Source organism: Chiloscyllium punctatum, chromosome 35, assembly GCF_047496795.1.
Source record: "Chiloscyllium punctatum isolate Juve2018m chromosome 35, sChiPun1.3, whole genome shotgun sequence".
Taxonomy (NCBI): Eukaryota; Metazoa; Chordata; class Chondrichthyes; order Orectolobiformes; family Hemiscylliidae; genus Chiloscyllium; species Chiloscyllium punctatum.
Genome location: NC_092773.1, coordinates 66,634,150 through 66,706,238, shown reverse-complemented (window position 1 = coordinate 66,706,238; position 72,089 = coordinate 66,634,150).

The window sequence follows — 72,089 nt, the reverse complement described above, 5'->3', positions numbered from 1 at the left end:
CAAAGGCTAGAACAAACAGCCCTCCCAATCATCAAACCAAAAATCTGGGTTCGCTATGTAGATGTCACCTTTGTCATCATAAAACGAAACAAGATAGAAGAGACATTTAACATCATTAACAACACGCTGACAGGCATAAAATTCACCAAGGAGGAAGAAACTGACAACAAACTCGCATTTCTGGACGTCACAGTAGAAAGAAAGGACAAGGCAGTATTACAAACCTGCGTATGCAGAAAACCGACAAACACTGACCAAATACACCACTACACTAGCAACCATCCCAACACACACAATAGAAACTGTATCAGAACACTATTCCAACGAGCAAAAAATGTTATCTGATATACCTCATGTCGGTGTCCATGGATATAATTGGTTATTTTAAGATATTGCATTAATAGTTTTCAACAGATCAGCACAGCGGCTAGTCAGCTTGGTTTTATGCTGTAGAGGACATCAATATTTTGTGTTAACTGGCTGGGTCGCAGTTGTAAAAATTAGTAAACAGAATTTGCAGAATCATTTCAACTAATTTCATTATCATTGATGGACAAGACTGCGCGATTAGTGGACTCAGAACTTAGCTACGTCAAAAGACTAGCCATGCTGTAAATGCACATTTCCTTTGGAAAACTCAGTTTGTTTCTCTTGCAAATTGATATTCTTTTCCATTGAATAACTGTGGAGGTGCATTACGCTTCCAAAAATAAAAATCAAAGAACACAGATGCAGGTCATTTAGCACTTGAAGCATGCAGAGACTATATTAAAACCGGTCGCCCATTTTCGAGGCATAACACTCTGCTCACTTCCCATTCACATCTGTCCTGAAATATTTTAAATGACGCTATCGTGCCAGCCCCTACCACCTCCACTGTCACCGTATTCCAAGGAACCATCATCTACGTTAAGAACTTTTCAAAATTGTCTCCCCTGAACTTGTCCCTTCTCCTCTAGTAAGTATCTCCCCGTCTGGGAGAAAAGCTTCTTGCTATCCATCCTGGCTATAAATCTCATGACATATATCTCAAACAAAATCAGAACTTGGAAGATGCTCATCGTGTCTGGCAGCGTTTCTATTTAAAAATCAGAGTAACTGTTTCGGATCGAGCTTGCCCTGCTCAGATGAGCGTTACAGACTTGCGATATCACAACATTTTTTTCAGTCTTCTGAAAACTGACCCGTAATTACAAATGGCAAATAATCTATAAACCTGCAGCTTATTCATCAAAGAGAAATCGCAAAACACAAGATCTAATGGACAAAAAGGGTTGAAGTGTTAAAACCACACTGACAAATGTAGTGAAGCCTCATGTTGGAAGTACCTAGGCTACTCTAGAGTTTCTGCAACTCAAGCATAATAACATAAAAACTAAGACAATTCAGCTTCTCAATTTGTTCTTCCATTTCGTATGATCATGGTGAAACTGGTTTTATAGAAGTTACTCTAGCAGTTATGTAGTTAGCTTAATGTTGTGATGCAGATCTCGGATCATATTAAAAGGGCCCCAGTTGTCAATAATGGTAGTGCATTGTGATAGCTAGTTGCATCTCTGATAGACGAGCTAATGCTGAAGACGATAGTGCTGTAATGTGATGGGTTAAGTGTAATGGAGGGAGCCAGTGTCGTAGATGAACATTAGTTTTGAAAGCCAAAGCAAATCACCATGATTGGCCATGCTAATTTTATCCGAGAAGCGCAGGAACAACAACTGCACAAGCTGCAAAGGAACGAAGAGCATGTGTGCAGTCAGGGAAGAAAGCTTTCTGGCTGCCACAGCTTGGATCTTGCATGATTAAAATTTAGTTTGGTGATAGATCTCCAGCGTTTGCCGACAATTCTTTTACAGAACATGGAGCGATTCTTCCACAACAACGTTGGTACTCCTGATGGGACCAGGAAGAGACCTTTTCCTCCGAAAATAGGCCGCATCCGCAGGGCAATTCCCAGTTGAACCAAGGGCTCTCCGGAGACAGACACATTAAAGAGTTGCGAACCCAAAAAGGGATGGTTGAGTATTTTGCTTTGATTTGGAATATATTCTGTCAATGGAGTTTCTCAGGAACGCAGAAGTGCAAAAACGTTGCTGGCGTGTGTAAAGATCCAAAGAAACAAATGGTGAATGGTAAATTAAAATTTGATTCTTCAAGAAAATTGCACATGGGATTAATAGTTATAGAGTAATGAGATTGAGAAAAATATCCACGCGCTGTGTTTATGTTTCTGTGGATGTCGCTCTATTTTTAAGAAAATAAAGAAAAACAAGACAAGACAAAAAGACAAGGAAATATGGGGGTCTGCACGTCCAGAAACATATAGGTTTGTTTAATTTTTAGTATTAGTGATTTGGATGAAATGGAAAGCCAGAGTATTGGCAGTTGATGATTAAAATTAAAATAATCGGCAATATTCATAGAGTTACTGTGTTACTAGAACGCTGAATGTTTAAGACGAGGCCTGTATGATAAATAGACTGTGTTTTTATAAATGAACAAAAGATCTTACGGTGTTTTGAGAAGATTTGTCGCTCAGTTTGAGGGTTTGGATGCAGGTTTGCTCATGGAGCTGGAAGGTTCATTTCCAGACGTTTCATTACTGAAGGTCAATGGGACTCGGGCGTGGGACTCAGGTGAAACAATGTTAAAAATCCCTGCTTTCTATTTATATGTTGGTGATGCCATTTCGTAAGGTGATATAATTTCCTGCGGTGAAGTTAATTAGCAGCATTGGAAACAAGACTAAAAGACAACCAACTTAGAAAAAAAACCAGCAAAACAACAGACAGGTAGTCACACCAACATTAAGCAGAGAAAGGGAAGGATCACACTAAATACAAAAGAAAGGAAGGCATTAAAAGACTAAAAGATAAATACATTGTTGTCCAACCGACAGACAACGATCCTTGACAGTCATTCTAAATCGAAGACACGGCATTGAAAAAGCGAACACAACACTTACAGATGCCAACACCTACCAATAAATGGCGATATACCCGACCACACAACGAGAGAACAGAATGACGCCCGACTCAAAACATCGGAAATCTGGAGAAATAAATAAGATCGACTTCTAAAAAAATGAAACCAGACGGATCCAACAAACCACGCTTCTACAGAATACACAAAATTCAAAAACCAGGAGTCCCCCCTCAGTTCCATAGCATCACTACCTGCGACATCAACTTGCAGATTGGCCAAGGAGCTATGCTAAAGACTAAAACACTTAGTAGAAGACTCACACCACTCAAGACTTCCTGAAGAACATCAAAGACACAGAATGAAATAATGGTCTCCTTTGAATAACAGTCCTGTTTACTTCAATCAGCTTTAACCTGGTCAAGGAAACAGGGACTACACTATCAGAAAACCGAAAGACACATACACAAAACACCACTAACTTCATCAACAAGGCTTGGTTAATCAAGTTAGTGGACCTATGCCTTACCAGACACTTCACCTTCAACAACAAAACCAACATTACACCCATGGGATCTCCAATATCATGGTGCTTAACACACAGTAATGATTAGATTACTTACAGGGTGGAAAAAGGCACTTCAGCGCACCGACCCTCCGAAAAGCAACCCACCCAGAAACATTCCCCTACATTTACCACTATTGTCAATTCAGCATGGACAATTCACCTAACCTGCACATATTTGGACTGTGGGAGGAAACCAGAGCACCCAGAGGAAACCCAAGCAGACACAAGGAGAATGTGCAAACTCCACACGGACAGTTGTCTGAGGGGGGGATTAAACCCGGGCCTCTGGCGCTGTGAGGCAGCAGTGCTAAGCACTGTGCCACCATGCCACCTAATGCAGAGACTTGAACAATCAGCTCTGCCCACCATCCAACACAAACCTTGTGCCCGCTACTTGGATAACACCTTTATCATGAAATGAAACGTATCAGAGGAAACGTTCAACACCATCAATCATACCCTTACTGGCATAAAATTCACTCAGGAGAAGGAAAACAACAACAAGCTGCCATTGCTAGATTTCACAGTCGAGCGATCTGCCGATGGGGAACTTCAAACCAGTATCTTCAGCAAAACAACACATTCGGAGCAAATATTGAACTACAGAAGAAATCATCCCAACACCCACGAATGAAGCTGCAACAGAACATTATTTCAACGAGAAAACACATACTGCAGCACAGTGGAACTACACAGAGCAGAGGAAAATGAACTATACCATGTATTCAAAAAGAATAGGTGCTCAATGAACACAGTCCGTCGATATCTCAGCAACAACCCCAAATCAGCAGACAAAACACGTCCAGAAACTCTTGACACTCTCCCCTACATCAATGGCATCTCGGAAACGACTGCCAGACTACTCAGAACCCTTGGCATCGTGGTGGCACACAAAACCACCATCACACTAAAACCGCACCTAATGAATTTGAAAGACCCCATACAGGCAACAAGCAAAACTAATGTCATTTACAAAATACCGTGTAAGGACTGTAAAAACATTACATTGGACAAACGGATAGAAAACTAGCCACCACGACACATTAGCACCAAATAGCCACAAAAAGACATTATGCTGTCTCAGTAGTACCATCACATATGGATGAGGAAAGGCACCACTTCGATGAGGACAACACATCCATCCTCGGACAAGCCAAACAAAGACACGCACGAGAATTCCTAGAAGCATGGCATTCCAACTAGAACTCTACCAATAAACACATCGAGTGAGACCCCATCTACCACCCCCTGAGAAAAGTAACAGGAAGTGACATCGCCATTTGAATAATCATCACCACAAGTAGTGACATCATCAACCCGAAGAAATCCTATCATGTAAATAGAAAGCAGAAACTTTCACAGTTGCTTCGCCAGAGGTCGACTGAAGATGTTACCTAATAGGGTAGCGAAACTTCTGGAAACAAACCTTCATTTCAGTGGTCCCAGCTCTACCGAGAAATACTCACACTCCCTCCTTCCCATAAGGGAGCTGACTTTTATTCCAGCTCCACGAGCAAACCCATATCCAGAGCAGAAGGTCTGTTGAACCAAGGCTCTCTGTGTGAAATGGCATTAACGTTGGCGAGTCTACTACTGTTGCCAGAATTATGTTCCACACCGACTATGCTCAGAATAAAGAAGCTAACTGACATCTGTACTATATCACGCCTCAGTTTCAAGCTATGCGCAATGTCCCTTCATGCTAGCCATCATCATCCGAGGAAGGAGGGTCTCACTGTCCACCTTAACCAAACCTTTGATAATCTTATATGTCTCAGTTAAGTCACGTCTAAAACTTCTGCAATGAAAACAACCGTAAGTCCCTAAGCTTTTCCTCAGAAAACATTCCCTCCATACCAGACAATCCTAGTATATCTCCTCACAGCCCTTTCCAAAGCTTACACATTCTTCCGACAATGAGGTGATTACAGCTGTGGGCCACACTCCAAATGTGTCTGCAATTTCTGACTTTGTAACTGCTCTTTCCCATCCTAATTTCTCTCCCCCCACTAATATTCACCCCCCTCCCTACCCCATCTCTCAGTGGACCCTCGCAGGATCTTGCAGTGTTTCGATAAAATAAGCTCCTCTGCACCCCCACCAAGTTGTGTCCCCAACACACTTGTATCTCCAAAATATTCCACACGTTCGAACATTTTGTACATCCCAAAGATTTGAATTCCCCCAAAAGCTAACACCCCGTGACTCCCCACCAACTCAGATATTGCTCATGCAAAGCCTGAATGTGGCGTTAACAAATTCTGCCAACAGATATTTGATGCCCCTGTTTTGAACCCATTCTCAACTTTGTGCCATCGATCATGTACGTATCTAACCTGTTTTATAAACGATATTATTGTCTCTGACAGACCCACACGTTTGACCCTACAATTATGCACTCCCTCATTTTGTCTCCAATCATATCTTCACCCACTCCAATAAATTTTTGCATTCTCCCCCAAATTTTTAACACCTTCAAGATTTGTGCCTCTGCCAAGTTTTGTGTCCTAAATATTGACTGCTACAATAATGCATTCACGTATTTGCAGATCCAGCACACTATATAATGCAGCCTTCCCTAACTCTGCCATCTATTCAATGAGCCTATATTTGCCAACACACCACCATTCCTGCTTTTGCAGGCACTCCACAAAGTACGCTCATGCCAACGATGCACCTGCCAAAAATTTGCATCCACCCCTATTGTGCACGAGACCAACAGTTTTGAGTTACCCATAGTTTTCAGTTTCCCCAATAATTTTTCAAGCTTCAGTTTTTTTCACATCAAATTTTACATATTCTCAAAAGTGCTCCCATCAGACTTCGCACTCACCTTCCCCCCAGTTTTTTGACGTTCCATAAACAGTGTCGCTGCCCAAATTCCTGCCCATTCGTAATTTAAAACCACCCCACATTTTGTAATGGCAATCTTTCACATTTGTGACACTCCCAGTCACACTCTACAAATTAATAGCTCTAAACTGTGCTCCCGATTTTTAAAAGACCGAAACACTTTAACTATATTCCCTCTAACATAATCCAGGATATTTGCTTTTCTAAATTAGTAACCACATGGAGCATCTCAATTAGATTCCAAACGTTAACTCACTCCATGTGACTCTGTGCAGAAGCCATGCTTAACGTTTCAATTAGATTCCAAGGTATCTGCTTTTCCATTATATTTTTAAAAAAATTGTTATTTGCCCTTTGATTAGATTCACGTCTGCAACTCATTCACATAATTCTATTATTTATTTTGTCAACCACCCAGGTCATCATTATTAGATTCGAATATTCAAATCACATACATCTATGTGACCCTGTCGATAAACTATCTTGAGGCCCTCAGTTAGATTCAAGTCTGTACCTTTCTCCTGTGATGTGATATTCTGTGTGTAAATCGGTCCTAATTCCTGTATTCAGGTCGATCAGTCACTCTGGTATCAATTATTTTGTACAATACTATCCCTTATTCCCTCGATTACATACTCATCTCAGCTTATCCGCGGATATATGTGATTCTGGATACAATGCACCTCCAGCCTTGGTTAACGAGGGAGGTTGAATGTCCAGTAAAGAGGAAGAAGGAGGCTTACATAAGGTTGAGGAAACAAGGTTCAGACAGAGCAGTGGAGGGATACAGGATAGCCAGAAGGGACCTGAAGAAAGGGATTAGGAGAGCTAAGAGAGGGCATGAAAAATCCTTGGCGGATAGGATCAAGGATAACCCCAAGGCATTTTATGCGTATGTGAGAAACCTGAGAATGACGAGAACGAGGGTAGGTCCGATCAAGGACAGTGGTGGGAGACTGTGTATTGAGTCGGAAGAGATAGGAGAGGTCTTGAACAAGTACTTCTCTTCAGTATTTACGAACGAGAGGGACCGTATTGTTGAAGAGGAGAGTGCGAAACGGACTGATAAGCTAGAAGAGATACCTGTTAGGAAGGAAGATGTGTTGGACATTTTGAACAACTTGAGGATAGACAAGTCCCCCGGGCCTGACGGGATATATCCTAGGATTATGTGGGAAGCAAGAGATGAAATTGCAGTACCGTTGGCAATGATCTTCTCGTCTTCACCGGCAACTGGGGTGGTACCAGGGGACTGGAGAGTAGCGAATGTTGTGCCCCTGTTCAAAAAAGTGAATAGGGATAACCCCGGGAATTACAGGCCAGTTAGTCTTACTTCTGTGGTAGGCAAAGTAATGGAAAGGGTACTGAGGGATAGGATTTACGAGTATCTGGAAAGACACTGCTTGATTAGGGACAGCCAGCACGGATTTGTGAGGGGTAGGTCTTGCCTTACAAGTCTTATTGAATTCTTCGAGGAGGTGACCAAGCATGTGGATGAGGGGAGAGCAGTGAATGCAGTGTACATGGATTTTAGGAAGGCATTTGATAAGGTTCCCCATGGTAGGCTTATGCGGAAAGTCAGGAGGCATGGGATCGAGGGAAATTTGGCCAATTGGATAGAAAACTGGCTAACCGGTCGAAGTCAGAGAGTGGTGGTAGATGGTAAATATTCAGCATGGAGTCCAGTTACAAGTGGAGTTCCGTAGGGATCAGTTCTGGGTCCTCTGCTGTTTGTAATTTTTATTAATGACTTAGATGAGGGAGTCGAAGGGTGGGTCAGTAAATTTGCAGATGATACAAAGATAGGTGGAGTTGTGGACAGTGAGGAGGGCTGTTGTCGGCTGCAGAGGGACTTAGATATGATGCAGAGCTGGGCTGAGGAGTGGCAGATGGAGTTCAACCCTGCCAAGTGTGAGGTTGTCCATTTTGGAAGAACAAATAAGAATGCGGAATACAGGGTTAATGGTAGGGTTCTTGGTCAGGTGGAGGAACAGAGGGATCTTGGGGTCTATGTACATAGATCTTTGAAGGTTTCCACTCAGGTGGATAGAGTTTGTAAGAAGGCCTATGGAGTATTATCGTTCATTAGCAGAGGGATTGAATTCAAGAGTCGTGAAGTGATGTTGCAGCTGTACAGGACTTTGGTTAGGCCACATTTGGAGTACTGTGTGCAGTTCTGGTCGCCTCACTTTAGGAAAGATGTGGAAGCTTTGGAGAGGGTGCAGAGAAGATTTACCAGGATGTTGCCTGGAATGGAGATTAGTTCTAAAGAGGATAGGTTGAGAGTTCTCAGCCTTTTCTCGTTGGAACGGCGAAGGATGAGGGGTGACTTGATAGAGGTTTAAAAGATGATCAGAGGAATAGATAGAGTAGACAGTCAGAAACTTTTCCCCCGGGTACAACAGAGTGTTACAAGGGGACATAAATTTAAGGTGAAGGGTGGAAGGTATAGGGGAGATGTCAGGGGTGGGTTCTATACCCAGAGAGTGGTGGGGGCATGGAATGCGCTGCCCGTGGGAGTGGTAGAGTCAGATTCATTGGCGATCTTTAAGCGGCATTTGGATAGGTACGTGGATGGGTGCTTAATCTAGGATAGAAGTTCGGCACAACATCGTGGGCCGAAGGGCCTGTTCTGTGCTGTATTGTTCTATGTTCTATGTTCTATGTTCTAACTCCTTGAGCTCTTGAATGACCTCCCCACCCCTCTTCCTACCTATGTCGTTGGTGCCAATGTGTACCACGACTTCTGGCTGCACACCCTCCCCCTTAAGGATTCTGAAGACACGGTCCGAGACATCTCGGACCCTAGCATCCGGGAGGCAACAAACCATGCTAGAGTCTCGCCCATGTCCACAGAACCGCCTGTCCGTCCCTCTAACAAGAGAGTCCCCTATAACTAGCGCTCTCCTCCTCTCCCCCTTTCCCTTCTGAGTCTCAGAGCCACAGACCCCTTCACTGCAGCTTACACCTGCAAGGCTGTCCCCCCCAACAGTTTCCAAAGCGGTATACTTATTTTTTAGGGGAACGACCACAGGGGAGCCCTGCACTGCCTGCTTCTTCCCCTTCCCACCTCTAACTGTTACCCAGCTACCTCTGTTCTCCAGCGTAACTATGTCCCTGTAGCTTCTATCAATCACCCTCTCAGCCTCTCGAATAATCCTCAGTTCATCCAGCTCCAGTTCCAGTTCCCTAACTCGTTCGGTGAGGATCAGGATCTGACTGCATTTCCTGCAGACGAAGTCGGCAGGAGTATTGGTGGTCACCCCTACCTCAAACAGCCTGCAGGAGGAACATTCCACCGCCTGCGCTGCCATGACTGTACACTTTGTCTCCAAAAACAAGAACACTGAGTCAATAACACTGAGTCACTTACCTGTGGACTTTAAAGTTAGGTTAGAGGAGGAGGCCCTACGGAAGTAGGACCTGAGGTCTAGAACACACCCACTCAAATACTAATCACTTTCCTTCCCGCCCTGCTATGCGCTCCAAACTCACTTCCGCTGCCCGCTAAAGGTAAGTAATTTTGAAACAAACTGTCTTACCTTAGCTGTAGTCTCCCGGGTTCGCTTTTCCTCGGCCGCTGCTCCCACTCTACTCCCATTCTTGAGCAAGGAGATAACTTTTGCTATTCTCCAGTATTCCGACACTATTCCTGTCGAACATTACGACATAAATATCAAAGCCAAAGATTCTGTAAGATCCTCCCTGGCTTCCCAGAGAATTACAGTATAAACTCCATCCAGCCCATGGGACCTATCTATTTTCATCCTGATCAGAATTGCTACCATCAGTTCCTTGTGACATTCAGTCCTGTTTAGTCTGTTTGCAAATATATCTTTATTCTCCTCAACAGCCTTGTACTTTTCCAGTGTGAAAACTGCGGAAAAATATAACCGTTTAACGCTTCTAATTGTTCAGACTCCACGTGTAATTTTCCTCTGATGTCATTGATTGGCCCTATACTTACTCGAGAGTCTATTATTTTAGTCATGACATACCTGTAGATAAATTCATTTGAATAACTTATAAAGGGCAGAAGTCCGTGAATTGATCCCAGCGGGTCACCACTGCTCACCAACCTCCATGTGGAATCCCACTCGATGTATTCTATCAGCCAGACATTTCTGTATCCAGAGAGCTAAATTTCGCCATATCCCATACCTGCGAACTTTCTCAATGAGACGACCGTGGGAAAGCTTATCAAGCACCTTACTGAAATCCATATACTCCATATCCACTGCTTGATAATCTTCAAACAGTAACATCACGTCCACAAATAACTCAATACGACTTGTGTGGCATAAACTATCCTTCGCTAAACTACATTATCTTTAATAGAACGATATTTGTTTCCCAATTAGTCATAAATCCTATATCTTAGAAACATTTTAAGTACCTTGCTTACCACAGACGTAAGACTAACTGGTCTGTAATTCCCAGGGATTTCCCTATTCCCTTTCTTGAACAGAGGAACAGCATTCTCCCACGCTTCAATCATCCCGTTCTATTTACATGGAGATTCACTCCTCGTTTCCTGTAGTAAACTTGAACACATGTGTTTCGGCTCTGGGGACATATATGTATATATATTATATATATATATATATATATTATATATATATATATATATATATATATATATAGATGTTTCCCAGAATTTCCAGTGCATTCACTTTTGTAACATTAATCTGTTTCAGCTGAATAAACTGGTCCACAGTAGAACACCATTGTGTTTCTCTTATTCATCAACCTGCTGTAGACATAGAACATAGAACAGTACAGCACAGAACAGGCCCTTCAGCCCACGATGTTGTGCCGACCACTAATCCTCATGTATGCACTCTCAAATTTCTGTGACCATATGCATGTCCAATAGTCTCTTAAATGTCACCGATGACCTTGCTTCCACAACTGCTGCTGGCGACGCATTCTATGCTCTCACAACTCTGTGTAAACAACCCGCCACTGACATCCCCTCTATACTTTCCTCCAACCAGCTTTAAACTATGATCCCTCGTGTTAATCATTTCTGCCCTGGGAAATGGTCTCTGGCTATCTATGCCTCTCATTATATTGTATACCTCAATTAGGACCCCTCTCCACCTCCTTTTCTCCAATGAAAAAAGTCCGAGCTCAGTCAACCTCGCTTCATAAGATAAGCCCTCCAGTCCAGGCAGCATCCTGGGAAACCTCCTCTGAACCCTCTCCAAAGCATCCACATGTTTCGTATAATAGGGCGACCAGAACTGGATGCAGTATTCTAAGTGCGGTCTAACCAAAGTTTTATAGAGCTGCAACAAGGTCTCATGACTCTTAAACTCAATCCCTCTGTTAATGAAATCCAAAACACCATATGCTTTCTTAACAACCCTGTCCACTTGGGTGGCCATTTTAAGGGATCTATGTACCTGCACACCAAGATCCCTCTGTTCCTCCACACTGCCAAGAATCCTATCCTTAATCCTGTACTCAGCTTTCAAATTCGACCTTCCAAAATACATCACCTCGCATTTATCCAGGTTGAACTCCATCTGCCACCTCTCAGCCCAACTCTGCATCCTGTCAATGTCCCGCTGCAGGCTACAACAGCCCTCTAAACTGTCAATGACACCTCCAACTTTTGTGTCGTCTGCAAACTTGCTGACCCATCCTTCAAATCCCTCATCTAAATCATGATCAAAATTACAAACAGTAAGTGCCCAAGGACAGAGCCCTGTGGAACAGCACTTACCACAGACTTCCAGACAGAATATTTTCCTTCTACTACCACTCGCTGTCTTCTGTTGGCCAGCCAATTCTGTATCCAGGCAGCTAATTTCCCCTGTATCCCATTCCGCCTGACCTTTTGAATGAGCCTACCATGGGGAACCTTATCAAATGCCTTGCTGAAGTCCATGTACACCACATCCACAGCTCGACCCTCATCAACTTTTCTAGTCACATCCTCAAAGAACCGATAAGGTTTGTGAGGCATGAGCTGCCCCTCACAAAGCCGTGTTGAATGCATTTAATCAAGCCATGCTTTTCCAGATGGTCATAAATCCTATCCCTCAGAATTCTTTCGGACACATTGCAGACGACAGGCGTGAGACTTACTGCTCTATAATTGCCGGGGATTTCCCTATTTACTTTCTTGAAGAGAGTAATTACATTTGCCTCTCTCCAGTCCTCAGGTACGACTCCAGTGGAGAGCGAGGATGCAAAGATCTTCGCAAGTGGCGAATCAATTGCATTTCTCATTTCCCAATGCAGCCGAGGACAAATCTGGTCTGGGCCTGGCGACTTGTCAATCTTCATGTTTGACAAAATTTTCAGCACATCAGCTTCCTCTATATCTATCCATTCCAGCATGCACAACTGCTCTTCAAAGGTTTCATTCATTACAAAGTTCGTTTCTTTGGTAAAGACAGAAGCAAAAAACTCATTTAGGGCTTCCCCCTACCTCCTCAGACTCCAAACACAAATTCCCTATGCTATCCTTGATTGTCCCTACTCTTTCTTTGACCATTCTCTTATTCCTCACATAAGTGTAAAATGCCTTTGTGTTCATCCTAATCCATTCTGCCAAGCCTTTCTCGTGCCCCCTCCTGGCTCTCCTCAGACCATTTCTGAGCTCCTTCCTCGCCTGCCTGTAATCATCTAGAGCTGAGATTGAACCTAGCCTCCTCCACCTTATGTAAGCTACCTTTTTCCTTTTGACAAGAAGCTCCACCGCTCTCGTCATCCAAGGTTTCTTTATCTTACCACTTCTTTCCTGTCCCAGAGGGACAATTGCATCAATTGCAACAACTGTTCCTTAAACAGTCTCCACATTTCTATAGTGCCTTTAACATGGAACAAATGCTTCCAATCCATGCTTCCTAACTCACGTCTAATCGCATCGTACTTTCCTCTTCCCCAATTAAGTATCCTCCCATTTTGCCTAATCCTCTCCTTCTCCATAGCTATGTCGAATGTGCGGCAGTTGTGGTCACTATCACCAAAATGCTCTCCCATCACAAGATCTGATACCTGCCCCGGCTCGTTTCCGAGCATCAAGTCTAGAATGGCCTCTCCCTTCGTCGACCTGTCAACGTACTGAGTTAGGAAACCCTCCTGAACACACTTTACAAAAACAGCTACATTCAAATCTTCTACTCGAAGGAGGTTCCAATCAATATTGGGAAAGTTAAAGTCACCCATTACAACAACACTACTACGTCCACACTTTTCCAAAATCTGCCGGCCGATGCTTTCTTCCATCTGCCTGCTGCTATTGGGTGGGGGGGGGGGGTGGTGTTAGTAAACACTTAACGAGGTGTCTGCTCCCTTGCTGTTCCTAATTTCCACTCATACTGACTCGGTTGGCAGATCTTCCTCGACAATGGAAGCTTCTGTAGCTGTGATATCCTCTCTGATTAGTGGTGCTACACCCCCTCCTCTCCCACCTCCCCTCCATTCTTTTTAAATGCTCTAAACCCTGGAACATCCAGCAACCATTCCTGCCCCTGAGAAACCCATGTCTCTTTTGTGGCCACAACATCATAGCACCAGGTACTGATCCATGCTCGAACTTCATCACTTTTATTTCTGATACTCCTTGCGTTAAAGCAAACACACTTTAACTGATCCCTTGGTTCCTTCCCAGGAAAATCCTTCCCACGACCTGGTCTACCTCTTTCTGTTGCCTTATCTGCATCAACTCTCACCTCTGGTACACATCTCAGGTTCCCACCCCCCTGCCATACTAGTTTAAACCCACTCGAACTACTCGGGCAAACCTTCCACCCAGGACATTGGTCCCCTTCCAGTTCAGATGCAACCCGTCCTACTTGTACAGATGCCACCTTCCCCAGAAGACATCCCAATTATCGACATATCTGAAGCCCTCCCTCCTTCCAGCTGTGCAGCCACGTGTTAAGCTACGCACGCGCCCTGTTCCTCGCCTCACTATCTCGTGGCACCGGTGGTAAACTAGAGAACACTACTCTGTTCGTCCTGCTTTGCAGCCTCCATCCTAACTCCCTGAAATCACTTTTTATGTCCTCGATCGTGGCACCAGGGAGGCAACATACCTTCCGGGAATCCCGATCCTGACCACAAAATTCCCTGTCGATTCCCCTAACTATCGAGTCCCCTACCACGAGTAATTTTCTATTCTGCCCCCTTCCCTTCTTTGCTACAGTTTCAGGCTCAATGCCAGAGAACTGACTGCTATGGCTTTTCTCTGGTAGGTCATCCCCCACAGCATTATCCAAACTGGTGAATTTATTGCTGAGGGGAATGTCCACAGGGGATCTTAGTTCAAGTTGCTATAAAATTAATAACAAACTTATATTCAATAGAGGAAGTTTAGAATGAACTTTACCTTATTGACAAGGTTAGAGGAGAAGGGCGGGTGAGAGACACTACAGTTATGGAGTCTCGGGTTTAGCCACCTTGCTGATATATATGGACACTGTTTTCCTTCCCGGCTGCCCCTCTGGACCTTGTCACTTCCTCCACTGCTCCCGCTCCTTCTGTGAAAGGGAAAACATCGCTGTCTTCTACCGGGAAGTAATTTTAAAAAACTGCCTTACCTTAGCCCTCTTTCGGGTTCGTCTTACCTCCGCTGCTGCTCGCACTCAAAATAGTGTAGTACCTTGACAAAGGTCTTTTCGAAAACCAAGGAGAACATGTTCACTGGCTGTCCTTTGTCTAACTTGATAGTTATCACCTCAAATAATTCTATCAGATTTGTTAGGTATTATTTTCTTTTGCAAAAGCTGTGCTGACTCTGCGTTATTTTATCATACACTTTGAAGTAGTCTGCAGTCTTATTAGTAGGAATGGATCTAAAACGTTACGAAACACTGAGGTCCGGCTCCATGGCCTTTCCTTTCCTGCCTTTGCCTCACTCGTTTCTTGAACGGGGTGTTGCATTAGATATTTCTCAGTTATCTGGGACCATCTCTGATTCCACTAATTACTGGAAAATTAATCACAAAAATGAGAGATGCTTAAATTGCACTCCCTACGTGACCGTGTTCAGGCGATCATCTCAACATATTATATATCAGCAAATACACACTCAGGAGATGGTATTTAACGAATTGTACGTAGAATGGAATTCATATTGTCATCCCAACATGGTGAACAAGCAGTGATTACTTCAGTGAGGACATTGTTGAATTTTGATGTTAATCGCATTCACATTGAGGACTAAACAAAATATTGGTTATTTTGGCTTTCATGCTCTGTCATAGAAAATGCTCATTTTTAACTTTGCTGTAAAATAGCGTTTGGGAAAGCTTGACTTCAAACAAAATTGTAATCAGGTTAAATCTGATTGAAAAACAGAACATAAGCTCATTCTGGAAATCGGTTTTGAGTCGGAAGGAACACAATTATAAAGATTTCGAATGCAATTTGGTACTGTACATTGGGAAAGTGTAAAAATGTTTGAAGGTAGCCTTTTGTCCAAAGAAGCTCCACCTGGTCTGCAACAGATGTACAGAGTTAATGAAGAAGTGATTATTTTTAAGGGCACTGGAAATTGTTGTGACTCTAATGAGGGGGTGAATTTTAAAATTGGAAAGAAAATGTGAAGCAAAAGCGAAAGGAAATTGTAAAATAAAACTTGATTGGGTGCATGAAAGAAAAAAATGCCGCGCACACATTTGTGGTTTGTATTGACAGGAGAGTATATATTACAATACATGGAAATGTTACACAAAAAAAGACAGTTACTTTGGTCTAATTGATGTGAATTTCAATGTGTCAGAAACACAAGGAGATCAGGGGATTTCTGTGACAGAAACTTGTCACAGGAAAGTGGTAGCAGTTGAATAGTGAAATGGATGGGGGTTTGATACGGCACAAGGACCACATTGTCTTTTTTCCCAAAGCGTTGAAGAAGGACAGAGAGAGAGCGAGGATGCATTGGTTATTATCTTCCAAATTCTGTAGCCTGTGTAAATGTTAGTTTTATGTCAGCAGAAGGGAAAATATTGCAATCTATTTCTTCTAAATCACTGAATCTTTCAAAATTAGTAGTAAACTTTGGCAATATTCAGCATGAATTTATGAAAATGAAACCATGGCTCAAAAAATAAGATATTGAGGACATTATTTGTAGGGTAGATTAAGGAGAACTGATTTTGTTAAAAAATGCCAGACAACGTTAACAAATAAAATAAGATTGCAAGCGATTGGAGAAAATGTGCCAATATTGACAATGAATTTATTATCACTGAAAAGCAGATTTGGATTAAATGCACCACTCTTTGGATTCGGCTGTTACTGGTGGAGTGGCACAACGATTATTTGCTGCTGTAATCCGTATTTTCAGTATCTTCTCTCTTTGTTTCAGTTCTCCACCTTCCAGAAAATTTGTTTCTGCTCTGAGGGAAAATTACATGCCTGCCCTATGTGTGGTTGAGAAGCAGATTGGTCATCGAATGTGCAAAGAAATAAGGACCCCTTCAGAAGAGAGATACCGTGGAAAAGTGTGTGGACGGTGCGGATGCCCATTCCGGCTGGACAAAATCATTGATGCGGTAACACTGCTGAGAGGCCGTACAGTTTCTCTTTTTGGGAAGGAATTCAATTGCTCAGCCCACCTACCGACACACCAGCGACTTTACTGTGGGGGCAGTCCATTCATCTGCTCTGAATATGACAGGGGATTCTCCTTCTTCACCGAAGTGCTGACGTACCGGGTGTTCACTATGGGGACAGGCCGTTTCCTTTTCTGAATTTAGGAAGGCATTCTGTCAGTTATTCCACCTTAAGTCTCACCAAATGGCTAACACTGATGAGGGAACGTTCAAATGTTCGCGCTTAGAGAACAGCTTGAAAACCAGATGTGATTTGTTGAGTCACCAACACGTTGACACTGGGAATACGCCTTTCCCCTGCTACGTGAGTGGGAAATTATTTGTTCACTCAACAACTTTCTGAAACGCCAGCAAATACACACTGGTCAGAAGTTGTTAACTGCTCACTCAGTGGGATAGATTTGTCTCAGTCATCTCACCCGTTGAGACCCTAATGAGTTCTCTGTCGGGCGGGCAACTGTTGCTGTTATTGTTCTTCATACAATTCCAATAATGTTCGCTCGTGGGTGTCGGTTTGCTCGCTGAGCTGTAGGTTTGATATCCAGACGTTTCATTACCTTGCAAGGTAACATCATCAGTGGCAACCTCCAAGTGAAGCGAAGCTGTTGTCTCCTGCTTTCTATTTATATGTTTGTACTGGATGGGGTTCCTAGTCTTTGTGGTGATGTCATTTCCTGTTCGTTTTCTGAGGGGTTGATAGATGGTATCTAGATCTATGTGTTTGTTTATGGCGTTGTGGTTAGAGTGTCAGGCCTCTAGGAATTCTCTGGCATGTTTTTGCTTAGCCTGTCCCAGGATAGATGTGCTGTCCCAGTCGAATTGGTGGTTCTTTTCATCCATGTGTAGGGCTACTAGGGAGAGAGGGTCGTGTCTTTTTGTGGCTAGCTGGTGTTCGTGTATCCTGTTCGCTAACTTTCTTCCTGTTTGTCCGACGTAATGTTTGTGGTAGTCCTTACATGGAATTTTGTAGATGACTTGTTTTTGTCCATGGGTTGTACTAGATCTTTTAAGTTTGTTAGTTTTTGTTTTGAGAGTGTTGGTGGTTTTGTGTGCTACTAGGATTCCGAGGGGTCTTAGTAGTCTGGCTGTCATTTCTGAAACTTCTTTTATTTATGGTAAGTTGGTTAGGGTTTCTGGCTGTGTTTGGTTTGCTGTCGTGGTTTGTTCTTGAGGAATCTGCGGACTGTATTTTTTGAGTATATTTTCTTCTTGAATATATCGTATAAGTGGTTCTCCTCTGTTTTTTGAAGTTTGTCTGTGTTGCAGTGATTGATGGCTCGTTGGAATAGTGTTCTGATGCAGCTTAGTTTGTGTGTGTTGGGATGATTGCTGGTGTAGTTAAGTATTTGGTCAATGCTTGTCAGTGTTTTTCTGTTTTCGCAGGCTTGTAGTTCTCCCTTGCCCTTTCTTTCGACTAGGACGTCTGGGAATGCGAGTGTGTTGTTGGTTTCTTCCTCCTTGGTGAACATTATGCCTGTGAGGGTGTTGTTGATGATGTTTTCTGTCTCTTAAATCTTGTTTCGTTTTGCGATGACAAAGGTGTCATAGACATAGCGGACCCAGATTTTTGTTTTGATGGTTTGTAGGGCTTTGTGTTTGTCTTTGCATTACCACTTCTGCTGTGAATCCTGATAGCGGAGATCCCATGGGTGTGCCGTTGGTTTGGTTGTAGATTATGTTGTTGAAGGTGAAGTGGGTGGTGAGGCATAGGTCCACTAGGTTCGTGAGGTTTTCATTGGTAATGTGATTAATGGTGGTTCGGGTGTGTGTGTTGGTCTCTTCTAGAAGTGTGGTAAGTGTTTCCTTTGCCAGGTCAAAGTTGGTAGAGGTTAACAGTGCTGTTACGTCGAAGGAGATCATTGTTTCGTCTTCCTCTATTTTGAAAATTTTGATGATGTTTAGGAATTCCTGGGTGGAGTAGATGGAGTGCTGTGACTCTTCAACGAGAAGTTTCAGAAATTACAGCCAGACTACTAAGACGCCTCGGAATCCGAGTAGCACACAAAACCACCAACACTCTCAAAACAAAAACTAACAAACTTAAAAGATCTAGTACAACCCATGGACAAAAACAAGTCATCTACAAAATTCCATGTAAGGACTACCACAAACATTACGTTGGACAAACAGGAAGAAAGTTAGCGAACAGGATACACGAACACCAGCTAGCTACCAAAAGACACGACCCCCTCTCCCTCGTAGCCCTACACACGGATGAAAAAAACACCAATTCAACTGGGACAACACATCTATCCTGGGACAGGCTAAGCAAAGACATGCCAGAGAATTCCTAGAGGCCTGGTACTCCAACCACCCGCCATAAACAAACACATAGAGCTAGATACCATCTATTAACCCCTCAGAACGCGAACAGGGAATGACACCACCACAAACCCCAGGAACACAATCCAGGACAAACATATAAATAGAAAGCAGGAGACTACAGCTTCGCTTTACTTGGAGGTCGCCACTGATGATGTTACCTAGCCAGGTAACGAAATGTCTGGATATAACACCCACAGCTCAGCGAGCAAACCTACACCCTAAACCTTAATTTGAGCTACAAACCTTCACAAACCTTGCAAAATGTTAGCTCTTACTAATGCACTGCTCCTATTAGGAGAACTCGTGCAATCCTTTTGACGTCTACTTCAATGGCTTCCTTGCACTTTGCTTGTTCCTAAAACAGCAACTTTATCAACATTGTTACTTTTTTCAGAAGTCTTCTGGGCCTCTTTGAATTGAAACTAACCCTTTCCATCCTGGTGAGAGCCAGTTGGAATTTTCTTGCTGAGGGTTTATCTATTTCAATGAAATATCCTTTTGTTGAATGTTTTGCACGTTTCCTACAGGTGCTTTCTACTGTTCTCTTACAGAAGCATATTTCAGTCTGTTTTCCCTATTTAAGCTTGTTCAGTTCTCGTTTCAAACTCATGTAATCGGTTTTGTTTCTGTGATTAAAGGTAGATGGTTCTTATTGTCATCACTTTAAAACTTTATAATTCCTTTGAATTTCACCATGTCACAATTTCCTGCAGGATCTCAGTGTCACATCGCACATTGATCAGCTTCTTCCCTCAATGGTCGATCTGGAATAGTTATGTCCCTAACGTGATTTTCAAAGAAATACTGATAAAACAAATTCTCTGAACTTCTCTTCGAATGTCATTCTTTCCAGTGTAATGACTCAGATTATATGAAGATTGAAGTCTTCCAAAATTATCTCAATGCCTTTGTTGCAAATTTCAATGTGTTCCTGTTCAATACAGTGATGAACAATGAAACACTGTTAGTGTGATTAAAATTGTCTTACCGTGTTTTATTATATATATCCAAAATTTGTAATCAGACCGATTCAACTGCATAGTCTGAATCGAACTGCTTTCTCTTCAAATACTTGTTAGCCATTACTGTCAGGGTAAGCGATCATGATTTCCCATTCTGCACGAATCTCCACAATTTTTAAACATTGAATATTAACGTTCCACCTTTTATTCAACCTGTAACCAGGTATCTCCCGTCAATAAATCTCAATTAATTCTGTATCACATATTCAATTACGTTATTGCAGATTTTTTTTTCCATTTCAGAAAAACAAATCATCACTTACTGTCACGGCAATTTCTTGTTGCAGACTTAATCGCTGATGTGCAGTCTTAGATAAACTCTGTCTTTTCGAATGATAATACCACCACGACATCATTTCGCCTGCTCATTCCTGAGTATAGATACCACTGCATCATAAATCAACACCCCTTCGAAATATGAAATTTTATATCACAGGTAATCAGGAAGCACTCAACAATTGGATTCAAAACTGGGTTGGCGCCAGGAGACGGACTAGGCTCAAAGAGGATTGCTGCTGAAGCTACAGGCCTCTTCCTAACTGTGCTCGGTCCATTGAAGTGCATTACGTATATTCACGACTTGGATGTGAGAGACAATGAAATTCTTGATCAAGTGGACAGTGGAGAGTGTTATGTCAGGGTAAACTCTATCAACAGTACAGCTGGGCCAGTGCGCAGAGGAATAGCAGATGGAGAAAGCACGATCTTGCATTTTGCTGAGGCAAACCAGGGCGGGACGTTTACAGTTAATGTTAGTGTCCGAGGTAGTGTTGTCAAACAAAGAGACCTATGAATACAGGTACACAGTTGTTTGAAAGTTCCGTCACAGATAGACAGAGAGCTGAAGCAGGTGTTTGGAATACTTACCTGCATTGGTCCGAACGCTGGGAGTGTAGTTATTATTTCATGTTGTCGCAGACCAAGAGATTAGTGAGGCCAAGATAACAGCAATTATGTTCATCTGGGGTAAAACAAAAATTTAAAAGGTTCACACACATACTTTAGGGAAGGATTTATAATATTCTCAGCTGGTCTCGCCGACATGTGACTCGAGATAAACAGCAATATCGATGTAACTGAGACGCCTCTGGGAAATTAACAGTGGGAAATGCATAGTGGCTCAATCGGTGGCATTCTGAAAGCATGAATAAATAAAACTACATATACCCTTCCTATCCCTGCAAGTACGCTCAGCTGCAACACTTAGCGTAGGATTTGTAACACTGTTCAGGCCCTTGGAACTCTCTGTAATGCTCTCACCACCTCGAGGTATTTCATCTGTCCCTGTTCTTTTCATCTCAGTCAACGCTGAAAATATTTACTTTTCATGCAGTACCCCGCCTGCCTGGAGACTCCTTGCAATGCCTTAAACAAATATTACCATATTTCCAAAGCATTGGTTTCTTCTGAAGCATTAGTTCTTTTATCTTCTATGTATCTCTGAAATCAAATCTGATCCTTCACGCCATACTTTGAGCACAGCTGGGGATGTCTTGTTTAGTTTAGGTCAGTTTACAGAATATTTTAATAATTCCTTCAAGTGTTTTCCACTTCATTTGCAGCCATACATTTGAGTCCGATACCCTGTTGACTTTTTTCAGTTCTGCACTCAGACTCATATGATGGGCTTTGCTTCTGATTATTAGATATCCTTCATGGTTACTTTAAAACATCATAATCTCTTTGAATTCCACTGTGCACCTGCAATTAAAATTTCCCTGAGGATCCCTTGGTGTGACATCACTCATTCACTCATCTTCATCACCCAACGGTCGATCTGAGACAGTTACATCCCTGGACAGTTGCACAATTTCTGTCTGAAAGAAACACTGACAAAAAGCATTTTCCAGAATCCTACTCAAATCTCAATCTTGGCTACATGACTGGCCCAGATCATACAAAGATTGAAATCTGCCAACATTGTCACCATGCCTTTGTTGCTAATTCCAATGAATTTGCGTAGAACCGCAGAAAATGGGGCAGATACTAAATGAGAATTTTGCATCAGTATTTTCTGTGGAAAAGGATATGGAAGGTACAGATGGGGGCATCTTGCAAAATGTCCTTATTACAGAGGAGGAAGTGCTAGGTTTCTTGAAACGGGTAAAGGTGGATAAATCCCCAGGACCTGATCAGATGTACACTAGAATTCGATGGGAAGCGAGAGAAGTGATAGCTAGGCCTCTTGGTGAGATATTTGCACCATTGATAATCACAGGTGAGGTGCCGGAAGACTGGAGGATGGCTAACGTGGTGCCAATGTTTAAGAAGCGTGATAAGGACAAACCAGGGACCTATAGACCAGGGAGCATGACGTCGGTGGTGGGTAGGTTGGTGGAGGGAATCCTGAGGGACGGAATGTACATGTATTTGGAAACGGAAGGACTGATTAGGGACAATCAACATGGTTTTGTGCGTGGGAAATCATGTCTCACAAACTTGATTGTGTTTTTTGAAGAAGTAACAAAGAAGATTGATGAGGGCAGAGTGGTAGATGTGATCTAAATGAACTTCAGTAAGGCGTTCGACAAGGTTCCCCATGGGAGACAGATGAGCAAGGTTAGATCTCACGGAATACAGGGAGCACTAGCTATTTGGATACACAACTGGTTCAAAGGTATGGTCCTAGAGAGTGTTGCTGAGCAAAGAGACCTTGGATACAGGTTCATAGCTCTTTGAAAGTGGAGTTGCAGATAGATAGGATAGTGAGTACAGGGATTGGGAGATCATTTTGCGGCTGTACAGGACATTGTTTTGGCCGCTGTTGGAATATTGCATGTTATTTGGTGTCCTTCCTATCGGAAAGACGTTATCAAACTTGAGAGGGTTCAGAAAAGATTTACAAGGATGTTGCCAGGGTTGGAGCATTTGAGCTATAGGGAGAGGCTGAACAGGCTGGTGCTGCTTTTCCCGGAGCGTCTGTGGCTGAGGGTTGACCTCATAGAGGTTTTAAATTAAAAGGGGCATGGATAGGATAAATAGGCAAAATATTTTCCCTGGGGTCCAGGAGTTCAGAAATTGAGGGCAAGGGTTTAGGATGACAGGGGAAAGATATGAAAGAGACCTAAAGGGCAACTTTTTCACACAGGAATTGCACCTCTGCTTCTGTTTTGACACAGTAGTACCCATCATTTGAATTCAGGCGAATTCAACTGCATCATCCGAGGTCAAATGCATTCTCTGCAATGCCTTTGATCTCCATTACTGTCAGTGTCAGCCATTGTACTTTCCCAGTCTGTCTGACCTTCTGAAAGTTTGTACCCTGTTGAATAATGATGCTGTATTTATGTTCGCCCTATAACCACGTCTTTATTGTGTCTATGTCTCATTTGCGTCACATTTGCCTCTACATCTTTCCATAATCAGTTTACCTATTTGTTCTTCTACCGCACGCTACACTGTTGTGAGGCCTGTAATACAGCCCCAACAATGTAACTTCACCCTTGTTATTTCTCCACTCCACGCATAATGCCTCACTACCCAAGACCTCCATATGGTATTCCTATGGTATTTTGTCCATACCAAAGGAACATTATAATTTACGGTTTCAGACATTTCCTATCACAAATCTGTTCTTTGATCGACAGTTTTATTTACTCTCTGTCCCTTCCTGTTACCTTCTCCTTGTCTTCAGCCACATCACCATTCTATTCCGATTATTCACCTTTATGTGTGGAATGTGGTTGTCTCTGGATTCGCATAGATCCTTTCACCTGAAACATGTCTCTGCATCTCCCTCTCAGTTTCAAGCCATGACCATCAATATACCGACATGACTGGCCACGACACTGGTCCCAGCAGCGTTACTATCAATTTACTCGTGGAATGTGGTTGTCTCTGGTTGGCCAGCATTGATTGCCCACCCCTAGCTGCCCTTGAACTGAGTAACTTGCTATCCCACGTCAGAAGGCGATTGAGAGGTAACCACATTACTCTGAATCTGCAGTCTTGTGTCGGACTGACTGGCTGCCTGTAACAGATTTCATCGTCGTACAATTTCTCCTGTCATCCGTGGTTCACGAATCTTGCCTTTTCTAACCTTTGCTTTCAACGGGACATGCCTATCCTGCACTACCTTTAACCTATCTTTGAATGACTCGCACATATCAACTGTGGACTTCTCTTCAAATAGCTGTGTCCAACCCACATTTCCAAGCCCCTGCGTAATTTTGATATAATTGGCCTTTGCCCAGTTTAGTCCTCTTCCCTTATGACCACTCTCATCGTTGTCTATGAGCATAATAAAACTTGCAGAATTGAGGGCTCTGTTCCCAAGCAAATCCCTCAACGCAAATTCTACCACCTGTCCTGTCTCATTCACCGAGACCAGGTCCAATATGGCCCTTTCCCTAGTCGGACTAATGATGTACTGCTGTTGAAAACTCTTCTGGACGCTTCTTGCAAATTATACCCCATCCCGATCTCTGACGCTAAGTGCATCCCAGTCAATATTGGGAAAATTAAAATCTCCCATTACCACGTCCCAATTGCCTCTACATCTTTCCATAATCAGTTTACCTATTTGTTCTTCGACCGCACGCTACACTGTTGTGAGGCCTGTAATACAGCCCCAACAATGTAACTTCACCCTTGTTATTTCTCCACTCCACGCATAATGCCTCACTACCCAAGACCTCCATAGTGTCCTCCTTTACCACAGCCGTGATATCATCCCTGACAAGCAATGCAACTCCACCCCCCTTATTCTTCCCTCCCCTTCCTGTTGAAGCGTTTATAGCCTGGAAAATTTAGATTAGATTAGATTACTTACAATGTGGAAACAGGCCCTTTGGCCCAGTAAGTCCACACCAACCCGCCAAAGCGCAGCCCACACAGACCTATTCCCCTACATTTACCCCTTCACTTAACACTACTGGCAATTTAGCATGGCCAATTCACCTAACCTGCACATTTCTGGACTGTGGGAGGAAAACGGAGCACTCGGAGGAATCCCAAGCCGACACGGTGAGAATTTGCAAACTCCACAATGATAGTCGCCTGAGGCGGGAATTGGACCCGGTCTCTGGCACTTTGAGACAGCAATGCTAAACACTGAGCCACCGTGCCACCCATAAGTTACCAATTATACCCTCCCTTCAATCAAGTCGCTTTGATTGCAAGAACGCCATATTCCTAGTCACCAATCCAAGCCCTAAGTTTATCTGACTCGCTCTTGTGGACTTCTTGTGACAAATGGCCAGTTTCTACACTGTGGTGATTTTATGATTCCCTGCAAACTTTAACAGCCAATGCGACCTTTCTTATGTCTGTAAGTTATATGCCTTCTTTCCCTGAAATGTCCTCCAGCCCCAAAATTCCTCCTGCTTCATATAATATTTCTCAAGTCCTAACAGTTCTCCGTTTCTCTGTAACTACTCGATACATACAAGCTTCCCAATCTTTGCGATCACCTCCAGTCCTACACAATCACCAACATCGCTACCTCCCTGCGGCCCTTACAAATCGCATTATCTCCATCACCTCCTCAGGCCACTGCAGTGTTCATTATGTCTGCAGCTTTCTCTGCACTGACATCGTTCCCTTTTCTTTGTTTCAGCACCTGACATATTCCTTGTCGTATAACCTACTCCAATGTCTAAATAGTTGTGCAAAATGTTCCAGTTACTACAGTGCTACCGATTCTGTATTCACCTACTGCCATTACATAGCTCACAATGTCTGCAGATTGAAATCCATCTTACTTTCTCTGTAATTTCCACCAGATGTTAAAACTGAAATAATACCTCAGTGGTCTGTATGCCGTCACAAAATCGTCATTTATTTCTCAATGCATGATACATGGCACTGACCCACGCGAGCTCAGAAAGAGCTTGTATCTTGAACACAGCTGCTAACTTCTATCAGCCAGTATTTCTTGATTTGGCCAGTTTAACCGTCCCAATCAAGGAACACATATGACTGACTCTTATCTGGCTGATCTCGTTCCACTCACGACAAAAAACGCCACATTCCTTCACGTTCATTAACATCGACAAATCTTCGCGCACCCCCCCCCCCCCCCCACACCGAAACCATCTGTTAAAACCCTCTCTCTGCAAAATACCGCAAGGGAAGTCCAATACTTTTCAGTACAGTCTGATCAGTCTTCTGCAGGATCAATACGAGCATTTTTCTGTTTTCTTGTAACTCTCGATTTCAATTTCCTCCACACAGAACGTCTTTTAGTAATCTCTAACCGTAATAAAAAGGAATCGACCCGCAATATGTGTGCAACCTTCTCCTTCGGGAGAAAGGAGTTTGCAAAGCAGCGAGTGACATAGGGCATGGAGAACTGTACATAAGTAAGAATGTTTGTCGTACCTACAGGGTTACCTGAAGAGGGAATCATTATTGAACATGAAGAACTTTACAGAAACTGGGAAGTCTGTAGCCACAGAGGAAATAGCTGGGAAGACGTTCTGCAGACTTTTGTCCCAAGTCTTGTGACATCTTCAGTGTTTTGGAGCCTCCTGTGAAGTACTGCTGTATGGTGTCTTCTGGGACTTATTTAGCTCTGGTTTCCAGTTCTGTTTGTTCATTTTCATTGCCTGTATATTAGATCTTGGTCTATGCGTTTGTTGATGGAGTCCGTGTAAGACTGCCATGCATCTAGGAATTCTCTGGTTGTCCTCTGTTGAGCACGTCCTATGATTGTTGTGTTGTCCCAGCTGAATTTCTGGTCCCTGACATCTGTGTGTTTGGTTTTAGGAAGAACTGCTAGTGGCGTTTAATGGTGAGTTGGTGATCGTGGCTGTGGATTCCCAGTTGTCTGCGTGTTTTGCACTCTACTTGACAGAAAAAAAGAGAACGCATCTTGGAACGAACAGCCAGACTTCTCCGACCACTGGGATTCATGCCAGCCATTGTCAGAGAACAGCCCACCAGGACAAAAGACCCTATATCAATCATGTGTAATGCAATCGTAATTTATAAGATTCCATTCTAAAACTGCAAGAACTAACATGCAGGACAACCAGGCAGACAATGAACAATCTGCATTCAGGAACACCAACTAGCTACTTCACGTCACGAGGAGCTGTCCCTAGTAGCCATATATACAAATAACAAGGACGACAAATTCGACTGGGACAACAGAACGACTATAGGACAAGCGAAAGAGGGCGCAACCAGAGAATTCCTTGAAAAATGCCCCTCAGCCACAAATCCTTCAACAAACGCACAGACCTAAACCTAATATGCCGGCCACTTTATGAACAACCAAACCCTGCAACTGTAAGCAATGGCCGAGTTATATTACCTTTGGACTTTTAATCCAGAGACACAGGTGGTATTCTGGGGAGCTGTGTTTGAATTCCTCCATGACAGTTGGTGGAATTTGCTCTCAGTAGAAATCTGGAATGAATAATATAATGATTACTATAAATCCATTCCGAATGGTTGGAAACATCCGTAGTTAAGTGACTGACTTTTTGTATCAAGCTGCTGTCCTTACTTGGTCTGACCGGCATGTGACTCTCAGACATTAGCAATAGAGTTGACTCTCAGCAGCCCTCTGGGCAATTAGGGATAAACGATAGAGACACATTCATCCTGACAATACTTTTAATGAAGAAAACGCAACTGAAATTGAACCAAGTGAATTCTGGAAAACACAATACAACAGCGCTTCACAGGAGCATCCAAAGCACTGAAGTCGCCATATAGAAAGGAGATGAAATGTCAGCAAATCGAATTCCCAGCTCGGTGAACACACCCGTAACCAGGGCAATCGGCACCTGAGCTATAAATCTTAATGCAAGTCTTAAATCGAGGAAAAATCTGAGGTTTGCCTGATTGGATTTGCATTTCAAGGGAAAATAGGTAAGTTGTTGTTGAGGTGCAAATGCATAGGCACATTACCGAACCTGGGATCTGCCTGTTCTGACTATGGGACTCTGTACACTGCAGACTGGCGAGATAGTCTATGATCTCCTGATTGGATTTTGGTGCTCGATTCCCGGATAGGTGAGAGCAGCTGATCATGTTGAGGTGAAAGGGGGAACCTGGGATCTTCCTGAGCTCATTGTGCGACATTTTTCCAGAATGGATGTGAGTAGCTTTAAATGCGTTATGTGCTGAGCTTTTACAGTTATTAATGTATTTACCTATTCTGTGTCCATGTCTCGAATTGATTCTGAAATGACACAAGCACAAAAGAAATGAGACACCTCAATAACTCACACCTATTAATTCATTTTTGGTTGTCAGCTCAACAGTTACTGAGATCAGACTAAATTATCAATTTCTGAAGCGTTGCAATTGTAAAACAAATGCTTCACTTGATGTGGATTGAAACTGCATTATTGACCAGAATCTGTGGAGAGCAATAATTCACTTCCCCTGTCACACTGTGGGCTCAATCTACTGGCCTCACGTGCGCCAGATAGATGATTCCTGATGAAGGGCTTTTGCCTGTTCCGTCGAAGTTCCTGCTCCACGGATACTGCCTGACCTGCTCGCTTTTCCAGCAGCAGTCTAATCTGGACTCTGATCTCCAGCATCTGCAGTATTCACTTTCACCTGCCCTATCTCCTTCTCAAATTTTATGTCTGCTACAGATACACGCAGAGAGCTAAGCCATATGATATTTTTTCCAAGGTCTCATTTAGTCAGGATTCGTTCAGGGGATACCTTTAAAATGCTCTTGTTGCCACGATATTGATCTGACTTTTCTAACGCCATTTTCACCTCAACCAAAACCTAATACTATTCTTGTCTTTGTAATCTCTTTCAGCCCCTAGAACAATCCATATCACTGTAAAATCCCCCAACCTTCAGACACTTTCCTATCTCTGTAACCTCCTCCGGACCCGACAGCCATCCCTGTCTCTGTCATTTGCTGCCTCCCCTGAATTCAGACGTAGCTGGGATTATGTAAATATGGCTGCAGTGTGAACAGGGCTGTGAACTGTGTATTCAAGGGTTTTAAACACAAAAACAGGAAGAATGAATAGGCCATCACAGTGAGGTAGCATTATGTTTCTAAGATGGGATCACAGTTAGTATGATGCTAATCATTTGGCGCACTGCTCCTGCATGGCCTCTACCCTTGTCCCCGCTTATTTATCCTATCAGATATTGGTAACACCTGGAAACTTCATGAAATAGCACAACATAAATGGAACTCTCTGTAAATTCTCTACATTGGACAAAAATAATGTGTTTTTTTTTAATGCCCTTCGTCTGACGTTTGTGAGACTATAGGACGTCAGGTGCAGATTAAGGGAACTTTTTTTGAAAAGTTTGACTTTCTGCCTCTATCCCATCTGAAAACGCCCCATCTCATCTGATCTCGGAAACTATACAGTCTGAGGCCTGTTTAGTACTTGGATTAGAGACCACCTGGGAATACAATGTGCAGAGGCGATAAGGTGGCGCCGTCGTTAAGTTGGTTAAAACACTGCCTAATAAAGAATTGAGCCTAATTTCGAATCTCAGCTTTGTCTTCACGGATGGTGTATTTTAACGGGTTGCTCAGTGGTTACCACTGTTGCTTTACAGTGCTAGGAACCCGGGGTTGATGCCCAACATTCTGTATGGAGTTTGCATATTCTCCCTGAATCTTCGGGGGTTTCGTCCAGGGGCTGCAATTTCCTCTCATTGTCCTCACATGTGCAGCATCAGCGATTTGACCATGCTAATTTGTCCATACTGTTCGGTGCGTTGGTCATAGTTACATATTGGGTCGGGGAATGCGGCTGGGTGGGTTAGTCTTCGCCGGGGTGTTGTGGAACTCTTGGGCCAAATGCCCTGTTTTCAAACTGTAGGGAATCTTTTAAAAAATCCGCTTCAAGTCATGACTTCTCGATCTCGACCATACGCAAGGTGAAACAATAACTTTGTTCAACATCTATCAAATATTTCAACTTTTGTTATTCAATATTCGCTGCTGGTAACTGAGCTCCCCAACAGGAACAAGGTGTTCTCTCCATCTCTATCCAGGACCCTGACAACATTTGAACCCCAATAAAATCTTTTATCGGCATTCTCTGTTGCAAATTTTCCCTCATAATGGCACTTTCACATTCACACAGTAACGAATTCCCTCTGTACTCTCTCCAGTTCAATCGCATTCTCCATGCAATGGGGTCAACACAACTGCACACAGTACACAAGCTGTGACTGAACTAATTATTTATACAGTTCCAACGTAATATTCCTGCTTTTATATTGTACATTTTGGCAGAAAGAGGGAATGATGACATTTACTGACATACCAAGATTATTAATGCATCAAGCGTCCCTCAAGGATCTGTCCACGCTTACCATTCACTCATATATTATGTATTCCACTCTATTGTTGATATCCCGAAATGGCTTGTCTTGTACTTCTGTGGATTGTTTGCTCCATTTATCTCGGACACATAGTTTCTGTTTTAAAACAGTCTGTCATGTGATCGTTTATCAATTCCAAGCAAGTCACATCAACTTAAAAGTTACTGCCTCAAAACGACAGAGTCCTTTTAATTTAGCACAATGTTCCAAGTAAACGTCCAAGCCGACTGTATTTCAGTCTGTGGGACATCCTCAACAATCGTTTTTCCTGTGTTTCATAATTCCAGCTTCGACCTATTAGGTTAATCCCTTGCACTGTGTTGAACAAAGAAGCGGTGTTAAGAGTTCTCCAGTCCTTCGACACAATCCCTGAATAGATTGAGGATTGGATGATGATGGTCAGTTTCAGGCAGGGATTGTTTTATCCTTTTAACAGCCTGGAAAATTGTGTTATCCCCTTTTCAAGATGTGAATCTCTTTTATCATTCCCATTTCTATAAGTTTAAAACTCCCAGTATTTCACACTACAATTATTATGCTGCATGTTCCGAAATCTGTCCCCAAATTTTCCATAAGTCTTCTTGACTATCCTATCCACCCGTGCTGCCACTTTCAGGGAACTGTGGGGTTGTACGTTGAGATCCCTTCGGTTGTTACTGCGACGGATTTTTTTTTGTGCATTTCGTGGACATTTCACTCCTGTATCACATCTTCTAAATGCATCACCTCGTAGCTGTTCAGATTAAATTATATCTACCTTTCTTTATCTAAGGCACCAACCTATCCATATTATGCTGTATCCTCTGGCAAAACTACTCTCTGTCTGCAACGTCCTTCCACCCATCTATTCACTGATCTCCAGTCACAAAAATACGCTTCCAAATCTCCACTATCATCTATGGCCAAGCATTTATGGATCCATCTTACCGACTCACCGCTGATCCCATTTGACTTCACCTTCTGTATTAGCCTGCCATAAGGAGCCGTATCAAAAGCCATGCTAATTTCCACATGACTATGATCAAGCCTCATTTTCTCATCAATCACCTTTGTCACTTACTCAAAATATTCAATCAGGTTAAAGAGAGCTTATTTATACAGTGAGTCCAGGACAATTTCTGGTCGATAATAACACCCTAGCTGTGATTAAATACCATGCTGGGTACTCAGTTGTGGTAATGTTACTGAAAATTAAATAAGAACGGTTTGATACTTTATTCTCGTATTTATCTAGCATTTGAATGGCGTGAATATTATTTACCATTGACCTGTTGTATTCCAGGTCTTGTTTTATATGAACATAGACTGTTTTAGTGTTTGGGAATGGTACAATCAGTGAACTTTCCCACACCTGACAAGATATGGAGAGTGGTCATTGCAGACACTGCAAATCGTTGAGCCTCGGACATTCTCTTCCCTGAATAATGGCTGCAGAGTCGTCCTGGAGTTCGAATTGCTGACAGTTACAACAATCTTTCTTTTTTTTTCTGGTGATAATTCCAATTACGAGAATACCTTCCCCAGTTTCCGACGAACTATATTTTTACGTCGTCTCCTTTAGTTTTACGCCGGGAAATGTTGCCTCGATGGTCAGAGTAATTACTCTCTTTGCCCGTTTGCAATTCCATTCCATTGAACTGAGCTTGCAAGGGAGTCAGGAACTGACTGAGCCTGACGGGACACTAATTGAATGTCACTAAGCTGGTTATTGCTCATTCATCACGTTATTTATGACACCTTCTTTCACATTTACATGGTAGACCGTACACAGTTTGGTCAGTGACTGGCTGCAATGCATGTGTCCTGCTTTTTGTGTACAGGACATACTTGGGCCATTTATGATGTTGTTGGTGGGTGTCAGTATTCTTGCAGGAATGGAACAGCTTTACTAGAGATGTGGCAATGTCTCAAGTTATATCACAGTTTCCAGTGTCTCCAGCCGTTTCTTGAAATTCTGTGGAGTGAATCCACTTGTCTGAAGATTGGGGTCTGTGATGCTGAGGCAGACTGAAGGACACCGCAATTGAACATCTGCTCAGCCCTTCTGGCTGAAGATTGTTCCAAATGCATCAGCGTTATTGTTGCCCTGATGTGCTGCGTTCCCCTATCACTGGGGTTTTCCTTATTGTGGAGCATTCTCTTCCTCAATGGTCTCTTACATTGTGAACTATATTTTATGACTACATATGGAAACACCGCAGAGAGAGATCTGAACCATTGTTTGTGGGATCACTGAGCTCTGTCCATCACTTGCTATTTATGCTGCTTAACATACATTGCGTTCTGTTTTGAACGAAAGGTGATAAGAGCTTCTCCAGGTTGTTCCCTCATATCTAGATCCGGATGATGCTGCTCCCGTGATGTCCTTCTACACTCTTCATTGAACAAAGAATGGATTCCTGATTTATTGATTACTGTAGTGGGAGGCAAGCTGGGCCATGACGTTGCAGACTTTATGAATTGTACAGAGTATGTATCACCTGTTGCCGATGATCACTGCACATCATCGACGCCGGGTCATTAGTTATAGAATCATAGAGGCATAGAGACTGCGAGCACAGAAAAATACCCATTGGTCCAATGGCGACCAGCTATCCCAACCTAACCTAGTCCCACCTGCCAGCACCTGGCCCATATCCTTCCCAACCCTTCCTATTCACATGCTCATTCAAATGCCTTTTAAACATTGCAATTGTACTAGCCTCCACCACTTCCTCTAGCAGATCATTCCATGCTCATACCACCGTCTGTGTGAAAAAGTTGCACCTCAAGTCTCTTTTATGTCTTTCTGCACTCACCCTAAACCGATTACCTCTAGTTCTGGACTCCCTACCCTAGGGAAAAGACTTTGTCTACTTCTGCTATGCATGTCTCTCATGATTTTGTAAATCTCCATAGGGTCACCCGTCAGCCTCTGACTCTCCAGGGAAAACAACTCCAGCCTGTTTAACCTCTCCCTATAGCTCAAATCCTCCAACCCTGGCAACGTTCTTGTTCCTCTTTCCTGAACACTTTCAAGTTTAAGTACATCTTTCCGTTAGGAAGGAGACACACCAAACAATTACACAATTCATGACTGTCGTAAATTGCTGATTCATGCGCAGATCAGTGAATGCAGCATCTTGAAGTCTACAAATCAGTTGCAAATGACTTTTGAAAAGCTTGAATTTAGATAAAGTTGTACTGGGCCTCACCACTACCTCCAAAGCACTGACCATCTCCTATACCTGTACAGAAGGGCTTTCAAGCTGGAGCTGAACAGTAAATCACTAAATCCCTCACAACCAACTTATGAGAAACCACCCGATAAACAGGGAAATGCATGGGGCAGACTGAACAATGGACTAGAACGGTTCAAACCCCTGATCCAAACACAGGTCAACATTGTATAAATGAACTGCCAATAATCATGCCTCGTTAGTTTATCTCTACTGATGACTTCTGGTGTGCCACCTTAGCTTTGTAATTTTGCACCTTGGACATGATCCTTAATTATGGTGTCATGAAGCTGATGGTTGCCTACAGCACATGACGTCTTGCATTGAACATTTCATAAACAATATCCATTTTATGCCAACTGCAGAATGTCACTATCCAAAGAAAATTGTGCATCTACGTAAATGGGCGCCTGATACATGTCTGTGACTCGAGATGGAAATATGTCTGCAAAGGTTTTCAGCATTGTTCTCACCATCAACAGCAAAGTTCCATCACTGAACGTCCGACATCCTTTGATAATACCCTGTATTCAATTGCCCATTAAGTACAAGTCCGTCTACTTATTCAGTTCAATTTTATGACAATATTACGATGAATAAACTGCACAAATCATAATAAGGGACTTCGAAATGATGAATCTCGTTACCACACCCAAGTCCAAAATCTTAAGTGCAAGAACTTTAAAAGTATTGAATTATTTTTCCCTTGTAATACTATTGTCTGCTAAAATTAACACGTAATCATTTTCATGGCAACAAAATTACTTTTTGTCTAAACATTCTACTGTCAGAGACGAGCACACTTTAAATTGTTTCTGTCTCTTTCACAGGTCAGTAATGAGGTCGATGGATGTCAGTGCCTGTGTGATGCTCGTTTTGCAGGCCATACTCACGAAAGCGTGACAGATAGTTTCAAACATCATATCCCTTCAGGTGTTCAAGACAAACACGGTCCCAAACACCCTGTGCTCACAAAACCCAAACATCAGTGCCCAACATTGGGCATGTTTGGACAACATTTCTCATTCTAATTTATTTACTGATTGTTGTTGAGCCAGAATTTATGGTCCATCTCTTGACGCCATTGAGAAGCTGGAGCTGAACTGTCACATGGAATCGCAGCAGTCAGTGTTCTGTGGTAGACTTACAATACCATTAGGAGGACTCTTGAAACCTTGAAACTGAAGGAAGAGCAATATATTTTTTTATCAGAATGGCGGGTGGTGGCCCCAAACTCCCTGCTGTCTTGTCCTTCCTGATGGCCATTGATTCAGAGGTACTTTATGAAGCCCTGGTAAAGATCTGCAGAGCACCATGTAAATGGCAGACATTGCTACTATGACTGGTAGTGGATGAGGGATGAAGCTGCACTCAGGCAGGCAAATGGGTGTAAATTTCATCACATACACATTCAACATTTGCCTTATAGATGACGCGCAGGCTTCGGTAAATCATCATATGCATTATTGGCATAGGATTCCTCGCCCTTTGGAGGCAATAAATTTATTTGGAGAGTCCCGTTCAGTCTCTGGTTAATGATTATGCTGGGATATGTGTAACTCGGAGGAGGTTGTTGGGATGCAGCAAAGGAGAGTGTGCAGAGACGGTGGTGGTGATATGGAGAGAAAGAGAGGGGAGGCAAAGGTTTGGAGTTTGGAAGTGTTCATTCATGCTAATAATTTTGAATGTCAAAGGATGCTGGTTCAGTTCTCTCATGTCAGAGGTTATCATTGTCTGGCGTGAGTGTAATGCTGGGTGTCTGTGTGTGTGTGTGTGTGTGTGTGTGTGTGTGTGTGTGTGTGTGTGTGTGTGTGTGTGTGTGTGTATGTGTGTGTGTGTGTGTGTGTGTGTGTGTGTGTTTGTATGTATCTTTCTTGTCATTTTTCAGCCCAGGCCTGTATAATTTTGAGGTCTTTCTGCACCTGTGTGAAACCTGCTTCAGGTTCTTAGTCGTGACAAAACACGGTGTTGGATGTTGCGAAATCATTTGGGAAAACTCCCACTTATGACTTTACGGTGGTGAGAGGTCATTTATGAATCAGCTGATGGTGTGTGGCCGAGACAGCGAGTGCTATTGAGGCACACCGAGAGTGTCTTCCCTCTGAGCTAGGAAGCTTGTTTCCAGTTCGACCTGCTCGTGAGATGTATCATAACATCTCGGAATAGATGGCAAAATATCTACCCAAAGGATTTGATAGAAGGCTTGGTTAACGCAATCAGATGGATGCTAGTTTTTAATGCAAACTAATGCTAACAGCGGAGATTCAACTCCTCCACGGACTGAGATGAATGGAAAAGACTGTCCCTCTCAAAGTTTTCCTTTGCTTGAAGCAATATGACGGTCCATTTGAACTACCACCAGCCATCTCTGCCTAACCAGGGAACAAACCAATCATCCTCTCGCAATATAGTGCCTGAGCTTTTCATTTCTGACCTGCAGGTTTATTCAGAAACGCCTTCCCTGACGAACTGCTTCAGTGCTGGACTGGAGCTGAAATGGCTGCTGTCATGTTAGCGCAATCAACTTACTTCAAACAAGGTATGATTTCCACCAGGCCCGAGGTTTCCCTAATTCCCGTTTGCTTCGGTTTTGTTGTGGCTCTTTAATGCCAGACTTGGTCAAATGCATTAAAATGACAATTGCAATTGCATTCATTGCAGCTCAGGGATCGAGGTTTTTTTTTCGCTTTATTCTCCATCTTTCAATCAAGGCTTCAATGATGTCAGGGGCTGGGAGGCCCTGACAGAATCCAAACAGAGCTACAATGATCAGGTTGGAGCTGAGGAAGTGGTGTTTGATATTACTTCCATCACTTTCTTAATGAGATGGATTAGACTCACGGGGCAGTCATTGGCTGACTGGTTTTATATGCGTGTGTGTGCATGTATGGAGGCACAGGACACACGCGAATGTATTACATATTGTTCAAAGTTTGGTAGAAGATTTGTAGCTCGGGTGCTCGTTGTTGTGGTTCTGTTCGCCGAATTTGTCTTGCAAACGTTTCGTCCCCTGTATAGGTGACATCCTCAGTGCTTGGGAGTCTCCTGTGAAGCGCTTCTGTGCTGTTTCCTCCGGCATTTACAGTGGCCTGTCTCTGCCGCTTCCGGTTGTCAGTTCGAGCTGTCCACTGTAGTGGCCGGTATATTGGGTCCAGAAGTCTGTGGATGAGTGCCATGCCTCTCGGAATTCCCTGGTTGTTCTCTGTTTGGCTTGCCCGATAATGGTAGTGCTGTCCCAGTCGAATTCATGTTGCTTGTCGTCTGTGTGTGTGGCTACTAAGGATAGCTGGTCGTGTCGTTTCGTGGCTAGTTGGTGTTCACGTATACGGATCGTTAACTGTCTTCCTGCTTGTCCGATGTAGTGTTTTCTGCAGTCCTTGCATGGGATTTTGTACACTACATTAGTTTTGCTCATTACATATTGGCACAGAGATAACAGCGTTGTAGCCCAGCAGGAACAGCTTAAATGCAGCGCTGTCAGGGCCTCCAGCTTTTGTATTATCCAATCCCTCCAGCCTTTCTCGATATCACGCAAAATGAATCTAAATTGAAGAAAGCTGCCATCTGTGATGCTGGGGAATCTTTGGAGGGGACTGAACTAGATCATCCCTTTGACACATCTATTTGAACAATGCTGTGAATGTTTCAGGCAGGCAAAAGTGAGGACTGCAGATGCTGGAAATCAGATCTAGATTTGAGTGGTGCTGGAAAAGCACAGCAGGTCAGACAGCATCTGATGAGCAGGAAAAGCGACGTTTCGGGCAAAAGTCCGAATGTCCTGCTGATTATTTCTTTTTCCAGAGCACTCTAATCTAGACACTGCGAATATTTCAGCCTTATCCTTTCTATTGTTATTCTGGGCTTTGCCATCTTTGAGGAAAGTAATATTTGTGGATTTTTCTCCAGTGAGTTGATTGGTTGTTCACCACCATTCATGATTCAGTGTGATAAGATTGCATCGATTCGGCTGCATCTGTTTGTTTTGGTTCAGCTAATATCTAGGAGAAAGTGAGGACTGCAGATGCTAGGATCAGAGCTTAAAAAGGTGTTACTGGAAAAGCGCAGCAGGTCAGGCAGCATCAAAGGAGAAGGAGAATCGACGTTTCGGGTATAAGCCCTTCGTTGCTTCCTGACCTGCTGTGCTTCGCTACTACCTGTCTGTCACTTGCTCCTTCTGTTATTTGCGGTGTCAGAAATCCAAAGCGGTAACTTCCCCTCATTTTTAGGTCTACCAGGCGCGGGTATTGCTGCGTCGTCCTGCCCCTGACTCCACCAAATCCCACACCACAGACTTAGTTTAGTAGCTATGTCCTTCAGAACCCAAATAACTCAATCCATTGTGCCATTGCCAAGCCACACTTGGCAGACTGCATTGAAATGTCACACAATGGTCCATCAGTTGAAGGAGGAGAATACAGGACGGCAGTGGTTCAGACTAACTGCTATCTTCTCAAGGAAGCGAGTGGTAGGTAATAAATACTAGCAGACCACAGCAATATTCGACGAACGAATAAAAAAAAACTCCAGCACCTTCACACCTCCGGATCTCCATAAATGTGCCGAGGCCTCACACCCATTTGTATCACTCTAATATCCACAAACACTTAGCCCGCTCCCATCTCTGCCTTCATTTTCTCCGTCTGTAGTCTCTTTCAGCCACATCGTATTTCTTTATCATCCTTCAACATCCACATTCCTTAGTATTTCTTACATTGCCTTGAGTCCATGTCCCATTCCCATTTCAGCAAACTCTTCCAGGCTGTACACTAACTCGAACATTGTTCTGACTAATACATCCAATCTGCATAACCTCTCCGAGCTCTTGTCGCTTTCTATGATATTGGTACATCCTGCAGGCTGATGCACCTCCCTACCTACGTAAACTCCAGCATGTATTACAGTCCCCGGTGCCACTGCAACATCCACAAGCATATTTACCAATCCTTATCTTTGTAACTTCCTCCAGCAATTATGACAGTCCTCGGTACCTCCACAACGTCAACAAGCAGGTACACCATCCCTTATGTCTGTAACTTCCTGCAGCCCACGCAGTTCTCCATAACTTCATATCCTGTTGCAGCCTCAACACCACTCCCTCGCCCTAACATCTCTTCCAGGCCGTATCGTCTTCCAAAACTTTATAATGTTCTCCAGCCCAGGCATACCGACCTGTTCAGGGTGACACGTTGGTTCAGTGGTTAGCACTGCTGCCTCCCATTTCCAGGGTCCCAGGTTCGATTCCAGCCTCGGGTGACTGTCTGTGTGGAGTTTGCACATTCTCCCCGTAGGTATCCATCGGGTACTCTGGTTTCCTACCGCAGTCCAAACATGTGCATGTCAGGTAAATTGGCCATTATAAATTGCCCAGTGTGTTAGATGCATCAGTCAGAGGGAAATGGGTCTGGGTGGGTTAATATTCGGATGGTCGGTGTGGACTCGTTGGCTGGCAGGGCCTGTTTCCACACTGTAAGGAATCTAATCTAATCTATCTCTGTAATTGCTACACATTGCTTCTACCCAGGGAAAGACTATCACCGTACTGAACGCGACACATTTCGAATAGATCTGCGAAATCAGCACTGAGCTGTGTGAGGTGATTCGGGTAGTTAGCAACAGCAGCAGAATTGGTCTCCAGCATAATTTTCACTGTCACAGCCTGGCATATGCATCACTTTACCCTGACCATCAAGCCACAGGATAAATGCTTGTTTGATGAGGAATATCGGAGGGCCTACCAAGGGCAGCACCAGATACGCCTCAAAAAGAGGTCAAGTTACTAAAGTTACCAAGGAGCTTAAGCAGCAAGTGATAGAGAGATCGAGCCAACAATTAAGACCGAATCTCTGCAATCATGTCAAATCCAGTCAGGGTCAATGCTGGTGGGTCATGAGACATCGTACTGGAGGAGATGGCTCCACATGCATCACACTCCTTGATGATGGAAGTGCCCAGAACAACAATGGAAAAAATAAGGCTGGAACAATGTTCAGACAGAAGTGTCGGTGGGATGATCTATGGGTTGTCTTGTACAGATTGCAGTCTTTAGCTGGTTCGATTCATTTTGTGTGGTATCAGCAAACGGGTGGAGGGATTGAATAGTGCAAAGGCTGTGAGGCTTGATAATATTCCACTCAAGCTGTTCCTGCTGGGCTATTGGCATCAACCTGAAAATGAGGGAATCTACCCTGGTGTGACCTGTACAGGCACAGATAAAGCATCAGACAATCAATCATTACCACACCTGTCTAATCTCTAGCACTAATAAAGTGATGAAAGCTATTATCTACAGTGAAATAAGTCAGCTTTTCCTCAGCACCAACCTGCTCACAGAAGCTCAGTTTGGGATCTGCCAGGACCACTCATCCCGCGACCTCATTGAAGTTATGTGTTTAAATATGGAAAGCAAGACAGCACACAACTGAAATCTCGAACTGAGACAACATTGACTGCACTTAACATTATCATAACTGTACTTGACCAAGTTTGGCATCGAGGATTTAGCAAAACTGAGATCAAATGGGAATTGGTGAAATCTCTTCACTGGTTGAAGTTAAAGCTGGTATATGTAATTGATGGTTGCCGTTAGTTGAGAGAAACCCTCTTGGCTACAGGAAAGCTCTCCAGCAGTTCACTCGGGGAGGTTTTTCCGGATAAGCCTGCAGTCAGAATTGCAAAGGTAAGGTACCATGCTCCAATGGGATGATTGGGTTTCTCTCTGGTTAGAGAGAGACGACTGATTGGAGTTTAACTGAACAGTTATCATACCCCAGGTCAGGGGAGAGATTGAGTAGGGGAGTCCCTTATCGTCACTTCAGTCAGTACTGCAATTGCACCTATAATGATTGCAAGAATCTGCATTACAAAATGCCAGTCCAAATGATTGAGCTAACCGAGTCCACACTCAGTTCCTTAGAGTGGAAATTTTAATATTTATCTGTTATGATGTTATATTTTACACATTTGGAGTAGGTGGAACTTTAAATATGATTTCTCTCTCAGACAGAGGAACACTACCAGTGAGATGCAATAATATTCTCTGCCCTAAGCCCAACAATCTTCAACTGGGACATTAATGACCATCCTTCAGAAACTTTCCTCATTCCTGAAGAAGGGCTCATGCCCGAAACGTCGATTCTCCTGCTCCTTGGATGCTGCCTGACCTGCTGCGCTTTTCCAGCAACACATTTTCAGCTCTGAACTCCAGCATCTGCAGTCCTCACTTTCTACTCTATGAGTTGACAATATTGAACACGATTTGTGATGACAGAGATGTGTAAAATATGCAGGCGAGCTCTTAGAAGTGACAAGTAACAACACAAAATTAAACGCTAATCCTCTAACATTCAATGTCATCACTATCACTGAACTCCCAACTGGCAATGTCCTGGGGATTATCATTATCCAGAACTGGAGTGACCATATAAATTCATTACCCATTCCTGTGAAGGGTTTATGCTCAAACTTCGATTCTCCTGTGCCTCCGATGCTGCCTGACCTGTGGTTACAAGAACCACATTTTTAGACAAATATAAATTCATATGCTAAATGAATATGCTAGGGGAGAACATCCCTGCAGAAATAACTTGCCTCATGATTTCCAAATGTCTGCACATCATTTACAAGATACAAGCTGAATGTGTGTGTATGTGTGTGTGTGTGTGTGTGTGTGTGTGATGAAGTATCCCCATTTTTCTGGCTGAGTGCAGCTTCACTTCTCAATTACTGACACTCAGTAGTAGCAATATCTGCCACCTACGCGGTGCTCTGCAGAAATTTACCATGGATCCCCACAAAGTCCCTTTCAAACCACGACCATCAAGAAGGACAACGGCATCACATAATTGGGACATGCTCCATATTCACTTTCCTTCCCAAGCCACCCACCATCCTGATTTGGAAATATATTCCTGACCTTTCATTGTCACTGTTTAAGCTTCCTCCCTAATGGTATCGTAAGTCTACCAACAGCACATAAACCTAAGCGTTTCAATGTGGCAGCACAAGACCACCTTCTCAATGGCATCGCAGGATGGGCAATGAATACTGTCTTTACCACATTCCATTAATACATTAGAATGTAAAATATTATGTAAACATGATGGAAAATGAAGTTTGTGATTTGAGAGCACAGGATGGTTGGGTCGAGTTAGTACCTTGCTTGTTGTGAATAGCTGAAGGGATAAGCTGTTAAAAAAATCACAACTCTTTCAGAGGCATGGCCTACATACCAGGCATGACACAGACACTAACATTCACATGCCACATCACTGAACTGTGAGATAACAGAAGCAATTGAAAATGTACTCATATCTGACTACCGAATATTTAGACACACAGTGATATTGTTCCATTAAAATTGTTATGTGTGAATACTAGCACTCAATATCAGTACATGGGAAAATAACTGCATATTTTCGAAGTCCTTGCACTTCATATTAATAATTAGTTCTTGGGTGTGGTAACGAGACTCATCATTTAAAAACATCTTACGCTGATTTGTGCATTGTTTTCGTCATTTTGCGTCATAAAAGTGGACTGAATAAATCAATGAAGTTTGTGTTTTTAGATAATCGAAAAGTTATGATGTTACAAGGATGTCTGATCATCAGTAGAGACGTTGCTGTTAATGGTCAGAACAACCTTTAAATCATTCACATAGACATTTTCAGCTCAAGTAGTCGTACACGAGGATGCTGGCTTGGGATCATGCTGGCATTAATGGAGTACAGCAATTCTGATTGGAGCTGATATTCACTGGATATGGTTTATGAAGGGTTCAACATAAGGTACCTTATGCTGTAGATATCTGTCACATTCATAACACCTTCATTCAAAATTGAGTCGTGTATGCAGAATTACAGGCTTCAGGTGACACACCAGAAGACAAAAACTTGCAGGACATGCATATTGTCAGGTGATGTTTTTACATATGTTGAACTGCGTTTGCACTAACACCCAGTCCTGTGCTAGTCCATTGGCCAGTCTGCCCAAGACGTTTCCCTGTTTTTTCATGCATGTCTCTAACTGTTCTGTTGCAAAGCAATGTGCGAATAACTGTCTAGCTCCAGCATGGTAGCTCTCTGGGCAGATTTTGGAGATTGCCAGCGTGTTGTAGGTAGTGGTGATACCCAGAAGCACCGTGTCGGCATTCAAGTATTTTCCAAGTCATTTTCAACAGCTTTGCTGACCGCAAGGTGGTGTGTTCACTGACCTGTATATCCTGTTTACCACAGTCACTGAGTTGTGTAATAGTTCGCTTTGTACTCTGATAATTTAATTATTTTTTTTCAATTCAATAACTTTTAAGTGAAATATAATACTGTTTGCTTTTTGTTAAAATATGAGAGAAATTAAAGAATATTAACTCTTCATTGAATATATGTAAACGTGACCTGCTATTTGTCCCACAGACTAATCAAGCAACAGACAGACGTTGTCTGTAATGCAGGATTCTATGAACAGGACTGTGTCCCAGGCAGCATCCCAACACTCTCTGGTAGTTTCTGTCCCATCGAGGTGTCACACAGCCAGGCAGAACGGGGCAGATCCTTGGGTTAAAGTCAATATAGCACTCAGCATTGATGTTTCATCCTGTGGCACGTCTCCATGTAATACATTCTCAAGAGCAGCCACGCCACAGTCTTTGCGGGGTGGAAGGGCCATCTTCACATTTTGTCGACTCTCCCCACCATGTTACGTCGCAACCAGTGTGCTGAATGAGACAGACTGAAAACAGATCGAACAACGAACAATGAGGCGTCCATGAGGTGCAGTTCGCCATCGGGAGCAGCAGAATCGTATTCTATACAACTCATTCAGACTGCAACCTTATGGTCAAAGATGTGCAGATTAGGTGCCGTGCACTTGCAGTACGTCTGCATATTATCCAGGGGTGTGCAGTTTAGGTGCATTAGCTGGGGAAGTGTAGAGTTGCAGGAGTAATAAATGGGTATGTGTCTGCTGGAGTGCTATTTGGAAGGTCAGTGTGAACTCGATCAGCCACATGGCATGTTTCTACTTTGCAGGATTTCTATAATTGCTATTAAGGTGTCTGCATTCGGTGACACTTCCCAGGATCCAACATATAAATGCCACCCTGAGTTGCCTTACCTAACTGTTAACCCTTCCGTTTGTCTAAAATGAACTACATCTCTCACTCCTCTTCTCTTTAGCTCATCTGAATAAGGTCGCGTTGTTCTGAGTTAACCATTTTCTCTGTTCACTTCACCACCAATTTTGGTGTTTTCTGCAAACTCAATAAAAATTCCTTTATATAAATGAAAAGGCACAATGCTGGACACAGGTCTGCAATCCAGAAAACAACCATTCACAACCACCCAACTCCCTACCTTCGAGCCAATTACCTTCACTTCTCCGTGGAGTCCATGTCATCTAACCATGCTAACTAGTTTACCATGAGGAACCTTGTCAAACGCCTTACTGAAGTCCAAGTTAGTGAGACATGAGTTTCACGCACAAAGCCATGTTGACTATCCCTAAATCACGATATCCCTCATTCAGACTGCATTGACGCCACCTCGTGCTCCCAGGAGGTTGAACTTTTCCCCCGGGTACAACAGAGTGTTACAAGGGGACATAAATTTAAGGTGAAGGGTGGAAGGTATAGGGGAGATGTCAGGGGTGGGTTCTTCACCCAGAGAGTGGTGGGGGCATGGAATGCGCTGCCCGTGGGAGTGGTGGAGTCAGATTCATTGGCGACCTTTAAGCGGCATTTGGATAGGTACATGGATGGGTGCTTAATCTAGGATAGAAGTTCGGCACAACATCGTGGGCCGAAGGGCCTGTTCTGTGCTGTATTGTTCTATGTTCTATGTTCTATGTTCTATGTTCTAACAGTTCATCAACTTGACCAACATATTCCACTTCGACCTTAAATTAACTTGGACCATCTCAGACACATCCCTCTCCTTCCAGGAAATCTCCATCTCCATCAAGGGTGACCGACTCAACACTGACATCTTACAGAAACCCAACAACTCCCACAGCTATCTGGGCTACACCTCCTCCCAATCAGTCTCCTGTAAAAATGCTATCACTTAGTCCCAATTGCTCCACCTGCGCCGCATCCTTTTGCAAGAGGACCAGTGGCACAGTAGAACACAACAGATGGCCTCCTTCTTTGAAGACTGCAATTTCCCCTCACACTTTTCCATGATGCCCTGAAACACATCTCATCCACTTACTGCATCTCTGTCCTCGAACCCCATACCTCCAACAACAATAAGGATAGAAAGACCCCCGGTCATAAGCATTCAACCCACAAGCTCTGTAAACAATACATAATACTCTGCCATCTCTGCCACCTACAAACGGACCCCACCAGCATAGATACGTTTCTTTCTCCACCCCTTTGCGTTATCCATAAAGATGCTTCCCTCATCGATTATCTCGTCAGGCCCACGCCTCCACTAACCAGCCCTCCCCTCCTGGCACCTTTCCCTGCCACCTCTGAAATCGCAAAACATGGGCCACATCTCACCTCATCAACTCCGTCCAAGGCCGCAAAGGAGCCTTCCACATCCACCAAGGTTTCATCTGCAATTCCACACAAGTCATTTACTGCATTCATTGCTCCAGATGTGTTCTCATCTACGATGTATAGGCAGGATGTCTATTCGTAGACCACTTTCGAAAACATGTCCGGGAAACCTACACCAACCCAACCCCACCATCCTGTGGCCGAACAATTCAAGTCCCCTTACCCCACTTCACAAAGGACATGCAGTTTCTGGGCCTCCTACTCCACTCCATAACCACAAGACCTCTGTAGAAAGAGCATCTCATCTTAATCCTCGGGAACCTCAAAACCCCATGATATCAATGTGGATTTCACCAGTTTCCACATTTACGCACCCCACCTTATCCCAGATGCAATTTTCCAACTCAGCACCGTCCTAATGACCTGACCGACTTGTCGATCTTCCTTCCCAACTATCTACTCCACCTTCCCCTCTGACCTAACAGCATTAGACCCACTTCCATCCAATCTATCGTACTCTCACCGAGCTTCCATGAGTCGCAGCGCCCTCCTAGTTATCTCTCCACATCCTGGGCTCCAAGATGCATTCCTCATGAAACGCTTTTGCCCGAAACATCGACTCTCTTGCTTCTTGATGCTGTCTGACCTGCTGCTCTTTTATTGCAATACACTCCCGATTTGAAACACCAGCATATCCTGTTCTTACGTTCGCCTATCACTAAATCAGGTCTTGTCTTTCCTAAGTCATTTAAATCCTGTCCAGCAGAATTCTTTCTAACAATTTACATGCTACTAACATCAGGCATGCCAGTCAATATATTTCTGGCATTTCCTTACCACCTTTCTGACACCAGGGCACAACATGTGTCATTCACCAGTCTTCTGGCATCACACCTGTGACTGACCATGGTACAAATATCTCTGCAATGGTGACAACAATCACTTTCCCAGATTCCCACAAAGTTTCCCACACCTAATCTGGTCCCAGGAATATATCCATCTTTATGCATTTTAAGACATCCAGCTTCTCCTCTTCTATAATGGGGACACTTTTCAAGACATCACGATTTATTTCTCATATTTCATTCGCTTCCATATTCTTCTGCACAATAACTACTGATGCAAAATATTCATTCGTTTTCAAACCCATCTCCTGTTTCTCCACAAATGAGTGGCCTTGCTGATTTTTCAGCAGAGATGTTGTCTTCATAGTTACTCTTGGGCCATAATTTCTTTGTGGAATCACTTTGGCTTCTCCCTGCACGTTCTTGCCAAAGATATCTCATGTCCCCATGCTGACCTCCTGATTTCGCTCTTGTTATCCTACTGCCGATGGATTCACTCGATTCCTGTTATCTGTACCTATCAAATGTACCCATCTGGTTCTTGACCAGAATTGAAATTACGAAAGACATCCAGCATTCTCTACACCCACCACCCTTGCCCCCCTCAGGAACAGGAGCATTTTGTTGCTCTGTTATTGGTGAAGTCCTCCCAGTTTCATGTCACCAGCTTCTCCCAAGTAGCTTTTGAATGTGCCTGAGTAAAAGGATCAAAATTGGCCTTATTCAGGTGAGAACGTTAACATTTAATCAAGACTAATATTCTCCATATGTCCTTTAAAACTACGAGTTACTGCAGAACAAGCTCAAGAAGTATAATGACATCGTTCCGTCGCTGTGTAACCAGCTCAAGGGGCTGAATGACCAACTCTTGCTCAACTCTAAAAGGCACGTGAAAAGGGGGAGAACTGCTTTCTCCTGTCCATGGCCAGCACTCCCAGAACTCTGATGACATCCCGAGGTTAGGGAAGAATTTGATAACAGAGCACTGAAAACTGGAAGTGGTAGTACACAAAGTCAATGGGCAAGAAACATTTTTACACAGGTTTTTGGTCTCTAGAACCCCACCAATCATCTTTTTCAGCTGGTCTGTTATTTCATCCAAATCTGCTGTTGGAAATAGGGTGGGACATATACAACCGTGTGGAAATCTGGCAATTCTTCGACATATAAGGAAGGAAGAAAGAATTTTAAAATTTGAAAGATTTATGGTCCATCGCTCAGCAAACCTTGTCCATTCATCCACACCAAGTCAATGTTCCTTTTTATTGCGATTTGAAGATTGACGGGAAGATGGGGTTAACTGAATGTGTTTGTTCAGTGCCTGTGATTAATTTAAGTCGCCATAGGTTATAATTATCCCAGTGGGGGGTTTCCATCTCTTAATGATAAATGAGCTAGTTTCATTGTGTTCTTCCATTGTATGAGCAGGAGCATCACCGAGAGCACTAACAGAGATCAGCAGCTCCAGAGAAATGACGATGAGAGATCAGAATCTGATAGCATTTGAATGGAATGTCCCAACCATGGGCAGGAGTTTATCAAGTCATGTTTTGTTCCTTTCCATATATTATGATTGGATATCATTATCACGGCGGATCGAATATGTACTTTGGATTATTCAATACTTTTATTATCCAACCTTGTCTATTATTGGTGTACCTGGTAAGTCTCACTGTTAGTTCTGTAACCAGTGTTTTGTTGTAATGCTATTCCTTTAATTGACTCTCCGATCTTTGCCGCAGTTCTTGTTCCTGTTGTGACTCAGAATCCAAATATTCATTCTTACTGCATCCGCGACCCTATTCGTTCACTCTTTCCCTCTTTGCAACTGACAGTGTGCCTTCTGCGTCCCAATATTGACCAGGTCAATTTCAGCAGTGAACCATGATTCGTTGTATCGCTGCCCTTGTTATTCCAATATCGGCAGCATGGAGCTCACTGTTTCTTGTTTTGGCAACAAACTCCATTTCCTTCCTCTGACTCTCATCCTGGCCAATATCTGAGGCTGAAACAGAAGAATCATAACTGTGGTGATTTCTCTTGCCATGAGCTGATTCCTGACATCATATCCTGGCCATTCCTAACTGCTGATAACTCCAGAAAATACTTCACTGCCTCATCCCATCTGTTAATTGAACTTCGATCTATAAAACACAGTTGAAATGGAGCCAAAATTCTGTGGCTGACACTCCCAGCTTCAAACGAGCAAAGCAAATCTGATTCGAAAGTCCATGACTCATCACCGAACTTACGTGAAAATCCCATCCATCCACCATTCGTGGGCACACTGATCTATATTGCTGTTCTGGCAATGTATGCATTTTCATATTCTCATGCACGTAATTGCACCTGTCCATGAAACGTCTCTCAGTCTCCTTCTTTCCATTACCCAAACGCCTACTAGATGTTTATATTTAAACTGATTTCCTCCATGCATGTTCTCTCTAAGACATTACTTTCACATCTACCATACCCCAGAAACACACACGCGTGCGAAGACTACCCCCTTGCCCTGTGCTGATGCATAGAGATATAGATAAATAAACTTCTGGGAAACAAATTTACTGTCAATGTCTTCTAGTAATCCTGTGCTAGCAGTTACCTAGTGCAGCTGTAGGAGCAATATACTGGCAAAGGGTTTCAGTTCTCCCCATGCTGGGCCGATAGCCCAGTTTACTGAGCAATACACTTCAACCGTCTGCACTATTCTCCACCTTGGGCAGTCAACTTGTCCCAATTTATGGCGTCTAAAGTGGTTCTCTGGGGGAAATTCAGAAAGGGATGCAACAAATAATTTCAGCTGATCATACAATGTCATTATTCATACCCTCAATGTATGATTGGACTCAACAACGTCTAACTCTTCCAGTTCGTCCCAGTCTCGTGTTTTCGTTCCTCAATATTTCGATATCATGTTCTCCGTTAATTAATTGTCTGTTCCTATCTTTAATGTGAGTCTCCCTCTGTATCCTTCCCTGACCTTGGTGTTTGGCTCCCGAGTGTATCAAGTGCTGGCATTGTGAAGCTCAGAAACAATGAAATGGTATATGTCAGGCTCTTGTTCACTATCCACTATGCCCCATGTGGTACTCCACGTTGGACATGCTTTCAGAAGCTTTGAATAACATCCTTGAAACTTGGTCTGTGTCTGACTTCTGAAAGCCTGTGTTTGTTCTTCTCAGCTGTTCGTGTGGTCAGGAACACGAATAAGCCCCTCGAATGTTATTGTACAGGACCATATATGTAGCTGAGGGAGTTCTGACTGACTCCTGTTATTGGAAAGTTAGTGGATGTGCTGGGAATGGTTTGCGCTTTGAGCTGCCTCAGACATTCAGGGAGACCTGAGGATTCGCTAAACCAACTCTGGATGGAACATGGGGACTGTGGTTACAGCATCTGCGTCTGAAACATGAACAACAAACGGAGCACAGGCTGCAGAAAGGGAAATCTCTGAAACTGCTGTGTAAGTGTGTGTGGGGGAAGGGGACCTTGCATATCTGTCTGTGTCTTAACCTGAACGCACTCACAAACACACCCATAGATATACATGCACTCTATCAGTGTCCTTGCTCTCACGCACAGACACGCACACACACATACACACCCAATCAAGTTTTCAAAGGCATCTTCGGTGTCTTCAATTTGTTCGCTTGAGTTGTATTACCTTTTGAGCGTTTCTTATAAATACTGTGCCTAAGGATTACCTCTCTCAGGAACACCTGTTAAGGTACCAGTGCTCTGAAAGCTCTTGCTTTCAGAAAAACCAGATAGACCTTCAGCTGGTGTCGTGTGAGCTTTGACATCAGCACCTACACATCATGCTTTTCATTGGTTAGCCAATCCTCTCGCCAATCATTTTTATTCCTCACCCCAGGATAGTGAAGAAGGCGTTTGGTTATGCATTCCTTTATTGGTCAGAGTATTGAGGTGGGAGGTCATGTTACGACTGCACAGGACATTGGTTAGGCCACTGTAGGAATATTGCGTGAAATTCTGGTCTCGGTCCTATTGGAAATATGTTGTGTAACTTGAAAGGGATCAGAAAAGATTTTCAAGAATTGAGCCAGCTTTGGAAGATTTGAGCTATAGGGAGAGGCTGAACAGGCTGTGGTTATTTTCCCTGGAGAGTCGGAGACTGAGGCGTGACCTTATAGTGGTTTAGAAAATTCTGAGGGGAATGGATAGGAAAAATAGCCAAAGTTATTTTCCTGGGGTCGGAGAATCCAGAACTAGAGGGCATAAGTTTAGGGTGAGAGGGGAAAGATATAAAAGAGATCTACGTGGCAACTTTTTCACACAGAGGGTGGTACGTGTATGGAATGAGCTACCAGAGGAAGTGATGGAGGCTGGTACAATTGCAACATTTAAGAGGCAGTTGGATGAGCATATGAACAGGAAGTGTTTGGAGTAATATGGGCTGGATGCTGGCAGGTGGGACTAGATTGGGTTGGCATATCTGATCGACATGAATGGGTTGGACTGCAGGGTTTGTTTCCACGCTGTACATCTCTATTACTCTATGACTTGATGTGTTCTTGCATATTAATGTTCTTTGTGTCACATTATGCAATGGTTTCCGGAAGCCCAGATATACTACAGCCTTTTGCCACTCTGCTTCTCTCATTTTGAAAGAACTTAGGCAAATAATTCATAAAATTCTTTCAAAAAAACGTTGACTGTGATGGATCGCGGTTTGACTTTGAAAATCTCGTGTTGTCGATTCCTTAATAACAGAATATAACAAATTGCCTTCAAATCCAGTAGGTTCCTCACGACATTTCATTCCTTCTGAAGCTGGTAATTCGAAATTCTTCCCTTTCTATAATATGCACGTTCCCTTTCTATTCCTGTTTAACAGGCACAAGGCTGAAAAAGATTTGCTCTGATTACGACATAAGAGGCATGAATGGCTGAATTGAATCAATCCGCTCCTCATTTACGCACTCGATGGTCTTAATGTTTCCTGGTGTTCCTGCATGAAACTCACAATGGCTTAATTGTCCTTTCGCTTTTCCTGACCAAGCAGCTCAAGTTCTGAATAAGCACGTAGTATTTTTGGAGGGAAGTTTAGAGACTTACGTAATCATCCTGTCGACGTGCAACATTTTGAAGTTTTGAAATATCTTCTCATCTTCCTCCATAACAGGCTCGACATACTGACGTATATCCTCCTATATCCCTGAAATGGGATCGAGGGAGTGATTGGTCGTCTCCTGTTCCTATACAATAGATACGTAGGTTAAATTATCTACTCCAGATCACAGAAAAAAATACATCTCAAACAGTTTCACGCCCTTCTCCTCAAACTGTGTAGCACTCAATGAGCTGAATGTCTTACCCTCGTGTGACAATTTACAGTCAAATTTCTGGCCTCTTCGAATTCTTGTATTGGAAAATTTGGAATGCTGAATGGTCTGATCCTGTTGTGTAGCAGGATATAGGTGCAGAATGTTCAATTATGAATCCCGTGTTGTATTCTTGAGGGGATGACTGGCTTTTCCTGAATCTGCATATCAGAATCCAGGAACGAAACGACCTCCTCCTCATTTCTTGTAAAAGGGTCGAAGAATCTACTTCTGCTGTTCCTATGTTTCACGTTCGAGAAGTGGAACAAACTCACCAATTTGATGCATAATTGTCTTCTGTAGCTGAGACTGAATACAAGATCATCTGCCCTTCCTGCCAACTTTAATAAGTATTGGATCAGCCCACTTGTCCCCGCCTCATAAGCTTTCATAACGCTGTGGCTGAGTTGGTTAAAGCAACTGCATAGTAACCATGGAGATCCTGGGTGCAAACCCAAGTGGCGCCTGCACCTCACATTAATCATTCCTTGCTTAAACCTCTCTCAAAACACATGTTGTTAATTCATCAGGTTGATGATCCAACATGGCGCTGTGGAAGGTGATAGCTGTTTAATAAATGTTATTCTTGTGTTGACAGGAAGCAGTGCTACCACTGCTGTTGCCTGGGTTTGACCCATATCAGAATTGTGTTCAGTTAAGGTGATGGCCCACTGTTATTATCACTTCCCAATGCAGGCGGTGATGCAGTGATGTCCTCATGAGCTGGATTCAAATCCTTCTTATGGATTCTATACAATGTGACCGGCTGGGCAAAGGCTGGATTCGGCCCCATTCTGAGAAGAGGCGTGGTTATGAATCCCACTGCTGCCAATAACGTGTCCCAACAAATTTTGGTGCGGTTGAGTTCTGTTTAAGCTGAACACAAAAAATATTATTTGTTTATCACAAGTCATTCATGCTGAGAGTCAGCACAGAAACTTCGTCTGGTCAGCTGCCAATTTGTATTTGAACATGCAACATTTCTATGGCACCACATGCGAAATGTCACTGGGCAGGAAGAAGTTTGTGTTTCTGCTTCATTGAGCAGGCAAGTGGCGTTGCCCACCATAGGCAACACTTATGGCTCACAGCAGCATGAATCAGGGTTCAAATTCAACCTCCCGTGACTGTCTGTGTGGAGGTGGCATGTTAACGCTGTGTCCTCGCAGGTTTCTGCAGTGTCATCCAGTGTCGTCCCACATTGCCAAGATGCGCAATATCGGTGCATTGGCCATGGGAAACGCAGGGTTGCAGAGTTTAGTTGGAGGTGATGGATTGTGTTTGGATGGGATGGTCTACAGAGAAGTGATGTGGAGATGATGGGTCAAATGCCCTACCTCCACACAGTAGGGATTCGATGATGAACACGTTTGTTGCAGAAATCAGTTGAGGAAGCAATCTCTGAGTTAATTCCAATCTCAATTCCTCATTGAGCAGTTTAAATCTGTACACACTACCCCAGATGTTATCGAACTGAGATCCTGTGCAGCACCAGGAACACTTTATCTGCCTGCTGTAAGTTTCCCGCCGATGTTAGAGTAGTCTCAGTTATCCGGATGAATGTGCAGCACTATTCAAAGATCATTGTCCATCTCTACCCCATCAGCATAACGGGAGAACTGGTGAAAATCTCAAACAACGCTTGAGAAGAACAGGTAAGATGTAGCAAAATGATTTCAATGTTGAAATATGCCTCGCTAAATATCTGGGCTGAATCTACTACTAATCTCTCCACAGTGCACGTCGCTCAGACTCCGCTGAATCTGGTAAGGTGGAGTTTAGAATCAACGAGGAGAAGAAAGCATTGAGACGAGTTATTTATCTACACAAAACTGCAATAGGAATGTTGGGCATGATATAATAGGAAACTAAATATATACCTTTGTGGGTACTGCAATACTATTGGGCAAATTCAATTCAAGTTGTATCTGAACACCGTTAACCGAAGTGAATGTTTATACAGGTAAAATGGATTTCATGACCGTGTATGAGATGGAGTGCTTTAACAGATGTTGAGCACGGAGCTGGAGATCAGGTAGTTTTTGAATTGGTGCTGTATGATCAAAAGAGCTAATTGAAAACAATGCATAAGGTAGCTTTTTTAAAAAAAGAGATCATAATATATTGAATTTTACATGGCTTCTGAATACAAACCTTTTTATCGTAAATAATGGGTGCATAACTGAATCATGCAAGCCATGAAGGTATAAGGAACAAATTGGCTTCAGTGAATTGAATCAGTACATGGAAGAGATGTAATGGATGTCAGGTAATGTATTTTATTTGGAGAAATGCTGTGACGAGTACAGCATACATATATCCCTCGAAGGTGCACACCACAAAAGGCAAAGGTGACAACGGTGATTAAAAGAAGAATTTCGAAATTACATTAGATCAAAGAGATATGCCAGATATGATGGTTTCAGCGGAATTAGGACTTAACAATGGACGATTAAGAAATTGATAGAGAAGTCAAAAAGAGAAAAAGAATGCAAACTAACAAGAAACATAAAAACTGACGAAAAATGTCGATCAATACTTGAAAGGAAAATAAAAGTAATGTCAAATCTGGAACAGTGAACGTGTTGACAGGATAAATTAATGTAGAGAACTGTAAACAAATGACAGGGAAATTACTTTGTGTCTGTCTTCATGGTGGAAAATTCAGAAAATCTCTGAGAAATACTGTGTGACAATGGAGCGTGTGCAATTAAAGACTAAAATCAGTCATATCAGTGACGAGGTAGTTTGTGAGAACACAGCTGCTTTGAGCATTGATGAGTTTCATCGGCCAGCTGATGGGTTCCTCAGTGATGCGCACTGCGGCTCTGTGCGGTCCGGTTTCCTCCCACAACGCAAAGATATGCAGGCTGGGTAAATTCTCTGCACGGTGGCACAGTGGTTAGCACTGCTGTCTCACAGCGCCAGAGACGCGGATTCAATTCATGTCTCAGGCAACTTTCTGTGTGGACTTTGCACATTCTCCCCGTGTCTGCGTGGGTTTTCTCGGAGTCTTCAGTTTCCTCCCACAGTCCAAAGTTGTGCAGGTTAGATGATTTGGCCCGGCTAAATTGCCCGTAGTGTTAGGTGAAGATGTAAATGTACGGGAATGGGTTTGTGTGGATTGCTCTTTGGAGGGTCGGTGTGGACATGTTGGGCCGAACGGCTTGTTTCCACACTGTAAGTAATCTAGCTTTAATTGCACTTAGCATTCAGGGGTGTGTCAGTCAGGATACATTAGGCAAATAGATGGGTTTGATTGGGTTACTTTTCAAATAATCATGCGGACTTGTTGGGCCGAAGGGCCTGCTTCCACATGGTATGGGTTCTAATTCTAAAACTTCACACCAGAAATACAGGGAAAGCAGCAAAGGACCATATTGGTTTATTTGGCGGTCGCTGCATGATTCCTAATTCAATTTGGGGAAAAAACTCAAACACTTTCCAATGCATTTAGAATGGAGGAAGAGTCATAGAGTCACAGAGATGTACAGCATGGAAGCAGACACTTCGGTCCAACCCGCCCATGCCGACCAGATATCCCAACCCAATCTCGTCCCACCTACTAGCGCCCAGCCCACATCCCTCCAAATCCTTCCTATTCATACACCCATCCAAATGCCAATTAAATGTTGCAATTGCACCAAGCTCATACCGCTTCGTCTAGCAACTCATTCCATACACGTACCACCCTCTGCATGAAAACATTGCCCCTTAGATTCCTTTCATATCTTTCCCCTCTCACCTTAAACCTATGCTCTCTAGTCCTAGACTATCCGACCCCAGGGAAAAGACGATTAATGCCCCTCATAACTTTTTATACCTCTATATGATCACCCCTCAGCCTCCAACGCTCCAAGGAAAACAACCGCAACCGGTTTATCCTCTGCCCATCGCACAAATCCTCCAACTCTGACAACATCCTTGTAATTCTTTTCTGAATCCTTTCAAGTTTCACAGCATCTTTGGGGGAACGACAAACCAGTCGCATTACAATTTAATTGGAATCTGTTCAAATCCATGATAAAGATTGTGGTATTTGACAGTTAGAAAGTAACAGCGAACTAAAGAGAAAGTGTACGCATTTATGGCAGGGAAGTCATACTTTGCAAACTTTTTTTCCCTAAAGATACCTGTGACATAAACAGTGGCTAACTAGTGTATGTGGTACAGTTGCATATTCAGGAGGTCTTTTAAAGAATTCGTACAAGAAATTAGTGGAAATGTATGAATCAAAGGACATTGGGACAAGTGCAGGCAAATGGTAGAAGGTAAATACTTGGTATGTCTTTATTCAACACTGGAAATGTAAGCTTTCTCTCTGTCTATGAATGCTATCTAACCCGGTGTGAACACCAGCATTTCATGTTTTCCATACAAATTTCAGCAACAGCTGTTATTTGCTCGAACAGGAAGGAATGATGTCCTGCACAAGTTACAGAGTTGTTGGTGAGATTATACCTGGAACACTGTGTACAGTTTTCGTGGTCTGAGCTAAGTAAAATACACTAATCACATATCCTGAATGGACATTCTATAGATTACTCCCTCACATGGTAACGTTGTCTAATGAGGAAACGCAATCTGCGTTCCCTCAAGTTTGAAAGAATGAGAGGTGATCACAGTGAAACATAGAAAATTCACACAGAGGGAACTGACTAACATGGCGGCATGTAGAGGTGGGAGCAGGCACGGTGAGTGAGAATCCAAAATATTCTCCAAGTACATCAGACAGAACAGAATAGCCAGGAAACAATTAGGGCCCTTTAGAAAGCAAGGGGCAATTCATGTGTGTAACTAGAGATAATAAATAGAATGGCACATGAGAGAAGAAGGATGCAGTCACAAAATTCGAAAAGATGGACTGGGAAGCTCTTGAGCTCTTGAGCAAATTCATTTCAGATATGAGTCGATATTGATGGATCTGGATGGTTTAAAATTGGGCATATCCCATGTCTGGATGAGTTGTATCTCAGGCTGCAGTGGGAGACAAGAGAGGAAAGACCCTGACCCCACCGTTTCAGTAGAATCTGGTCACAGTAGAGGTACCAGCGGACGGGAGAACGCGCTTTATTGCAATTGCAGTGAAGATAGACCGGGGAACTATAGATCAGTGAGTATCAGATCAGTGTTAGGGAAACGGTTGTAGAAAATCAATCCCATTTAGAGGAGCAATGTTTGATCGGGGATAGTCTGCATGACTTTTTCAGTGGGAAATCATGCCTGACGAATTTTATCGTTTTTTGTTTAAGTGGACGTCGTTTATATGATTTTACAGCCAAGACGTTTGACAAAGCCCCACATGATAAAACAATTAAAATTTCATCGTACTAACGTTAACCTGGCAAGTTACATCCAGAATTGTCTCAGTGGCAGGAAACAGGACGTTGATATTAGACTGCTTGTGTCACTGGAAATCAAAGTCCCCTGGTATACCACAGGGATCAGTGCTGTGTCACTTATTATTTGTAGTATTCATAAATGATGGAGATGTGAATGCGGAGGGGACTGGGGGACGGAAGTAAGTCAGATTGTGTTTGACACAAAGATTGGCAGTGTGGTTGGCAGTGCGAAGAAGGCGTAGAAGTGTGGTGTACGAGAGTGAAGGACATAAAGAGACATACCGAGTTCTAAAGAATTTACAACTTAATATGTGCTACAGACCCCAGAGTAGCGGATTGCCTGGATACAAGAACAAATTGGAATGCTGTCAGTCAGTTTAATTTACTCCCCCCAAAAACTCCAATCACATTTGAATTTAGTAGATTGGCAATATTAAAAGCCAATGACATAGTCTGACGCTGTGGGGTTGTAGACCAGAAAACTTTGAACAGTTGAGAGAGAATAGCTATGCCAACAGCATCTGCAGACAGCCCAGAAATGTTTCTGTTAAATGTGCACTTAGCTATCAATAACGTTAAAAAAAAGCCATCTTAAGAAGAAGACAATCTACAGAGGAAAATGAAAAAAAAGGAAGATTCGACAGCTGCGTATGTTCGAAAATTTGAATTTGGGTAAATCTTCATCGGGGGTTTTATCAGACTAGTATTAAAGAAGGGGAAGTAACGATAGATTATTGGTATGAGTTCTCAAGAGGTGTTCGTTAATTATTCTCTATCATACTTTAAGAAACAACGTTGTTACTTTATACTTCAAATGGTTCATGGTCTCTCGAATTTCAAGATTTCTGCACAAGATAATTTTTTTCTGTGTTGCTGATTAAAATTAACACAGGGGGTTTACCGCGTGTCGTGGCAACAATGAGGCAGAAAGTCTCATTTTACAGGAAGACACAGGTGGAATGTTCAGAAGGGCCGATCAATGGCTGGTAGAACGTAACACTAAGATCGATGAGGTGATGTGATTTGGAAGAAGGTAACTTTCAGGGAATGGCAGCACACGAGGAAGTTCAGAGGGTGGTTTAACAAAGATGGTTGAATGTGACTGGACAGGTTAGTTGTCGAGTTGAGAAGTCATGGGGTTGGAGGGGGCACGCATCACCTTTATACAAAAAGCTACAGATTATATGAGATATAGACTTCTTTGCTTCGGCCGAGATGGAATACTGTGTGCAGTTTAAGGAGCGACATTATAGGAAGGATGTGATCTCACTGGAGAGAATCACCAGGATGTCCCCTGGCATGGAGCAGATCAGCTATGAAGATAGGCTGGATAAGCTCGGGTTGTATCTTTGGGAGCTAAGAAGGGTGCTGGGTACGTGATTCAGAAGGATAAGATTACGAACGGCATGGAAAAGATGGACAGACAGCACCTGTTTCCTTTAGTTAAATTGCGAAGAACATGGAAACAGATATTTAAAGCGAAAAAAAATGATGTTTGGCGAAGATTTAAGGTTTGTTTTCCGCCCAGAGAATGTTGAGTACAGGAATCCAGTTCCTGATAGGGGAGTTGTCACGGGTAAACTCACAACCATTAAAACGTATTTGGACGAGCACATGAAGTGTCATAATATACCCGTTTACCGACCTGGTGTATAGGAAACTGGGACTAATGCAAATAGTTTTCTATTTCAGACAATACACCGTCTATACCTCTATTATTGTTTCTTTGATTGACGATGGTCAAACACTGAGCAGGTTAACCCAGGAAGTTTTGGGTTTTTGCAAAGCATATCCACAAGGTTTTAAGAGTGAACTGTAATAGCTTCTCCACGTATATCAATGACAAAGGTAAGAGAAAACAAGGGACAGTTCTTTACAGCCTGAAGCCAGCGAATCCAGAACGGGAAAGTGGCAGAACGATGATCCAACAGCTTCAGTTCTGTCTTCACAGAAGGAGAAAACAAAAAAATGTTAAATCTTCACAGCAACACGAGTAAGCCTTAGTCTGGTGACAAAACGAAACGATAGAAATTAATTTAAAAAAAACATTTTTGGAGAGTTTATTAGACAGAAAGGATTGGGTGCAAACAAAATTAACATAGACTTCTGAAGTGGGAATCGTATTTGAGAAGCAGAATGCTTGTGGAGTACTATGGAGAAGCAATGAATGCCAAGCATTTGGATTTGAAGCAAGAATTTTGATAAAGTCCCAAGCCTCGTGTGCAAGCTCTTATGGGAAAGGAGCTAATACATGGACATTGTTTTCGAATGGGAGAGCTAGCTGGGTAGACTGTTTTTTGATGCTGGTTTTAGTGTCAGGTTAATTTTACAGTAGAAATGTAAAGAAATACAACGAAATGCTTTCATTTGTCGTCATCAAAGTATGAATATTTTAAGAAAGATGTAGTTTCGGGAGAGTTCATTCTTCCTGAGACCAACCGTTATATTAAAAGTCGCCTGTAATGCAGTCTCTCCAGAATTGGTTTGCAGCTAGGCAAACCACCTTGTCTCTACCACCTTGTCACCTCCTATGCTGGACCCACCACAATCAGATTCATGTCTCTCCCCAACGGGTAAATCTCATTGGTGTGACTGTGATGCCCTACCAGCATCACTTTGCCACCACCAGAACCGGACTTAACCAAAAACACAATCATTTATTACGGCTGGACCAATCTCAATGACATCACCAATAACAATGTTGCAGATGGGAATTTCATGTAATTTGCTTGCGCCAGAAAAGCAACTTGGTGTGGAACCTCCTGCACATTGTATCCTTCTCGAGGTGTCCTCCCTTTGCCCAGATTGACGAACATTCCTCTGTCCTGGCTCGAGGTCGCCGCCTTAGGCCCAGCTTAATGTCCCCGCCATGGGTCTGGCTCAAGGCCCTATCGCTAGGCACAGCTCGGGGTCTCTTCCCCACCCCCCCCACCCCCGGGCCTGTCTCCCTTTTGTTGTTTCGTTCTGCGCAGCACTCCGAGGTCCATCCAAGGCAGCGATTTCAGAAGCCATAAGTCAATACTGGCAATGACGTTGGCAAGCTGACCAGTGTACATAGGTGCCCCAATTGGGGATCTGTAACATTGAAAATGATCTGGATCTCCTTGTGCATCAGGCACTGAAAGCAATATTTCAGGAACAGAAAGCGGATAGGAATGTAAATGGTGTATTGACCTTCATTTCAAGGGGATCATTACAGGATAAAGGATGCCTTATGGCAGCTTTAGAGGGCCTTGATGCGATCTTGTCTCGAACATTGTGCAGTATGATGTGAAGTTTTGGTCTCCATAGCTAATAAAGGACAAAACTGACATTGAGCGACTGCTGTGAACGATGACCAGATTGATCTCTGGGATGACAGGCTTGTCCTGGGAGCAGAGTCTGGGTCGAATAGGCCAATATTCAATGTGTTTTAAGAAAATGAATGGAGATCTCAGTGAAATATATAAAACTCTGACAGGTCGAGACAGATTGAAATGAGGGATGAGAATTCTCCTAACTGGCACCTCTAAAATACTGGCCCACAATATTAGGTTCAGGCAGACCATTCGACATTGAGATGAGAATAAATGTCTGCACTGAACGACTGGTGAACGTCGAGAATTCTCTGCCCCATAAGGCTATGGAAGTCAAGGCACTGAATATAAGTATGGGTGTCTAGGCACGAAGGAGATGGGGAAAGAGGATGGGTATGTTGTGAAGATATTGGATAAACCGTCATTATAATTAATCGGGTAGAAATCGCAATGTACTGCAGTTGCTACTTTACATGTTTCCGATGGCCAGTGACAAGTGATAAATACATTGCGTGGGAAAAGTGCATTGTCGAGATGTTTGGTCATGAACTAAATGGAGGATGCTCATTTTCCCATGATTCTGTTCAGTCTGTGGAAAAGCTCTGTAAATGTTATCACAAACTCTCAGATGTAAAGGAGGTCTCTGGCGGGTCGGCAGGATTATGTTTTCCGCTCCCTTTTACAATGCCAAAGCTGGTGTTGGGCGTTCTGTACGAATTTATCCATTAAGACCTCGGAGTAGTTTTGTACAATTGAGTGTCTTGCTTGGCCGAGTCCATTGAAGAGTTTATCACATGTCTGTGTCTCTGGGGTCAAGTTTCTCCCAAACCAAGAAAACACTGTAGATTTGCTTCCTGCAAGTACATTGGTGAACCAAATGTGTCTTTACAATCGACACTAGCTTCAAGGTCACTTTTACTGACTCCAGATTTTTGATCTCCTTTTTGTAAACTCTATCCAGCTGTCAGAGCATTAGCCTGGTATGGATTAGTAATCCCGTGACATTTCCACGACAGCACGAACTCCATATGTGGGTCTATCCGAAACCATGCTGAGCAGATTATTTCTGTGCTATCTGTTAGGTCTGTCAAAAATACCTCCCACCAAATTTTGGATCGTGCTGGGCCTGAGGGTGGTGATGGTTGGTTAAATTTTTATTATTCTCCTCTTAGGGGACTGGAAATATTTGAGTAATTTTCCACATTGTCATGGAGATGTCAGAATTGGGGCTGGAATGAAACCGCTTCCTCAGGGACTCGGCTTGTTTTGCATTGCAAGTCTTCAGCCCTATTGCAGCAATGACATCCAGGGCCCATTGCTTCGTCATATAGACTGTGTTCAGCTGTTTATTAACGTCACGTACAGTCATTATAATTGATTTACTCCTGGAGTGAGGGGTTCTGTGGCATCATCAAGAGGGTGAGATGAATCATTTACATTTATGATTGTATTTGGCAGCACTGCAGAGCGTAGACCTGAACTGCTTGTTTGGGATCAGTTCACCCTCTGCCTCAGATGTTAGTTCTGTTTGGAATGTAAGCAGTCAAGTGCGGTAGGTTGAACGGGTTGTCATCAGGTTTCGGTACACATGGCTCTGGCCCTGGCATTTTCATGCACACTTGTCACTGAACCATAGATGTGCTTGTTGGTAATGGCAGACTGAGGGATTATCTCAGAGCAAATATTTTCAGGTTTTGCATGCATACAATTCTGCTCTGGCTGCTGTGGTGGTTACAATACCAAATCAATGTCAGGATAACTCTTTTCAAAGCTCCAGAGCTCGAGCATTGAAAATATGTCAGGAGAGTTTTTGATCTGGAAATGAATTGAGGACAAAAAAGATTTCACAATTCAAGAAGAGATATAGAGTCAAAGAGACTTCGCGTAATGCAATTTGGAAACAGACCATTTGGCTCAAACTGTTCATGCCAATGAGGTTTCCTAAACTGAACTATTCCTGTTTGCCTTCATTTAAAACAACTCTCTAAACCTTAACCAGCCAATTTTCTTTGAAATGTTATAATTGTGCTCCCGTGTACCACTTCCTCCGACAGCTCATTACATATACAAACTGCCCAATGTGAGAAACAGATGCCTCTGAAGTATTGTTTAGGTATTCATTTATTCCATTGATCTGAACGGTTGAGATAATTTGCAACTAGTTGTGCCAACAATACTGCTCACTGTGCCAGCGCAGTAATTACATTCTGCTACATTAATGAAGGCTAATTTGTGTCTAATTTATCCCTGCTGTCAGCTCAGTAACCAGTCCTCCTGTGCAGCTACTTTGAAAAGCTGTATGTTCCCTTCCATTTTTTTGCGTAAAAGGCATGAGACTTTGAATATATCCTCCAATTGCTGAGAGAAAGCCCTGAATGGTTGAATAATGCAATATAATGTGGGTAAATGTGTATCTATGAGTTTTTCATGAAGAATAAAAGGCTTTTTGTTACACACCCTGGATTCCTTGGACAAATCCAGAAACTTCTCCTGGCCTCTGGAACTGCCCAGACGGCATTAGTCACACGGCTACTACATCCACTACCTCCACAGCGAATAATGCGATCACCTTCGCCCCACCACCCCACAGATTGCAGCCTCTGCTGTCCACACCAGCTCTGCGATTGCGGTTCAGTCAAACGCCTCTGTGATCGCCAGGTAGATGACTGCCTCCATGAAAACATCACGATCCACTGTTGCTGTGACTGCCGCAAGATCCACCAATACCAGAACCGACATAACTACATTTTACGTCTCTTTCACGTCCGTCGTTGCTGCTGCCACAGCCAATTCTACCACCTGGTGATGCTACTCGGTGGAACATTGATGATGACACAGCCGACGTCTTGCCCACACACAATGATGTTGTTCAAATAAACACTGGACGTCATAGTGGACTGCATGTGTTGCAGCACTTCCGCCATTTCAACACCCATTTTGAGCCTCACTTCCGTGAGTGGTGTCACTCCTGACTCCATGCCACACTGTCTCCAGTGGCTGTCTCCACCCCCACTCCCAGTTCCTGTCCCCTCCCAGGTACTAGCTCTCAGCCTTGCTGTGTTTTTGCCCTTCCCCAGACCTCCCTCACTTAAGATGAATAAGTTATCCACAGTAACGGCCACAACTTCATCCCACTACACTCCCAGATTAATGAGTTTGACAGGTGTTGTAGCATTGCACATTTCTTCCGTCGCCTCCGCCCCGGGAGACTGTTCCCATCAAGATAGCCGCTTAACCTTTCACGACTCCATCTCCGCCTCCATCACACCCAATCCACCTGGAAATGTCGTGCTGGTCTGTTACCCGCCCTTGATCTCTTCATTTCTCACGCCTGTCATGCCTTGGATGACCTCAACCTGCCCATAGCCCTCACCCACTTCACACTCTCACACTCACAATGCACAGCCATTCATGAACTGACCTCGACATCGGAGAAACCAGGTGCTAACTAGTAGAAAACTCCTAATACTGCCCCACGACCACGAACTCACCTCCCATCACCAAACCACTATCTCCCAGAACATCCACAATCTCATCACATCTGAGGATTTCCATCTACAGAATCCAACCTCATAGTCTGACAGCCCCATACAACCGAAATCACTCTCCCACCACATAGTTAATCCTAACTGCCCCAGTTGACTCATTGTCTCGGCCTGCTCGTGCTGCACTAAACGCATCTCTGAATACCTTGAAACCGTCCTGTCCCCGTTAGTACAGGACCTCCCCACCTATGTTAGAGAAAACACTCACGTCCTTCAACTTCTCCACTCTTCCGTTTCACCGGACCCCAACAGCTATTCTTGACCATGGTTATCCCATCCCTGTGCACATGCATCTGCCACGATGAAGGCATCCAGGCCCTCAGTTTATCCCTCTCATGCTGAACAAAGCTGAACCCTCGACTGACACACCCTTTTACTTGGATAAACTGGTCATCACCTTCTACAACTTCTCTTTCCAATATTCCCACTTCCTCCTCAGCAAATGTGTCACCATGGGCCCCCAAATGGGCCCCAGATATGTATGCCTCTTCATCGCTACGTGAAATAGTCCATCCTCTGCAGATACCTCGGTACCATTCCCCATATTTTCCTCCACTACATGAAAAACTGTATCGGCACTATCTTGTGCTCCCACGAGGAGATTGTAAAGTTCATCAAATTCACAAACTCCGCCCAACCCGACATCAACTTCACCTGGACCATCTCAGACGCCTCCTAACCACCGTTCCTAGACCTCTCCATCTCCAGTCTCAAGTGCCAAGTAAACATGGACATTTCCTAAAAAAAACTCACCGACTCCCACAGCTACCTGGACTACAATTTTCCCACCCTGCCTCCTTTAAATACGCTCACCCTTATTCCCAATTCCATTGTCTCCATCGCATCTGCACCCAAGAGGCCCCTTTCAACCAGTGAACATCCCAGATGGCCTCCTTCTACAAAGAACATGAACTACCATCCTACATATTCGACAATAACGTCCAGCGCATCTCCTGCACTCCGCACACCTCCGGCTTTGAGCTCCACCTCTCCAATCACAATAAAGACCAAACTCCCTCGTCCTCAACGTCCAACCAACCAACCTCCGTATAAGTCGTATCATTCTCTGCCACTTCAGCAACCCGCAAACAGACCCTACTACTGGGGACATATTTCCCTCTGGACCACTATCTGCATTCCCTAAAGCGATTCCCTTATCAGATCCATGCCTGCCCCATCAACCCACGCCCCCCCCCCACCCGCTCCCAGCACAATCGGCTGGCACTGCAAGACGTGCAAGGCCTACGCGTACACCTCCCCACTTCTCTCCACCCAAGGCCCCAAAGGATCTTTTGACATCAGACAAATGTTTACCTGTACTTGTACACATATCCTCTACTGTATCCATTCCACACGATGTGCTCTTCTCTACATCGGACAGCCAGGACGCCAACTTGTTGGATGTTACAGAGAACAGCTCGGGGACACCCTCACCAAAGAACCACACTACCCAGTGTACGAACACTTCAATGTCCCCTTCCGCTCCACAAAGGGCTTGCAGATCCTGTGTTCCCTCCATCGCCACTTTCTAACCAACTGACGCCTTGAGGATGAAAGCCTCACCTTCCACTTTGGGACGCTGCAACACCATGGGATCAATGTGGATTTCACCAATTTCTTCATTTCTCCTCCCTCCACCTTATTCCAGTCCCAAGCCTCCAATTTGGCACCGCCAGCTTGACCTGTCAATTTTCATTCCCACCAATCCGCTAAAGGCTCCTTTCTGACTTAGCACGATAACTCCCAACTCCCATCGACCTATCACATTCCCAGCAACTTCTCAACAGTCCAATGCCCTCCTATTTATCTCTCAACACCCCTGGTTTGGAAGCCTCATTCTTGATGAAGCACTCGATCATGAAACTCCGATTCCTCTGCTCCTTGGATATTGCCTGACCTACTGTGCTTTTCTAGCACGGCACTCTCAATCCCGAATGGCTGAATTGCCTCATTCTGTTCCTGTTTAAAACTCCTAATTGGGCTGAATGAATTGCTTCAGTATAGATCCAGTTGTGAATCGTGCTGTACATGTTGGAACCATCAGTGTTGTTCTGGACCTGGTCAGACCCCTTCAAAGCATTTCAAGGAAGTAGGCCAGACACTATATTTGTATTTATTTTCAGCAGTTGTATACTGGATATCCCCGGAGATAAACAGCTGCTCAAACCACATCGCATGAAACAAAACATGGTGGCTAGGTTACTAGCACTGATGCTTCACAGCATCAGAGACCCAGGTTCGCTTCCAACCTCGATCGACTGCCTGTATGGATTTTGCACATTCTTCCCTTTTCTGCATTGGTTTTCTCCGGGTGCTTAGATTTCCTCCCACAATACAAAAATGTGCATGCCAGGTGAATTGGCCATGCAAAATTGCCCATAGTGTTAGGTGCATTAGTCAGGGGTAAATATAGTGCCGGGGAAAGGGTCTGCGTGGGTTACTCTTTGGAGTGGACTTGTTGGGCCAAATGGCCTGTTTGCAGACTGTCGGGAATCTAATCTAGCCATGTTTACAAGATTGCTGAATAAAACACAAACAAATGAGAACTTACCTCGACGCCAATGGTCTTTTTGCAGCAGAGAGCGGCGGGAGCTGGACGGAAGTGACGTCTGAGTGCAGAGCTGGTTGGGAAGGTAAGTGATTGTTATTTGAGTGGAGAAGGAACCCGAGTCATTTCACGTGCAGTGTCTCCCACCCTCCCTCCTCCTCGAACAGAAAAAAAGTATTCAGTCGGCTCAACAGGTAAGGTACTTCGTGTTCTTGTTTTGGAGACTAAGTGTAGAGTTATGGCAGTGCAGGCAGTGGAATGTTCCTCCTGCAGGATGACTGAGGTAGGGGTGACCACCGATGCTCCTGCCGACTTCATCTTCAGGAAGTGCTGCCAGTTCCATCTCCTCACAGGCCACGTTAGGGTACTGGAGCTGGAGTTGGATGAACTGAAGATTATTCGAGAGGCTGAGAAGGTGATAAATAGAAGCTGCAGGGACATAGTTATGCCAGAGAACAGAAGTAGCTGGTTAACAGTTAGACGTGGGGAGGGGAGGAAGCAGGCAGTGCAGGGATCCCCTGTGGTGGTTCCCCTCAACAATAAGTATACAGCATTGGATACTGTTGGGTGGGACGTCCTAGCAAAAGTAAGCTGCAGTGACTGGGTCTCTGGCACGATGTCTGGCTCTGAGGCTCAGAAGGGAAAGGGACAGAGGAGGAGAGCGCTCGTTATAGTATACTCTATAGTTAGACGGACAGACAGGCGGTTCTGTGGACATGGGCGAGACTCTCGGATGGTTTGTTGCTTCCCGGGTGCCAGGGTCTGGGACGTCTCGGACCGTGTCTTTAGAATCCTTAAGGGGCAGGGTGTGCAGCCAGAAGTCGTGGTGCACATTGGCACCAACGACATAGGTGGGAAGAGGGGTGGGGAGGTCATTCAGGTGCTCAGGTAGTTAGGCTGGAAGCTAAAAGCTAGGACGGAGAGAGTGGTCATCTCTGGGTTGTTGCCGGTGCCACGTGACAGTGAGGCAAGGAATAGCGAGAGAGTGCAATTGAACACGTGGCTGCAAGGATGGTGGAGGAGGGAGGGCTTCAGGTATTTGGACAATTGGACTGCATTCTGAGGAAGGTGGGACCTGTGTAAGCAGGACGGGTTGCACCCTGAACCAGAAGGGCACCAATATCCTGGGAGGTAGGCTTGCGAGCATTCTTCGGGGGGGTGGTTAAACTAATTTGGCAGGGGGATGGGATCGGGACTTGTAGTCCAGCAAGTAGGTTAGCTCTTTTTCAGGATGTCCAAATATGTAGGGAGGCTGTGGAGAAGGTAGCACTGACAGTGAATACTTGCGGACACAAAGATGGGTTCAAGTGTGTATACTTCAATGCAAGGAGTATCAGATATAAGGTGGGTGAACTTAAGACATGGATCGGTAATTGGGACTACGCTGTTGTGGCCATCAGGGAAACGTGGATAGAAGAGGGACACGAATGGGTGCTGGAGGTTCCTGGTTACAGATGTTTCAGTAAGATTAGGGAGGGTGGTAAAAAAGGAGGGGGGGTGGCATTGCTAATTGGAAATGGTATAACGGCTACAGAAAGTCTGTTCGAGGGGGATCTGCCTTTGGAGGTAGTATGGGTTGAAGTCAGAAATAGGAAAGGTGCAGTCATCTTGTTGGGTGTTTACTATAGCCCCCCCCCCCCGCCCCCAATAGCAGCAGAGATGTGGAGAAACAGATTGCGAAACAGATTTTCGAAAGGTGCAGAAGCCACAGGCTCGTCGTCATAGGCGATTTCAACTTCCCAAATATTGATTGGAAGCTCTTTAGATCAAGTAGATTGGACGGGGCGGTGTTTGTGCAGTGTGTCCAGAAAGCTTTTCTAACTCAGTATGTAGATTGTCCGACCAGAGGGGAGACCATATTGGATTTGTTACTTGGTAACGAACCGGGACAAGTGATGGGCTTGTTAGTGGGTGAGCATTTTGGTGATGGTGACCACAATTCTGTGACTTTCAACTTGGTTATCGTGAGACATAGGTGCGTGAAACAGGTTAGGTTTTACAATTGGGGGAAGGGTAAATACGATGCTGCAAGACAGGATCTGAGGAGCACAAGTTGGGGGCATAGGCTGTCATGGAAGGATGTCGTTGAAATGTGGAACTTTTTCAAGGAACAGATATAACGTGTCCTTGATATGTATGTACCTGTCAGGCAGGAAAGAGATGGGCTTTTGAGGGAACCTTGGTTGATGAAGGAGGTTGAATGTCTTGTAAAGAGGAAAAAGGAGGCTTACATAAGGTTGAGGAAACAAGGTTCAGACAGAGCGTTGGAGGGATACAGGATAGCAAGGAGGGAGCTGAAGAAAGGGATTAGGAGAGCTAAGAGCGGGCATGAAAAATCTTCGGCGGGTAGGATCAAGGATGACCCCAAGGCCTTTTATGCGTATGTGAGAAACACGAGAATGACGAGAACGAGGGTAGGTCCGATAAAGGACAGTAGTGGGAGACTGTGTATTGAGTCAGAAGAGATAGGAGAGGCCTTGAATGAGTACTTTTCTTCAGTATTTACAAATGAGAGGGACCATATTGTTGAAGAGGAGAGTATGAAACGGACTGTAAGCTAGAGGAGATACTTGTTAGGAAGGAAGATGTGTTGGGTATTTTGAAAAACCTGAGGATAGACAAGTCCCCCGAGCCTGATGGGATATATCCTAGGATTATGTGAGAAGCAAGAGAGGAAATTGCAGAGCCGTTGGCAATGATCTTTTCGTCTTCACTGACAACGGGGGTGGTACCAGGACACTGGAGAGTGGCGAATGTTGTGCCCCAGTTCAAAAAAAGGGAATAGGGATAACCCCGGGAATTACAGGCCAGTTAGCCTTACTTCGGTGGTAGGCAAAGTAATGGAAAGGGTACTGAGGGAAAGGATTTATGAGTATCTGGAAAGACACTGCTTCATTATGGATAGCCAGCACGGATTTGTGAGGGGTAGGTCTTGCCTTACAAGTCTTATTGAATTATTTGATGAGGTGACCAAGCATGTGGATGAGGGTAGAGCAATGGATGCAGTGTACATGGATTTTAGTGAAGCATTTGATAAGGTTCCCCATGGTAGGTTTATGCGTAATGTCAGGAGGCATGTGTTAGTGGGAAATTTGGCCAGTTGGAGAGAGAACTGGCTAACCGGTCAAAATCAGACAGTGGTGGTAAATGGTAAGTATTCAGCCTGGAGCCCAGTTACAAATGGAGTTCCGCATGGATCAGTTCTGGGTCCTCCGTTGTTTGTAATTTTTATTAATGACTTGGAATAGGGAGTCGAAGGATGGGTCAGTAAATTTGCAGACAATACAAAGATTGGTGGAGTTGTGGATAGTGAGGAGAGCTGTTGTCGGCTGCAAAGGGACTTAGATATGATGCAGAGCTGGGCTGAAGAGTGCCAGATGGAGTTTAAATCTGTCAAGTGTGAAGTTGTCCATTATGGAAGGACAAATAAGACTGCGGAATACAGGATTAACGGCAGGGTTCGTAGTAAGGTGTAGGAGCAGAGGGATCTTGGAGTCTATGTTCATAGATCTTTGAAAGTTGCCACTCAGGTGGATAGAGCTTGTAAGAAGGCCTATGGTGTATCAGCGTTCATTAACAGAGGGATTGAATTCAAGAGTCATTAGGTGATGTTGCAGCTGTACAGGACCTTGGTAAGGCCACATTTGGAGTACTGTCTGCAGTTCTGGTCACCACATTTTAAGAAAGATGTGGAAGCTTTGGAGAGGGTACAGAGGAGATTTACCACAATGTTGTCTAGAATGGAGAATAGGTCGTACGAGGATAGGTTGAGAGTGCTAAGCCTTTTCTCGTTGCAACGGCGAAAGATGAGGGGTGACTTGATCGAGGTTTATAAGATGATCAGGGAAATAGAGTAGACAGTCAGAATCGTTTTCCCCGCGTACAACAGAGTGTTAGAAGGGGACATAAATTTAAGGTGAAGGGTAGATGGCATGGGGGATGTCAGGGGTAGGTTCTTTACCCAGAGAGTGGTGGGGGCATGGAATGCACTGCCTGTGGGAGTGGCGGAGTCAGCATCATTGGTGACCTTTAAGTGGCAATTGGATAGGTACATGGATAGGTGCTTAAACTTGGACAAATGTTCAGCACAACATCGTGGGCCGAAGGGCCTGTTCTGTGCTGTATTGTTCTATATTCTATGTTTTAATGCTTCTGAAATCTTAATGGATTATCACAATTTAACAATTGTGTTCCCAAACCCTGCAACAATCCTCACAAACATCCCTTGACGCAAATTTTAAAATCAAATACAGGGTCTTACAGGAGAGAGAGAGAAAGAGAGGGAAAGAGAGAGATGGCAATGAGATTGAGCATTGAACAACTTCTCCAATGTGGTTTTTTCTTGGACCAGCAGCCTCAAAACTGACTAGTTTGCAACAACCAAACGAAACACAAACTGAGCTGCAAGAAGTGGTCACTCACCATTCATTGCACATGCATTTTTTTAACATGATTGTATTTTTGCTCAGGCAGTATCTGTTGGCTATAGTCAAATTGGCCTTAAAAACCTTCTAAACCAGACCTCTCGACCATTCCGCACTTATGACTCCTCTGCGAAAAAAAATACAACAAAACCTTGTTAAAAGAGCAGCATTGTCTGTGTACAGACCATTCAAACTTTACAATGGAGAGAAGACTATTGATGCTGCAGCTTCTGATGGCTAACAGTGCGTCATGGATGCCCAGTTTCCATTTCCTCTGTCCTTTCGAAGTGCATCCTCCTTTGCAGGAGGTGGACCCAAATGACACAGTGGATGATATTGTCAATATGTGGTTGAGATCTTCCCTCCACTAGGACTGTGTGCTGGGTTCTCCGATAGAAATTAGTAGTTTGTGACAAGTAGATTGTTGACAATATTTCACTCTTGTGGGTTTCCCCATCACTTCTCACAGCCTGGCTGCTGTGTATTTCAGGAAACACACTGCTCAGTCAGTCGTGGGTCTGCGGAGACACTCTTGGCGATGCACATTGACGTTCCATATTCAGACTACGTTCTGATTCCTTGCCAACATCAGTACTCCCTCTAGTTTATTTCTAAAATCGAGCAGAAGAGAGTTATCGCTGAGTGCTGGTGTCGAGGGCAACAGATCGCGATCATCAGACGCTTTCCTTGACCATCCTCGACCTGTTAGCATGAGATTTTCTGGCTTCTGGTATCAATGATGATAAAATGCAGTGTAACTTCTTTCCTGACTGTAAAGCATGGTACCCTCACGGCGAAAGGATCTGTCCTGTCAGTGGAGGCAGGATCTACCCAGACATGGTGATTGGCTTCATGCAATATTCCCCAGTTTTATACAAAACCAAAGATCAAGGTATTCACTTAATCTTGTCGGTTTTGTTTCCAAAATGCCAAATGTATCAATTTTGGGAGATTTCCTCTGATATGCTGTGTGGATCTCACGAGACTCCCCACATTAATTGGTGTTCAAACCCTCACGTTGGACCCCCACTTCTCATTATATACCATTGCCAGAACAACTCCCCACTCACCGGAGTTCCTGTAATTATCCAGCATCCCGGGAATCAGTGCAACTTTTGAAATTCATCCTGCACTGGGATAAGCACAGACCATGTGGAGCTACACTGCAGAGTCCCTCAAGCTAAGCTTGCACGTGGCATGCAGGGGGATATTACTGCCCTCCCCAAACGCGCAACGTGGGTATGAGAATGGAACTCCTCCTGGGTGGGGATAGTCGCAGTCAATACTTCCTCTATCAACAATACCAGGGGTGGAGCCCATGACACCAGGCCATGCCTGCCTTCCCTGAAGTTGCCCTCCCCACCAGCAGTGTCAGCCATCGTGAAGAATGTACAGCATTGGAGGGAGACAATTTTCCTTCTCCACTTAGCCACTGTAAGGGGAGACCGAGGGAGAATCTCACCAATCCCCTTGAGAAGGACAAACAA